This window comes from Accipiter gentilis, chromosome 29 (assembly GCF_929443795.1).
Source record: "Accipiter gentilis chromosome 29, bAccGen1.1, whole genome shotgun sequence".
Classification (NCBI taxonomy): Eukaryota; Metazoa; Chordata; class Aves; order Accipitriformes; family Accipitridae; genus Astur; species Astur gentilis.
The window spans coordinates 1,414,875-1,465,813 of NC_064908.1; the positions used below are offsets into that span (position 1 = coordinate 1,414,875).

Sequence of the window (50,939 nt, forward strand, 5' to 3'; positions counted from 1 at the left end):
TTTATTACTAAAATATTTTTACATTTAGTAAAGATAACCAACCTGCAAATACCTTGCATCTGCTCCTCCTGAAAAAGGAAGCACATAAGTAGGTTGAAGACAACCAGCTAACTACATTTGTCCTAGTAGCTTGTAAGTAGGCAGATGTTTTCACATTATCGTCATCCAAATATTTTCATCCAGTCTTGTTTGGGCTGCATGTAGAAACTGGGATCTCTGTATAATTCAAGAGCTGCATCAGTAAGACAGTTTTAGAAAAACCTATTTATAGAAATTTCTCCCCCCTGGTTTCCAATAAAACTATACAAGGGGTCCAGGAACAACTGCTCACCAGCTATTACATTTAGATTTCCCATTTAAACAACCAGGACAAAGTCCGTCCTGAGTTTTCTCCACTGTGAAGATACATTTCTCTTCTCACTTACTCAGAAGCGAAGCAGGAGCAAGTCCTCCAACACTGCAGGAATTCCAGCAGCATCACACCGAGGATGCGATTTGGGCCCCACAGGTCCCAAAGGCGGTTCTTTTACTTGCATATACATGGGAGGATCGAGGCTGAGCACCCACGGGTCTCTTTGTATCCTGCTCTTTTAAACTTTATGAAACCAACAGGTATTTAAAAAAAAAACAAAAAACAAACACACACAAAAGGAAACAAAAAGCCCCTTCAGCTGACTGTGCAGATCAGGTAACATTAGCCATATTTTGTCTAAAAGTGTAAAGCAGATATTTGCTTTGTTGAAATCGTATTTAGACAGAACCAACTTTCAACTCCACAGCTTCGTGTCGAGATGCTGACCGTGAGGGATCATAACGGGCTCCTGCCCAGCGGGTGGCATCATCAAAACAGGGATTCTCCCCAAAAAGTACACGATCGTGTGAAACCGAGGATCACAGTAAAAGTCAGACCTTGATACAGTATTCAACCAAATTTGTACATATAAAAATAATTGTACAGAGGAAATATTTTCAGCAGAATACAATCCTCAAACATTCAAAAGAATATACAAAAGTAATTAAAAGTAGCCTTCTGGACTTTAGTGTGTGGTATGATTAAATACATCCAAAGCGGAGGGTGCATGAAGACACCGCATCGGCATAACGACATACTGGTGGCATTTGTTATAAAATACTTGATCTACCAGAGTGGAAGAAGCATTCACAAAACATGGGTAAAAACCAAAGCCTGGAAACCATAACAAAAACACAGAAACAAAATGAAAATGTACTAAAATTTAATCATTCATAAAAGCTGTAATTTAATCTGTGACAGTAAAACACAAGAAGCAATATTAGAGTTGGTTTAGTATATTATATATTTTTGCTTTTAAAGCCATAGAAATCAGTTATCCCAGTTTTTCCTATAAAAGACCCATTTTTCCAAAGCATTATGCACAAACATTTTTAATTAGAATATAATGGCAGAATGAAAATAATGATATTCCGTAACTTTTAAATATAAAATGAAGTCAATGACTCAAAAAGTTACTTGTTGCAGTGAGTTCAAAGGGAAATTTCAGATAATATATATCTATAGTTATAGATATAAAATATAATGGTGGAACATTTTTAGTGCTTGATGGGGAGAAATTATGATAAAAGGGTCAATATGAAATTTTAATTATAGTAGCAATATCTAACATTTGAAATGCATCCATGCTCCTTTGTATAATCATACACTAGAGTCAATTATATTTATTTTCACAGCTGTTAACTGCTATTGCAAAGGAGGAGTACTATTGTCTTAGATTTCCAAGAGATATACACAGAGCAATTTCTTTTTCCAGGGACTGTGTGCAAACCATTTTAAGATCTAAATTCTTCTCATAGTATATAAAAACAGGAGAAGTTTCTTCAGATATGTCATTAATTTCCATAAGGTTTTGAAGTCGGGAATGCTGGCACTTTCCATTTAGGCAACAGTTCTTCATTCCTGCAATCTAGAAAAAAGTAAAAAAAGATGATGGAGAGAATGTTTCTCATCCTAACCATGAGATGAATGATCTTGAACAAAGGCCTGAAAGCTTCCCCAGGCAATTGCCCTCACCCAGGCTTGTAAAAACACAGAGCATTTCAGCAGGAAGAGCTTATCTTCTTGCAGTACTGGGGTTTGCTCCTACTGTCCTCTGAGTTTGGAGGTACAGAAAGAAAAAGAAACTTCAGAAACTCTTAGGAAACGAGTTCTTGCTTTATCATGACTGCAGCAGAGCAGTGACAGACAGCCACCACCCTGTCTTTCTGCTGTGATAACGATAGTGCCCTTCCAACTCATCTCCTTTATGAGACAGGCAGCCTTCAAGTGGATTTTGAATTCAGCAATGGATGAACAATTTACGGGAGAGGGATTTCATCTGTTCTATCTCTGAGATGCTCTTAAAGTCTAATGACTTGGAGACCTCCCCGAGCCCTGTTCCAGCTGGAGCAACAGGCAATGAATTGGGAAGAGATTTACAAAGAATTGGGGAGACACCGTGAAGTATTCTGACCATCGAGAGCAGATAGATTTGGGGGCATGAGTAGAAGTCAGTGTTATGAGAAGCCTCATCGGTAATTGACTGAATGCAGGAACTCCTGTAGCAGTGCTGCACGGCTGCTGGCGCTGGGCTTTGCAGCATGGGATCCGGGCAGGAGGGCGAGGGCAGAGCCGCCCCGAGCCTGGCAGGGAGCACGTCCTCCCCAGGGCTGGGGAAGCCCGTCCCCAAGAAGTCACCCTGGCTGACGCCACACTAGCTAAATTCAGACAAATCACCTGAGGAACAGGAAAAGCCACTTAAGATGTACTCTTCAATTTCTTTTCCTAAAGCCATTGTTTCCCCACAACCCTAAGCTATTATTTTTCTGGCATTCAAAGCTCAGGATAAGAGACTCATCAATCAATAAAGCACAAGTCATTAGAAGCCAGGTTAACTGCATAGCTCCACTTATCCTACTCAATCACTCAGGCTACATAAATGGCCATCTACAGCATGAACTTCTGATCCGGGAGAAGGCAGAGAGCCACCTGTTTTCAGGAATTCATCCCTGAAATCCCTCTACGACCAGGAGTTTGTCTGTAGGACAAGGGCACTTGAGTTGCTTTGCAAACTACACTGCACCTATTTATGAAACTAAAAAACAGAATCAGAGCTTCTGATGGTTCACAAAAATCGTCAGAAGTTGACAGCCTGTACAGCCTAAGATCACGAAGGCAGCCGGCACAGCCAGAGCGCTGCGGCTGAGTTCATCCCTCCCCAACTCGTCCCTACAGGGCCGGGCTGCTGCGCTCGCAGGCAGAACGTGCTTTGTGCTACAACCACCATCTAGGACAATCTGCTTGCTTTCTGACCGTTTCTGGCTTCTTAGTGCCAAGATGGGCCGCTTACCCCGCACCCTTCTCTGCCTCCGAATGGTGCCACGCAGCATACTCGTGTGCTAACACGCTAACAGCTCATGGGGCAGCCTAGGTGATATTTCTGTCCAAAACCTGAAGCTACAGAAATGCTGTTTTCTTTCAGCAGTGCGATAGAACAGCTGCAAGCACACACAGTACCCTGCCAAGACACACAGGAAGATTATTTATAGCTATGTCCTTTTTTGTTTTCGTTTTTGCTTTGGCGTGTTTTTTTTTTGGTGGGTAGCTTTTTAATTCTGTGCCATTGAAATCCATGTCCCACCCAAAACAATTTGCAATTGTCCCCATAGCACCTAGGACTGAGACAGCAGCTGCAGCAAGAACCCAAGTTACATAGATGGTACCAAATTTCAGCAGAGGATAAAAAGGAAGCAAAACTGAGCCATGGCGCCTCAGAGCATGGTGTCACAAGACGGAGAGAAGCTGCAAGAGTAAAAAGGATGTTCCTGCTCTGTTGCACTCATCAACCCAAGCAAAAGGAGAAAGGAAAAGAAACAGATATTTCTCTGCCAGGTCAGTCAGTACAACTGACTTTTAAAAAGAAGTCCAACAAAAGCAGAATTTTGTATTTGGGAGTAGACAGAAAGAAGAGGGGTGGAGAGAAGGGGAGTGAGTCTTCTCTCTGTTGGGAGCAGCTCACGGTCTGATCACCTGAGCTGTAGGTAGAATTCAGACACCTCTTACCTGGCTCAGAGCTGCTGCACGATGGGAGTCTAAAGCAGCAGACAGGATTTCTTTTTAGGCTTCTTCTTTTCCACTGGTGTTTTTCTATTTATCTGTCTGACCAGATCATAAAAGATCTGAAAATGAAAAACACAAACTGAAAAATCAAAGTGATAAAACACTATGCAAGTGTCAAACATTAGGCAGGTCGGCAAGCTGATACTCTTCCTGGTGGCTGTAGTCTTATAAATTCAATTAAACTGCTTACTTTTACTTAAACATGTTTCTCAAGCAACTGCTTATGGAAAAAGAGAGTGCAGAGCTCACATCAGTGTGCAGAATACAAGGGAGCTGTAACTCACATCCTGCAGCATGCAGCTTTCTCCCTCAGGCTGCATATGACAAAAGGCATTAGAAGAGTACAGCAATGAAATTGCAACAAATCCCTTGCTTTGGAAAAGTGGGAGAAAACTGGGAAATGACAAAAGGTTGTTTAAAAGACAGGCATAATATCGTTAAGGATCACCTTCTCACTGGTGCTCCCTGGGCTGGCGAGTGTCTCTGCAGAGCGCTGCTACGCCGGCAGCAGCATATTCTCACTGTAGGGAAAGGCATCCCTTTTTGCCAAACAGATTTGACTTGTTAATCGCTTCACCTTTTTGCCTGGTCTAATCTTTTCAGTTGATTAATAAAATTAGCAAGGAGAAGCAAAACATCTGCCCTGAACTCAAACACTTCCACAAGGGGATGAGTGCAGGGGCCTCTTTCAGCTTCAGAGACAAGTTTCTTGTGAACACTTTTGCTGTGAGTGGTTTCTCCAGCAATATTCAACCCATTTATAGCAAAATGAGCTTTGCAAAAATGCTCGGAGCCAGGTCACAGTATTGAGGAGAAATATTTAAACCTTCAGAAAGCTCCACCCTTGTCCTTGTTTACTTTTTTCCTTCCTGGAGTGGCTGACAGCTCACAAATTCTTGTTGATTCCAAGGAAATTCAGAAGACAAAGAAACAGTTTATAACAAATTGCAACTGGAAAGTCAAGATTTTCTGGCTACTACCTACATGAAAAAGCACTGGTGCACAGTTAAATAGTTTCAAATGAAATTAACGTGATGGCAGCTTTATCAAGCCCTCATGTAAAATATTTTATAATAGTATTTGAGTTGCTCATGCTACTCCTTTACTAAGCTTATTGCTACTGTTTTCTACTGTCAGCCTCTGGCAAAAGTGGCAGTTTCTACTCTCCAACAGACACAGCCAAGACATTCATAAGTGTACAGGTGAGATACAAAGAAAAAATTTCTGTAGGAGAAACCAATTAATAAGTGGCATCTTCTATGCTGATGCCAAACACCTTTCAGTATTTAAGCTTTTATAAACAAGAGCCAAGATGATTTGAATGTGATTATGATGTGCAGGAGGAGTCTGAATTTCTGAAGGCACCAACCATCTCTGCTCTTGCAAATGAGATCCTTGAATGTTTTGAGGTAGACCCCTCTCACAGGGCTAAGGTAGAGGGGAAAAAAATCCCTGTGAAAAAAAATCTCAAGTTAGATCATTTAAGTGCTAGTACTGACTGTGAGTACAGAAGTCTGCAACAAAGATGCAGGAATGCCACTATCCCTAAGAACAGTCAGTGTGGTGCAAGAGCATCACACCGGTCGCCAGAAAGACACCTGAAGTGCTGCTACTGAGATTGACTCTGTATTAAAAGCTTATTATCTGGATGAAAGGTTTGTTCCGCTTTCAGCAAATGCACGTAGAAATTTATTACCCTTTAGCCTAGGTTTTAAGAAAGTTAGAAAGTCCAGAAGTAGCAAAAAAGCAGAAACAGAACCCAGAATAATGCAAACACTTCCCCAGTCCATGAGCCAGCAGAACAAATAACCAGTACAGCAAGTTGCTTGATTCACAGTGTTTCTTCTCTTTGATTTCCTCAGCTTTTATGCTTTTCTTAGCCAGACAGTATAAATTGGCAGAAAACTAGAAAATGAAGTTCACAATAAAACCAGAAACTAATCTTCCAGATAATAATTTTCTTCTCTATGATCTGAGTCTCACTGGAGGCAGTAGACATAACAGGGAAATACGGAGACACAGGGTTCACACGTTAAGGATGACTGTATGTAAACCATGGACATGCATTCGCCCCAGGACAGCTCAGTGCTCTGCCTACGAGAGGATCCCCTTTCCCGCGCAGCTCTCAGGAGAGCTTTCAGGCACCTTTGGCTAATGGTGATCTGTTCCGATGACTGAGCCACTAGCTTCTTTGTTAATAGTCACAGTTTTACTACTGCTCAGACACGCAAAATAATCCCTTCTGGGAGGAGTCTAGCTCAGTGAGTTGTATCTACCAGGTTAGGTTAGTGCGCATTACAGCCAGCCTAATCCCAACCACAGAAGCTGCAATTCACGCAGCCTGGAGCTCCCTTCCCTCTCGACCGGGTAGATGCAGTGCTGTGCACGTCCCACTTGCTGCCAAATGAACGCTGGGTCCAGTCCAAGATCCTTCTGCTCCTGCTTATCACACAGCCTCCTAAACGGTCCCAGTTATCTCCTGGCACCAAACCGGCTATGCTCAATGGGGTCACCTTAGCTTTTGTGGCTGGCAACCTGGCCTCTGTCAGAGTCAGATAATTCACAGCAGAGAATAAAAACTTGGTGCCTGATGTCAAGCAGAGCCCCCTCAGCAGAACTACACTACCTCAGGCAGCAGCAAAAGGCACGCCGATCGCAAAGGTGTTTCTCATTTAGACAAGGGGAACTGTTTAGACGGATAAGGTCTGGACACGGTCTCAGTAAGTTAGTGGCTTACCAGAGGAGGGCTGTGATGGGAAGTCTGCTTGAGCAGCCAGACATAGCAGGAATGTGAAAAGCAAATACTTCAAAACCAGCAGCCAACACTATGCAAGATGACAAGTAATACAATGGGGCATAATCCACGTTCTGAATAGCAGCAGCAGCTATCTGGAAAAGTATACTCTCCAGATAAAGTTTATCTAAGCTAAGAGTCATCCAGTTAACTGGGCTTACTCAGGACCCTCTGCTATTCATGTCCTTTGACACAGGCTATAGAAAGCACTTACCTGGAGAAGTCACCCACCCTTTACAGAGAAAAAGGAGCAGATATCCTTCAAACAAACAGATAGCAGTAGCTAAATACACTGCATCGCAAGCCTTTCTTAGGCTGAGATTTCAGAATCATCCTGAAACTTCCCGATTAAGAAATACATGAAGGACCGCATGCTGGTTTTATGTGGTGTTCATGCTGAAGTAGGAAAGACAAAGGAACAGTTGATAGTTACCTCATTAACATTGATTTTCGACTTTGCAGATGATTCTAGAAAGGCACAGTTACACCACTGTCGTGCTAAGTTTTGACCCTGTTCTTTGCCAACTACACGCTCTTCCTCCAGGTCACATTTATTGCCAACCAGAATCATGGGAACCTGGAGAGGAGACAAGCAAGAACAAGAGATGCATCAGCAAGTTAACATACAACATGGACTGTAGTGCTATGGCTTACAAAGGCATGTGAGGGGAGGGGGAAATATAGACACTATGAAAAAACATTAAAAATCAGAAGTTCAGCAGAGCTGGAATTTAGATGCCTGGTGGGAAAAGGTTGAAGAAAGTCCACACTATAGACACCCAGGTTCACCAAGAATTAAACACACGGAGGACACCGTAAAACCAAATGGTAATATTTCAGCACAATCTTAAATTAGCAAAGATTTATTTTCTGGTCTCTAAATCCAACACCATTCTAGTCAAAAACTTAATTTACTACTGAAATGCATTTCAGGACTTTCATGTGACAGTAGGCTAAACTGCCTGCCAACTTAGCCTATTTCAGACAACAGAACATATAGCACATGTTTTAAGACACATATCATATGTTTCAGCCCCTTTGACCTGTCTTGTCAACCTGTTGTCAAGCCACACAACAATAAATGGAAACACCTTTGAAAAGCACTGCCCTGGACACGGAATAAAAAGGAATAGTCCTATGTAGCCAAGTATTCCCACAGCCCTGTGCACAAGACCTGCCTTTCTCATCTCAGTACAGTATCATACTACTGACATGTTTTGCATACACACATAAAAGAGGATGTTCACTACAAAAGGCACAAACACTGTGCTCGGTATTTACTAGCTTAGGATAATTAAAATTTCCAATTAGTGAACACCTAGCAGCTCAGCCCCTGAAAGCACATCACTTCCAATAAATAATCTCATGCAATATTAAAACAAACATCTGATACATGTTCAAAAGATTCATCCTACACCCACGATGCAAATACAGGCAAATCATTTGTTCAAGACAATGATGAAAGGGCATCTGCCCCTCTCCTTAAGCTATTGCCTTTCTGAAGTATCTGGGTGAGTCACTTTCTTGCTCCTTCATGGGGAAGAAAGTGCCTTGGGGAAACCATATTCCTTGTGACATTTCCTACAGAAAACCAGAGAAATTTAATACCGTAGGAAAACGACCCTGGCTGTAGTAAATGCTTATTACCAGTATGTTTGCATCAGGCTGCACGGAAAGGAAGGGTCCTGGGACAGCCTTCCCACAAATGGCACAAGGGGCAATAGAAAGGACAGGGTCTCTTGCCTAGCCATAGCTCACCGGTTTCTCACCGGGGCTGTGATTGTATTTGCTTGGTGCAGTGCGGAGAGCCAAATGCAGTCTGCACTCATTAAGTTATAAAACCATTTGTCTCAGAAAGAATCAAGAATAAGCGTTGGTGAGTATAAGCAGCAGGAGACTTGCTCTTATCAGTTATGTTTAGATATTGAATTAAAACTCTTTCAGGAGAAAGAAATTGGGCAAAAAGATAGATTAAAAATAGTACTAAGACATCTTAGAAATAGCATCCTGATACATAATTTCATAAGGCTTCCTCTGCTTCTCAGGCAGTCTGCCACAGCCGTAGCCCACCAAGATGTCACAAATAGGTAGAAAAGAACTTAAACAAGCAAACAAAAACCACCCAAAAAACCTCTGTAACAACCCAAACTACCTACCCTCGGGTGCCATTACCATACCTACAAGACGATGAGACGACAGCGCAGTCCCAGTCGCTGCCTCCCCCCCCCTACCCCCCGCAGGACCCTTCCCCAGGGGCTGCACAGCCGGGGCCCCCAGCCCAGCACTGCTCGGCTCCCCAGCTCCAGCCTGCACATTGGCACAGCCAGTTTGGAGGCAGATGCGCAGACCAGGACTTTCTACGCCCGAGAGTTGTGGTTTACATATCATTTTGAAGTTTGCTTTTACGACCTGCATCTCGTAGATCTTGGGGGATGATACAGCCAGAGCTAAGGTGGATTTTGAAACGCGAGACCACAGCAGGATCTGCAGGACGCACTGCAGTGCTCTGCATGCACACGACAGCGACAGCATCCTGTTTCCCTTACGCTATGTAGAAATAGACAAAAAACCTAAAGAACTGCTGATAATGGGTGTGCACCCTGCTCCATTTCCTGAAGCATTTAATTCTTTGAACAGAAAATGAGTACTTTCCAGCTGAAAAATAAATCATTATCTACTTCCTTTTTTATTTTTTTTTAAATTTACAACACACTGTATGTTTTTAATCTACTTCAATGCTAATATTTGTAGTCTCTTCCCAATTCAGCTACACTCAGGATTCATTTTTGTATTTAAAACTCACAGCCATACTGATTAGAAAAGGATGACATTTCTATTTTTGAGAAGTAAGTTTTACTTATTACATCAGAAACCTGAAGTCACAGTACTTCATGAGGCAAATCCAAAAAAGTTTATTTCCTATCAGAGCCCAACAGGACATTTACAACTTTATTAGCTTAATCCCATTGTTTACAGTTTTCTAGGTAGTTAAGAGAAATCTCATACCAAAACATGAAAATGTGTTTTGGACATGTTCAGCAAAAAAATAAAGTATACCAAGATGTGAAATAACAGGGGAAAAAAAGTGATACTTAGATGGGTTAACAGTGCAGGTTTGAAAGGCAAGAAACTCTGTATAAGGTTATTTCAAAAGGTAGTGATTGTTTATCATAGAGCCAAAAACGGAGCGCGATGAACAACTAGCTTTTGATCAATTACTATTTCATGTAGAAGACTGGAATTTAAACTTTGTTAGACATACAGAATTTAATGGTTTAAGCATTGGGATTTTAAAAGACACATTCTGAAACTAAATACAGGAAGGAGTGCATTTTCCTAACTCAGCAGAACATGGCTTAAATGTTCAAAAGGTTCTCAAGCTCAGACTCAACAAGTAATGTCCCCCTAACACAAAATAAATAAATGCATTTTAATAATTAAATCAAACCACTGAAGTAAAACAGAAAGCAACAGTCTCTATTGTCCGACGAACTTGACCAGCTTACGGTGCAAATTCCCCTCCAGCGAGCGCAGCTGAGCGAAGCGCTGGGCTCTGCCCAAGAGGCTAATAAAGGGGATTTATGCAGGCATAATCCCTACCTAAAGGAAAATCAGTTTTGCATACATAGAAGTTCAGCTTGTTAAACCAAGGAAGGGACCAAAGCCATTCAAAACAAGGTAATCAGGATACGGGACGATGAAGATTCAAGAGAAAGCAGCAGCCCTGAGAGGTTGCCCCCAGCCCCAGAACAGCCGAGCCGCGGGGCTGTGCTCGTCCCAGCCCAGCCCTCTCCGCTCATTGCTCAAACTGCTTTTTCCCGAATGGCTATTTAAATACCATGCACATGGCCTACCTAGGATTTGGCCCAAATACCTGTCCCAGCCCGGTTTGCCGACCAGCCCCGCTCCCCCCCAGCCGCAGGAGCGCTGCAAGGAGACGAGGGCCGGGAGCCCGAGGCTGCCGCTGCTTCCACAGCTCTGCTGGGGGCCAGAACGCAGCCAACGCAACCCCAAAGCAATCGACATTAAAGGCGGCGGCTACTTTTAAGCTGTCAGTGGAATAAAACAGGCAATCTTTTTCACACTCCTCAGGGCAAACCCTCGAATACGTTACTAACTGTTAGGAAAAAAAATAAATTACTCTCAGCTTCTTTTGGAGGAAGCCTACACAGACAGTTCCCACGTGTCTCCACCAGCCACATGGCTACCGTGGCAAAAGCCACCACCAACCTCACCTACATCGCACGTTTAGAAATTAGAAGCCTGCCAAGGAGTTCCAGTTACAGGAGCTGGGGCCTGAACTGGAAACATGGTAAATAGTTTTCTTCTGTCAAACAGGACTGAATACAAACTCTCTTAAGGTAATTTTTCCTTATTTTAAAAAGAGATTTAAACAACCCAAATTACAACCTTCTTCAGGAGCTAAGACTCCTCCAGAGCCTTTTTGATGATTTAATACATACAACTGTGTGATCTCCTTTGGGTTACAGATTTTGTCAAGCGACTGAAGGAACAAAGACAACTGTGGAGAGTTCAAACACCTCGGACCGCGAAGGTGGCCTGCAGAGTGCCACTGCCATTCACAGGGACAGGCACGCCCGCCCGCAGTGCAAAGCTGAACCCTTCCTGCTCACACGCACACATCACGGGAACGACAGACCATAGACCCTTAAACATCCTCCTTTCCTTCAGAAAGGGATAAGCCATTTTCATACGATAACCTAAAATCCTATAAAAGTTCTGGTTCTGAGGGATTTGAGCGGAGCAGAGCTAACAAACCAAGACACTTGGCACAGCTACAGTAAGGGAACCTCTGCGTCACGAAACAAGACCCAGGGCTACTTCATCTAATGAACAGCTCCCAGAGCCGGAGCGGAGGGGACGGAACAGGCTCCCATCCCACCCCCCCAGCTCCTACTGACGCTGCCCTCTCACACAGAGAAGTGAAAATAAAGGAACATTCAGTGCTTTTCCAAAAAAAGGCTATTAATACTACTGACAATTCAATTACAAAGCACAGTTTGGTCAATAAGCTGAACACGTCCTTTCTATTTGCAGTTCAAGTTCATTGACTTGGATTATGACCCGTACGCATGAGAACGGCACAGAGGGCACCGCGTACAACACCGCCCTGCTCCGGGACTCGAGAGACTTCACAGCTGACCTTCAGGAAACGTCACAGATTTGTACTTCAATTTCCACTTCATACATTTGGGAAAAGCAATGTTAGTCTCCATTGTAAGACAGCTGCAGATTTACGAAGGACATAATTTTTGATAAGTTTGGCTATTATTTTTCCTTAACTTTGTGGTAAATAAGTACTGCTAAAGCACAGTGAAAGAAAAAAATGCAAATACTGGAAAGGAGTTAAAAGGAGAAAAAAAAAGTTGTTTTCAATCAACTCCCACCATTTCCAAAGACCGTTAGACCTCCCATACATGTGAAAATCTGGTTTCACCATGCCCCTTTGCGGGTGTTGGACCGCAAATAACAACACTGAAAATAAAAACCAATGCTAAGGAAACTTGCTTCAACACAAACTTTGCTATACAGCAAAGAATATTCTTAGAAAGAAATTCTGCTCACGAATTCCTGTATGTTTACTTACAAACACATTTTAACCATTTGCAGAAGAAAAAATACTCTACTTACATCTTCAGTGTCCTTAACCCGTAAAATCTGTTCCCGCAGGTCCTGTAAGTCGTTAAATGTGGACTGTGCTGTTATAGAATATACTAGTGCAAACCCTTGACCATTCTTCATATAGAGATCCCTCATTGCTGTGAATTGCTCCTGCAATCAAGTATTTTTAAAAGTAATTAGCTAGTGAATGCGGCTAATGAACTTACATAGGAATACTTTTACTGTAATGGAGACAAGAATATAGTACCGCACAGCATGCATTTACATTTTTACCCCTTACAGAAATCCACCAAAGCATGCAAATTTAATAAAAGCATTCACACATCTCTTTCCCTTTGTTGTTTTTTTTTTTCCTGATAGAGAAAAAGGCTTCCTAAAAAAACAGGAAAAACACCAAGAGCAGAAATAAAACTACATCTGCAGACGGATTGTCGTGTGCCCCAAACCATAATACAAGGTGTTAAGATTTGGCCAACGTATTTTGTAGTGATCTTTCATTTATTTTCCGATATTGTGTTAAGCACGAGTCTGCCATCAGACCAATTCCCCAGACGACAGATATGGACTGGAAGTTCATTTTCTCCTCTAACACAATACCGAAACAGGCCTAGGTGTCACACACTCGCAATTTATTATAAGCATGACTGCGTGGGAAGGCACTGCCTGATCACCTCTGAACATAGGCAATTATATAGTAGTCACCTCTAGCATGAAAATGGCTTAAAGGTTCAATGCAATGAAATGCAAGAGCAGGCTGGAAAATCTGTACCAGATCAGAGCTGCCTTTGTCCAAGCCTGTGAAAGGAAGCTTTACCAGAACTGTGCAGCAATGATTTCTGCTTCCACGCCTTCACATTGCTGTTGATAATTTTCAAAGCTTTCTAAATAAAACTAACTTTTAGGAAGCATGTCCTCCCCTTGTGATGTGCACTCAACCATTACAAGGTCTGTTTACTTAGCGACAGGACTTGGCATGGCAAAGGGAGCTGCTGCACAGCCCCGGCTGCTCTCAGGCTGGAAGGATGACATGAGCCTCCCGAAGCTGCACAAGGCAGCACCAGGCAGGTGCCACCCAGGTAGAAGAGTATGCCTTGACAGGTACAAAATCTTTACTGATTAAATCCTCTCTACATAGGCTGATGTGACGTGCCGGGAGACAATCCCTACGCATTGCCTGGAAGTGGCTTCAATCCGTGTCTGTGTGTTCTGGCCACTTGCAAAATTAACATACCCATATCAGTACGCTGATAGCGAGACGGTGGATGGCAGAGAAGAGGTGAGTGGCACAGGATGCGCTAACCTTTGTGTCCCAGCTGGGGAACGGGTTCACAATGCTGCAGGCAGGGCTGCAGAAGGCTCATTCACCACACTGGGTTTTGGGTTATTTAACAAAATCATCAGTTGAAATTATTGCAGCTAATCTATTGTTTTTGCTCGGGCAGGATTATTATACCAGTATAAGTTCTAATCTTAACATCTCATCTCATTCTTAACAAAGAAACTCCATACCAATCAGAAAAAGAAATTATACTTACTGTCCCTGCTGTATCGAGGATTTCAAGCATACACTGTTGACAGTCTACTTCCACTTGCTGGGGAAAAAAGGGAAGAGACAAACGCAGTTAGAACTAAAACGTCTGAAACGGGACAGGCAAGAGGAATCTCAGCTTAATTTTTACTTCTGCCACAAAGACTTCTACGAGCAAGCCAGCCACCTGCACTTCCCTGTGCTAGGAGAGGCATCGCTATTAGAGGATTAATTACGTACGCCCCAAGCCAGGCATTTGGGTCAGCTCACTTAGGCTCCAGGAGTCTGTTGATTATAAAGGCTTAAATGAGCAGCTTGTTGTAAACATCTCAACTTAAGTGAGAGAAAAATCCACTCTAACAAATCAAAGGACCTTAAACTTCAATTTTTCATTGCTGCTGGGGGAGAAGGGAGTAAGGAAGAAAAGAAAAAGCAAAATATCTAGTGATCCTCGCAGTTAGGCTTACCAAGTCTTCCACTCACTGAGAAATGTCTCAGAGGGAAATTCCAGGCAAGTCAAATAAATTTAACAGCAGAACTCATACCACAATTTACATTTAATTATCATAGGCACAAATGCTTATACTTTTTAGTTTATGTTTTGGTGCCTTTAATTATGGTAACATTTATGCTAATCTGTAAAACAATGGGTTACTTGACAGCAGTTGAGTGAAGAAAGCAGCTCTGTTGATAGAATTACATAACATGACAGCATCAGGAATACTGACAAGGACTTTTGCTCAGCAATTACAAGCCTGCATCCAAAATGGCCCTAAAGAATTTTATATGCCTTCAAACCAAGCAGAACGCATTTGAACTAAATGGCAAAACAGCCATTCCTAAAAGAAGACAACAAAAGGCAATTGCTATGCTACAGTAATATAACCTGCTGTGGTGAATGGTGTATATAACCTCTGTAACAACTTCTACAGATAGCAAATATTGATATCTTTATGTTTTCAAGTAATAATTATATGTCAAACTACAGCAAACAGATCTGAGTAACAGTCTGACCCCAGTTTGGTTGAGCTGTTCCCATCCCCAGGCATCAATCAGAAGCACTGGCAGGAGGACAAGCAGTACACTCATCTGCCAACCACCTCAGCTCATATCCCAGTACCACTGGAAATTCGTGATGGTTCAGGAAAATACACCAGACTGATCTCTGGGCGGGTGTAGTAACCTCTAACGAGGAAACAGGCAAACAGTGGAGAGCTGCAGCCTCAAACTGCCTCAACTTGAGTCATGGGAGACAGAGTGAAAGCTCTTGGTTATATGGAGTAAAAGAGGTTTAATCTTCCTGTTCAATAGAACTAAGTTAGGGAGCTGTCCAATTAACAGCAAAATTTGTCATTCCCTGATAATTCAGTTTTATAGTAGCTGATACAATTTGTCTGATTGCACTCAGAGGCCCTAAGCTAATAAAGTACTCTGTAAAGCCAAAGGAAACCATTTCCAAGACTGATGCTTTTCTATGCATCGCTTTCCTGCTGCGGTTTTATGCAGCCGTAACATTTTCTCAGAAAAGACCCTTTCTCACTCCCGTAAGCTTTTGTTGCACTGTTAAAAAGAAGCAAGCTCTTTGAGACTTGAAAGAAATAAAAATGATGTTATTTTACCTTTCTGTATGAATCTTCTATTGTTGGGTCATATTTTTCAACAAAAATTCCCTGAACGAACTGTACAGTCTGGGGAGAAAGAAAAGAAGAAAAAAATAAAGTGAACTGAACATGACCAGTAACATTTACAAAGAAGCAGTTTATGAAAAAGCAACAAAACAAAAACTACTCAACGCTGCTGTTAAAATTCAATAGTGAGGAGCAGAGAAAAAGACATATAAATTTTCAATTCTTCAAAATAAAATTTGTGTACTTTCTGTTGTATTAAGAATCACTTTATTCAAGCATGTTTTCAAAACTGTTTTGAAATGTAAACTGTTTGCTTGCTTGCTTTTTTTCATAAAAGGTGATATCCTCAAAAATGCCTGTGACTTTAGAAGAATAAAAATCACCAAATATGGAAGACTTGAAATGTAATCAGAAGAACTGGCAATCTGTACGCTGTGGAAGAGTACACTGTGGAAAATCCACGTTTCAATTCAAATCGTATTAGAGTAGTGGAGCTACTCTGGATTACGTGCCCAGAGCACAGACAGCAAGTTTCAGAGCAGCAAGTTAAATCTGGAGCGTCTCCAGATACTCAATTTGTGTTAAACCATTAAAGAAGGAGACATAATTCATTCTGAAGAGGAAGTCTTTATTCCCCTACATAATTATTCAAAGCAAATCTACTCTAAACATTTCCCATCAAGTTGTCATTCGGACGTGGCCCATCTCTGGACATCCCAGTTCTGTACATGGTGTGCTTTGGCTCCTGTGAGTCCGCAGCTTTACTTGTCCTCTGCAAGGCAAAACTTGCTTTTCCTTTTTGCCCCACATCCCCACAGTTCTACCTACAATAATTTGCAATAATGTAGTAATGCAGCACAGGAGTGTGCGGAGGTTTGGTTGATGTTTGTAAAACAAGGTGGTGTTTGTTTGTAAAACTAAGCACCAAGACCCCAGCACTTAATTTTGTCTTTTTAAAAATGAACACACATACCAACTATCTTTTGCCAACTGAACTTGCCACAGTTTTTTTAATACAAATTCTGCAAAATCACTACCTGTTTTGAGAAGCTGTATTTTATCTGGACAGAAGGCTGAGATTTTTCTGCAAGAGGGTTCACATTGGTCACACAAGTACTTGCAAGCTTTCAGAGAGTGACATATGCCAGATACACGCAGAACATCTCACTGTATGCTGGAAACTGAGCAGTTCCGCGTGGTTTGCTTTCTTTTAACATAAGAAAAAAAGATTTCTAGTACTACCTCATTTAAAAATCATTCGGTATCACTAAATAAACCTATTTTACACTCTTAACAATCAAAGCCTTTGCTTCTCCAATATTTTGCCACACTGAATGGTTGTCCCAGTCTTCCTTTCAGACAGCAGATCTCAGCAAAATCATTATAAGATACCACTATTAACATGGATTACAGTGTTATACCAGCAATGGAAACCAACAATAAGAATTGTAGGTTACTGATTACATTTTAGCATTCTCAGCACAGCTGCTAACCAAAGAGGGTCCAAAGAAGGCTGCTATTTGCTAGGAGGCTAGCATTTGAGCACTGAAGTCGGTCACATCTGTACTGCTCTATTCTAGGAGCTGTGTTTGTGAACCAGCCTTCAGCGTGAGAATCTGACAAACCACTCACAACATTTCATCCTTCTACTATAACACTCAGTCTTATTTTATATCTGCAAATACAGCACTGCTCTGAAAGAAAATTAAACTGAACCCATGTATTCTCAAATTGTTTTATTTCTAATAAATCACTGTTCTAACTTTTGTTATTTCAGCTGGTGCTTGTGTGATCACACGGACACCAGTTACACACAATCATAATTATGATTACATTCAACTTCATTCATAACCTCTGATGTACTGTACTTTTATTGACTATAGGAGGAAAGGGAGGCCAAAGGAGAAGATACAAATCTGAGGTTGTTTTCAGGTTATGTGTGGATCTAAGACTTTTATAACTTTCCCTTGGTTTGAGGGTTGTGCAACCCAACTTTGGTTTCCAGTTTATATAGGACCATCCACAACTGGATACTCTTCATAACACTGCCTACCCACTGACACTCCAGAAGATTTTTGCCCTTATTAGAAATGGGGAGAAAACTACTGTACAGAAAACGAAGAAGTTGGAAAATAACTGTGCCTTAATAACAGTGAAGGTTTTTCTGCTATCCAGTCATTGTTACCACAAGGCACAATCGGCATCATATCGGCACAGAAGAGTTAAAACAATAAGGAGGATTTGCAGTGAAACAACACCATATTGTAATCTACACTCAAGACTGTAAAAACACAGAACTGAAAACAAACACCAGCCTCTTTGTTAGACAGTTTAGTTTATACAGTTCAAAGAAAGACATTTTAAAGTGACCTCCACATTATTTTAAATCCCACCTTGTAACCTCTCCTTGCTAATGCTTGTAAATAAGTAGAGTCATCTTGAAAGCTAAATATTATTCACTCATAGCTGCTAATTGGCACTTATTGCATTCTGTTATAAGCATAATGGATCAATGTTGCATATGAATTACAATATATGCTTACTTAGCACCTAGACTGTCAAAAAGAATTTAACTTTTGTTTACCGGACTAGGTATTTGCATTTCGGCTTTTAAAAAGGCCAGTGATAGATGCTGACTCAGACTTCACATTACAAATAAGGAAATTCAAGTATGTCAGACACTGAGTAATTTTTATGTACAGCATATTAATAAGTGCCCTATGTTACCTAGTGGTCTTTCAACGTTATGTAACAAAAGGAAGATAATCAAGGGGATGCTGGTGGGAAAAGTAACACAGATTGCTTAAGTTGCTGTGCAAGAACAAACTGCATAAGAGAAATCTGACACCTACATCTTGTAAAGGTTAGGATGGGATCTCTGAAAAAATACATGAGATTTGATGCATAATTGAATAACGTTTCCTCCTGTTCATCTGGACTCTGCCGGTGATTTACCAAGATTATTAGCAGCCCATTTCAGCAGAATAAACAGCACAAGAAGCAGCGCCTAGGACATGAACGGCTGGTCAGCTATTATCATCTTCTGTGAAAAGGTACACTGCGTAGTTCCTTGTTTTAGATAACTTTACACTTGACCAGTTCTTTGCCTTTCTTGTTGGAGTGAGCTGCTTGACTGATTTGTGATAAATAGGTGACAGAAATCTCTCTTAAAATGCTTTACTATCAACTCCGCTATGTAAACCTCTTATTAGAAACAACACAAGTACTTAAGGAGTGCAAAGTGTCATCAGTCTGCTTATCCCCCTGCAGTGCATATGCTGGAGGTGACTTCTCGTTCTGTCCTGTGTTTCCAGTCCAGGCTGCTCATTTGGGTTCTATCCAGGATGGAAGACACACAGCCTTCAAGGCATGCAAAGCTGCAACCATCACTGATTCATTGCTGTGCAAGGCAAGACGTCATGCACTGTTCCAGTGTACGTTAGGCTTTTAATACTTAGATACAGACATTCAGTCATTTACAATACTACACCCATGTGCCAAGCAGAAATAAAACGCTATTATAACAGCGATTAATCGCCTGTTGCTTCTCCAAAACCGTGACACAAATTCACAGATATTTCAGCAGTGTAACAGTGGCTATGTGGAAGTCACTATGCATTTTAAAAGTAATACAAACATCCCCCTGCATTTAATAAGCATCGTCTGCAATAAGATAGGCCAGCTTTGAAGTTTGTGTATCAGTTTCAGAACTGCTTGCCAAAACTCACCAAAGCGGACTTCCCCACACCTCCTGAACCAAGGACCACTAGCTTGTATTCACGCATGGTGTGGTCTGTTCAAATAGCGACGATCTGGAAAGCAGGAAAAAAGCCAACAGTTAAAAGCATACCTGCACACACAAATTTATGACACTGTCTTCTGAAAGTAGCAACACACTCCCCTTCTCCAAATACTCCTGAGAACAAAAATCTGTTTGGTAACAGCTACGGTTTTTATTTTTCCACCTGGGCACTCAGATTTAGATGGCTGCTCCAACAGCCCCAGTTTACACGAGATGCCCAAAGGCAGGCCTATTAGTTTGCCGGTGCTCAGAGAGGAAGAGGATGAACAATACACCATGAATAATACAAACACGGCGCAGCCACACACGCCCACTCCCAGCTGCACTGGGCAGCACAAGCTCTCGCTGCCTGTCCTCTGCATTCTCCGTGGTTTGTAGCATAAAACAATGAGTACCTGACAAGAAAATTAGATTAGAAAGATGCAAGTAGAGAGGTTTACTTCTCCCACCCGCCCCCAGCAGGGAAGGATTTAGGTCAGTATTTTCCCTCTGGAAAAGGTCAGGCCTAACTTACAGCTGCCAAGGCAGAACCTCTCCGCTTGCCCAAGCAAGGACTCTGCCTTTTTATGGAAATCTTGCAACTCCCTCCACTCACTAAGCAGCACCAGAAAACTTCTCATTCTCATCGAGAATCCCTGACAAATAAGGCAAATGACAAAGCTGGTGATAAACATTTTACACTATGTTTACGTTATAAGCCAGGCTGGGCTGTCCCTATCAACAGTGCTCAAGCAAACAATGACCTCAGCAGCTAATTATCTTCCCCCTCTTCCCCCAGCAAGATAGCACTTTCTTCCCAAGTAAGGCTTCAGAAACACAAGTGCTATAGGGCTGGGCAAGCTGCGTTTTTCAAAGGCATTTCAAACTAATGCTGCCGCAGGATTTATGGGTTCACTGGCTACAGTTTAAGGATTGCTTTAAAAATAAAAATGTATTCCAAGTAGTTTGATAGAGAAATGTATCACCTTGTCGACTACCGTTAACAACAAGGGGATCGTATTTTTAGCTTTGCAACTGTGGACAACTCCCTGACAATCTGTGTCTCAAGTTTATATAATCATTAAATCAGGACAGGTTTTTTTTTTCTATCATTTAAACTCCCAAGGGAAAGCTGTAAAACAGAGAGTCAAGAGGAAACCCACGTGCTGCCGCATACCCATAGTCAGTCCCCACTGGCGCTGCATCGGGACTGGCAGCTGGAGACCCTGCACAAACATCCTACTTTTAACCCTCAGCCCTCAACCACAGTGTGTTTTATGGTCTAAACGTGACACAAGTACATCTTTAAACAAAAATTTAAAAACCTTGCATGCAGCTGGAGAGAGGCATACAAATTCTGCAGTCGGTTTAGCACAACTTTAAGCTAATTTTTAAGTCAGAAGAAGAGAAACACAGGGCTCGCCTGCACGCACTGAAGCTCTCTGCAGTCATGTAGCCAAGCTGCCCTTCCCTCACCCAAGCCTTACAGAGGGAATAAAGCTGAAGCTATCAGCAGCAGCCCATAGTTTTAAGCACCTTGGAGTGTTTTTTCTTCAACTCTTTAAGTCTACGTGAGCTGCAGTTGCTTAACTCCACAGAAATTGTGAAATTAAGTCAAACTGAAAGGGATTTTCCAGAACGGTAACTTTGAATATCTAAAAGCAGAACAAGCAATGTCTATGCACTCTAGTACATTGACAACATTTTTGGTTAAAATTCTAGCAGCTGTAAGCTCTTCTGCTTGAAAATTTTCCCAAGAAGTAACATTCACTTCCTTTCTTTCAAAAATCATGATTTTGGATGGGAAGGAGAGGGGAATTCCAATTAGCAATGGTTTTCCCCTTGATAATCCTTAGAAATTAAAAGGTGATGCATTTTTCATAAAGTGTAAATGCAACTTATTGATCCAGTTTTATCTTCCTACAGTTCCACAGTCTGTTCAACCTAAGAAAACCCGGAAAGCAATCAAGCTAAGGGTTAAATTTAGCTGTGAACTCTTTCACTTCTTATTTATAGTAAAAATACTTGTGGGAAAGTTTCAGCTGGGAGCAGTACAAGACTTACTTCTCATTTCTTCTCTACAGTATTTGCTGATTTTTTTTTCAGGTGCAACAGGAAACCAAGATCCTGAAATGCATGAGCCTTATTACTGTAAAACCCCACACGCCTTAATTATCTTGTAGCTCTTTCACAAGGATGTTAATGTTATCTGTTTATGCAACATGAATAGAGTGCTCAAGAAATTACTATGCTGCATCCTAGCCAACTTTTCATTTGGCAACTGTTTATGCCCACCTAAATACAGTTAGACACAGTAGCATTCATTTCCATCCAGAGCTCTATGTAGTGAAGTTGCATGCTGTGAAGCAATGGCTATGTTTCAAAATGGAATGAAATTACAGGCATTAAGTGTTTAGTTCAAGTCAAGAAAAGAATATGATCACTAAGGAGTGTAAAAAACCCAATTTTAGTGTTGTCGTAAACGTTGTGAAACCAGTCTCATTAGTTCTGGATGCTGTGGTGCAAAAAGATAAAGCAAAAGCTGAGCATGCCTCCTTGCTTGTGCTCCCTTTTCCCATACACGCACAGCCACCTAGCTACGGCAGAACTACTGTGGGGCATGGAGCACGTTTCATACCAACCCACCACTGCCCTGAGCAGCAGGCTCTCTCGTCCCCACTGTATCAGACTCTCCAACCTACCCAGCACCTGTACAGCCACTTTAAATTCAGAGTAATAAATTGGTAGGGTTCAGATTTCATCTATAATGAACAAACTCTGCTTCTGCACTGCAAAACACCTGACACCTCAGGATTAATCTCTTCTTTTCTTTATTCTTTAAGAGGAGCATCTCTTTTCTGCTGCTACGGCCACCAACGCTGCCTGGCAAGTGACAGAAACGGATACTCAGCTATTCACGGCATCAGCCCCAGGATGCCCAGCTCCTTCCTCAAGAAAGAGTATAGGGCCACACCCTGTGAACAGATGGAGAGGTAAAGAAGAGATGCAGGATGTTTGTTTTAATATACAAAAATGAAAGGCAGCGCAGACAGGGTGGCAGAAGGATCTCTGAGAAGGACCGGCAGATGGACGCAAATGCAAATGAAGCTGTAATCTGAAACACAGCTTCCAGCGCCCGCTCACCTGCTTTATTCAGCCAAGCACTCACGCACTCTCTTAACTGCACGAATCATCTTTCGCCCTGTTGCAACCGAGTGGCTGAATCAGGGTACAAAGCAGCAAAACTTTCAGGGTATTTCTCAACCAGCAGAAGCAGTCAGGCAGAGGCTGCCAGGAGGGTGTCGTGGGGAGAACAGCCGAGGCCCTTCAGGAGATAAATCTGATGCCAAAATTAGCCGCTCTGGTTAAAAAGTTTCACCAGCTCTTCAAGAAGTTTATAATTCAGGTGACAGGGAGAAAGAAGCATAAGCAAAGAAGATAAGCGAACACAGCACTGAAAGAGAGTGGGTGCAAGAACTTCACATGAACCTGAAATGTGACATGCACCCTGTGAAATGCAAATGGCTAAGTACAAATTTATACATCTGAAGAAGGCAGTTTGTATTTATTAGTTTCTCCTTCCTTCTCCAAACACTGATGGAGCTATGAGTAACAGGAGGTGCAGATATGCTGCTCAGTGTGAGGAAGACAGTGGTAAGAGCACGTGGTCTGATGGCTTTGCATAACTTGATGGAACGTTGGCCATAACTGATGACACAATCTCCATTAAGTAGGATGATAACAAAAGACTTAAAATATAATCAAAGCAGACACATTCTTGACTCAGCCTTAAATGAAAAACTGTGGACTGTAGTCATAGATTTTTATTTTGTACAATAGCAGAGGACATCAGAAAAGACAGAACACAAAACTTCAGGGTTTCTTTTCCCTGCTACAGGAAACAAGATTCAGGCAACTTTATATTTTAAACCATGTATTATACACTCATTAATTCTCAAATTTCCCCAACTGCCAACATTTTCACAGTTAGCAATTTTATTTGAAATATATTGAGAACATTAAAAAAACTCATACCTTGGCATAAAAGATCTCTCATCAGTGTTAGCAGCCCTACTGAAGGTTTTTCTAGGCTCCCTATAAGGGACTGAAAAAAAAAAACAAACCAGAATTAATCATTTTTCAAATGACAGTATACGCAAGCATCAAATCTTCTCTTTATGGTTTCAAACCAAAACATGCCTGTTACAAAACTTGCTCTTTGCTTTATCAATGGAGCTCTACGCAACTTCTGAATATTTGTATCAAATTAACTTAAAACCAAGAACTCCAGCACAATTTAACCTTGCCTCTAGGACAGTGAAAGAATTTGGGGGGCCGGGTGGAATCCAACAGCAAAACACAATTTCTACTTGATTATGTCATTAAAAACCACTTTACCAACTTGATTTGCAGTTAAGGTAAACCATAGGAAGTCAACAGGAAATTGAACTTTTTCAGGTTAAAAAGTGAAAAAGTAAGCTCACAACTGTAAAGTTCGCATTTCTGTTTCATACAGGACTGCACTGGCTTTTGAAGCCAGAAGTAAAACTTGTCCCCGTGCTATGCAGCTCCTGGAGCAGCGTCAGCTCAGCCATCCAATCTCACATTCAGTGACAAAGCTTCAGTCTGGAAACAGAGTAATCACGGCTGACGAGTCTCATTTTCCAAGACCCACAGCATATCCACTGCTCTGCTTGGGGCGGGCTGGGCCAGACACAGCTGAGCTACGAAGCTAAAACGCTCCTACACCTCCGGCCCCCGCACAGGCAGCAGAAAAGCTGCAGCAGTGCAGGACCGCGCTCTGGCTTGGTCCTCCTCGCCTCCCATCGGCTGCTCACCCTGCTGCAGCACTGGCTTGAGATTGCATTTAGGAGCACAGGTTACTTGCTGTTTTGGGGTGTCCCCCCCTTTTTTTTTTTAATGAAAATTTCAAGTTCCTGATTTCTGTCTCTCAGATTTGAAAGCTATAAAGTACAGTCCACAGACATGGAAGGAAAAGATTGCCATCACAGGCAGAAGTACTTCTCTCTTCTTATGCACTGTTTTCAAATCATTATCTAAATGGCTTGTCTGTTGTTTTCTTTACATCAATTTTTACTGGATTTATGCAAAGTTGCCACTTCCATCCACAATCCCCTGTACCTGTTACTTGATGACATTGCATTGATTGGTGTTTGCAAAAAGTTCACACAGATTTCCAAAGTCTCACTTTTTCACTTTCCTCTGGCAATGCCTTCTACCTCGATACCATGGATTTCATCCCCAAATATACACTGACAGCCATCCTCCCTTGATTTCTGACCATTCATTGTTCAGCTAACCCAGGGGTGGGGAATTTTAAAGAACAGTTCAACTCCTATTGAAAGTCAACAGGATCCGGGCTCCCACATCCCTTCTTCCAACTTGCTTGAAACTCCCTCCCAACCGCCTTTACACCTGCAGCACGCCGTGCCTGCGCCGGCGTGGGAAAGCATTACTCGAGAAACCCGGGGAAATGTGTTTCTGAAGAACAAGCTACAGATAACGGATCAACAAAGATATTTAAAAACTGAGTCAGTACTAAATGAGTCAGAAGGCCACGGCTGTATGAGAGGCGAGAGGGAGGCAGGGCAGAGGGGGAGGCATCTGCTCCTCCGCAGCTCCCTCTTGCCGCAGTGAAGCTGCTTGGGCAGGCGTTGGCATTTCAGGCAGGCACTGGCGTTACATGGCAGCTGAAGCGGGGCTGGAAACGCCACTGAGGGTGCTGGCTGGGCTTCCACTGCATGCTGAGCACATGTCCGATTGGTAGGTTTAAACAGATGCAGACACTTTTTAACAGATGAACAGACTCCATCCATTCTGACAAACAGGATTAATCAAACTCTCACCCGAAAGCTGGCTGCTATGATCTCCAAGCACTTGGGAGCTTCCCATGCTCTCCAGGTTCTTTCTCCTCTCCTGCAGTTTGTTTTTCCCACAACAAAAAGACAACTTTCTTCTGCAGGAGAGACGGGTGCTGCTTAAGTCAAATCACCATGTTCCTGTGGACTTTTTCTCCCTAAAATACCCTACAGAAGATTTCACTTGCAAAAGACAAACTGAGGTCAGCCTAACCCTGTTTGAGGTTCTATCAAGTTTGCAATGCATTTTAGGAGATGAAAACTTAGTTCTTTCTACTATCAAGAAAGCAGGAGAAAGCCAGCTATGTTTAAAGCAGCCCAGCAACCCTGAGTGATTTTAAAGGGGAGAAACCATCACTTAACCACTCACAATCGGCATTGCCATAGTAAAATCCAATGACTGTTGCAACGCCTACAAAGTAAAGTTATTTTATGGAGTCCATCGGGTTTCTTTCTTGTAAGAAACACACAACGCCTGTACAACCGTGTTGTACCTCTGCAGCCGAGCAGCATGATCTCTGCGGGGAGGCTGCACTGCAGACCGGTGCCAGGCGCAGTATCACTGCAAGCAGGAAACAGAAGCATCAGGCACTGATGCTATCAGGGTCCCTCTGAAACGAATCCAGCATCCTGTCCCGTACCTCTCCAGCCCACGCACAAGCCCTGCCGTGCCCCAGCCCCTGCTTTCTTCTCCGGCCACCCAGGCAGCCCCATGCTGCAGCGAGACAGAGGGGACAGGCCGTCCTCCCAGCCCTGCCCGGGCAGCACAGACGTCATACGTGTGACGCTACTTGAAGAGCATCTACAAGCTGTGAAAAACGGAAAGAGCGGAGGGGAGAGCATGGAGGTGCACCCAGACAGAGGATACAGCATCCTGACGGTCCTCAAGAGCAGGACAAGTCCCAGAGCCACTGTCCCACTGCCCCAGTAACCCTACTGGCTCCTCGTCCACATGTTTTAAAAGACTGTAATACTTGTGGTATCGCAATCCTTTGCTCAGCAAGACTGAACTGCAGCAGCAGCAGTGATACTTCAAACAGTAATCATAGCCATGGCTATACCCTGCTGCTATGACAGGCAAAGGGTCCTCTGTCTTCAGCCTTTTATATGTTCAGCGCCAGCTACACCAAAGTCTCTACTCACTACTAAAAGCCTACAGCTCTGTGTTTCTCTGGTTTTGGAGTATCAGACCAACATTCATAGGTAAGTCTGCCAAGCAAGTGCTGTACTGCAGGAAGCCTAATATTTTGCTTTTCCCTGCCGACCCCAGTTCTGGCTCCCCCAGCCCTGCCCAGGGTGGAAACCAGCGCTCACCGACTCCTGAGCCAGCAGCTCGGGAAGCGCAGACTTACCCTGAACATCGATGGGCAGCCACTGCCTTTCACTAACAGCCCAGGCAGCAGGGTCCCATCCCGCTCGCAGGCTTCAGCTGCATAAGACAAGGTGGTATTTCCCAATCCGCAGGCAGGGCAGGACACATGCTTGCGCTGCGGGGGCACAGCGAGACAAGCCCTTGGAAAGCATCCCTGGTCCTTCATGCCCCAGTGAGACGGTCTGGCTTTATGTGGCTACTTGCTCTTCCCAGGAGCATCTCTGAAAGCTTCCAAGGGATAAAAGAAGCAATTGTTCCCCTTTTAATGCTAGAACCATAGGAAGTTTAAATGAAAACCTAGTAATTTGGGGTTTTTTCAAAATATTTCTTTTTAGCAGCTCTGGATCCAACACGCCAGAGCTGTGGGCACATGCCACCTCGGAGCCACAGAAATCAAAATGTTTTAGAAACAGATAATGAAGCTGTCATAATCCTTGTCAAATATTTTTCCAAATATAATAGGAAGTGAGTCTACAGCAAAGCAGAGTTCATTCAGGCAGCTCTTGCTGCAAGCATGTGCTTGGATTCAATCTGTACACACCTGAAGACACAGGGATTTTAGTGAAAGCGCTGACAATCTCAGCTACAGGCCTGAAGACAGGTAACAACTCAGCAATGCAGACTGCATTTTCACTCAAGAAGCACAACACACAGCCCTAGTTTAAAAAAGCGTGAGAGAAAAGGAACAGAAAAAAGCAAGGCACCGAATGAGAACACACCAAACCACAAACATCAGTTCCTAGAGACAACATGAAATGGCCTCTCAAGGTGCAGCTTCTGCAACCACGTGCACTGTTAGCCTGACATGTATTTTGCTCTCTTGCTGTTCCCCAGAAACATGCACTGGGACAGAAGAAGATAGGGAAAGATGTCCCTGGGATAGAGGAGAGAGGGGCAGGGAGCAAACACCACTTATCCAGCCTTAGGGGAGGAAAAAAAACCACAAAAAAAACCAAAAAGAGAATAACCTTCTTCTGAGTGCTGGCTTGCATATCACCCACACCTCCCTTTTTCTAGCGGTCTGATTTTCACATGCGGAAACCAAAATATTTAACATTTCCAAGGGGAAATGTGCTGTCAGCATTTTACAGATTTGGGAGAGAAACGCACAGATGTCTGTGTGAACTCCAGCACCTCCCATCTCGGGCTGGCTGTGCTACCCCAGCGGCCATCGCTTTCCCATTTCCCCGAGAGAGGGGCAGATTCTTGGGACGTTACAGCCACATGTCTTGGTTATTTTTACCCTGGCAGTTAAATACAGAATCATGGCTACTATAAACAGACCTGTTTAATTTTGAACTTGTAAATGTTCTTCATGCCAGTTCTTTAAGTTATTATAAACTAGGCCATGAAAAGGGGTGGATTTTTTTTTTTTAAAGTGTCTACTAAACATTGCTCAATACTCCACCAAAATCCCTTCATTTCTCATAGTCATGTTTGCAAAACAAACTCTAATCCAGCCCTTCTGCAAAGGAAAGATTTACCTTACTCAAAATCACACTAAAACTGACAGATGCCCTCCACAATAAAAAAAAACCCCAACAAACAGAAAGAATGATACAGCAGCGAAGGCTGGAAGCACAAGACCTAGGGCTCTACCCTTGGCTTCACTGAGGACCAGCATTTGCCAAACCCTAGGCTGCAAACTGCCAGCGGTACTGCGCCGGTTCGGCCGGACGGCTCCGGCACTGCCGAACGACAGCTCCACTCACCATCTGCTCCCTAATTTGTTATACACCATGTTCTTAGATATTAAATTACTCAATGAAGTCAAAAGCACATTAAATACTTCCCTAATATTAATCAAAGCTGTCAACAATTACGCAATTGTTACATGCGAGCTACGGAAACGTGCCGGGAAGAGGAATGGCAGATCACAAATGAAAGGGTGTTTGTCTGCAAATCACACAATTAATTAACAGACACCTCCCCTAAAAATTAGCAAGACAAACACCACCATAGACTTAGCCTAGTTAGCACAGAGTTTACTTAAATAATAAAAATCACTGCCATAGACTCACTTGCCAAGTCCCTTCCCCAAGGCAGTCAATCTCCCTGTCTTTAGGGTACACAGAAAACCTCCTCCACCTTCCTGGAGGCCATCAACACCAGAAAAATGGGGGGGGGAAGAGGGGAAAAAAAGAAGAGGGGAAAAAAAGAAGAGGGGAAAAAAAGAAGAGAAAAAAAGAAGAGGAAAAAGAAAAAAAGAGAAAAGAAAGAAAAGAAAAAAAAGAAAAAAGAAAACAGAAAAAAAAAGAAAACAGAAAAAAAAGACCAAGACTGAGCAGAAAGCAGAACTTCAGCATAACTTCCAAGTATAAGTTGACAAACTTCCATTCACACAATCTTCAGAGTCCACCTCTATTTTATTACTCATTATCACTGCGGTATCTGACCAAGTAAACGTATTTTATATATTAAGATTATATAATAGCATACATCTTTTATACATTATGGCAGGAATCTCACCCTCAATTTTACAATTTCAACTGTAAAAACGTTACCATTTCCACTGACTGCTTTCAGCATCAAATCAAATACAAATCAAGGCAACAAGTGTATAACTAACTGTATGCATAATGACGTTGCAGGATGAGTCACTACCCAACTGTGGAGCATGACCCATTCTGCACTGTACATCCAGTCCCTCTAGGTTTATAAGCTTTTGTTCTCCTAAATTCAATGCAGCCCAAAACCCGAGTTATTTCTTGTCAAAGCAAGGAAAACATTTTGGTTCCAGGCAGGAATTTACTATTGCCTAATCCACCTACTTTATACTTCGGTAACTTCAGCATTAGAAAACAGGTATTTTGGACATTCAGAAACACACATACTCCTCAGGGGCAGGGGAAGCCTAAGTAGACCAAAGAACTGAAGCAACTCATAAGTGAGTTCCAATTCCCTACAACAAGACTTCAGAATTGAATCTAATTCTGAACCACTACTGTGCTAAAAAGCATTTTAACAAAGTAACTATAAACTGAATTCACTGTGATTAGTGAAGAGTAACAATATTTCAGTATTGTGACATTCTAATATTTCTAAAAGAGAACTTTTACCAGTAATTCATAAATTTACAAACAAGAAGGTAGCAACATTTTATAACTTGGCTTGTCCGCGATTCAGTAATTTAAATCTAAATACATTTTTTGTTGTTTTTGAAGTCCTAGATAAAACCAAAAAACCATAGTGAGAAGCATATGCAAAAAATAAAGCTAATTTCAAGCCAAATAAGCAAGCAGGTATTTGAGAACACAAGAGAAAAACAACATTGTTCCGAGGCATTATTTGAAGCTTTTGACTGGAAAAGGCAAGAGACCAGCCTTCAAATCGTGCACACATCCATTCTCAAAAATTCAAGTCCCGACCGTGTGCTCCTCTGAACCACATCCAAATAGCCAGTTTCTGCATAATTTCACATCTTCCGCGGTGTATTGTGAAGGTTACTGATGCAGGGCCAAAGCCATAAAAGCCTGGGCTAAGAGTAAAGTCCTCTAGCAACAGAGTCGTCCTTTCTGACTTCAGTGTTGTGCTGAACTGGAGCTTTGAGCAAATTAACTACAGCACACACAAACAAGCCAGAGAAACAAACTTCTTTGAAAACAGCGATAATTCTGTAATTTGAAAGAGTGATCTTATGCACAAATATACCGAGATGGATCTTCCTCAGTCTGTAATCTCTTCTGCAACCAGCTTCACGCTGAACTTGCAATTTTAAAATACCATAACATTAACTTCTATGGAAGTGACTGCCTACTTACTCATTTTAAATTGCTTTGCTATAGAAGCACTCCAGGCAAGGAACAAGTACTTTGGGCAGCTAAAGCTTGCCATGCTGAAACGGCTAATTTATTTTTTGTCCTATTGGTCTGCATTTGCAGAAAGTTGCTAGGGACGTGTGCCAGACAGACAAAGACATGGGAAAGGAAGCCAGAAGCAAAACTCAAAGACCAACACACACTGCATCCCGAAATTAGAACAAAACGCTACGTCACTCGCTGTAATTGGCAGCCTCCCCTCCAAACGGACTGCAGCACTGCTGCTGCAAATTTAATACTAATGAGCACTGATCTGCAAACAGGAGGAAAGACGTCCGCCTAAACTGTGCAGATTTAGGAGAAAACAGACTTTTCTCAATTATATATATAAAACAGTTTAATAGAAAGTATTGTGTGGCCACATTACGGAAACAGAATGGCGATGAATCACATAACGCCTGTGTGGCAGACAGCCGGCAGAACAGAGGTCCTCCCAAGCAACACCATGGTCACACTCAGCCATTTCTCCTCTTCTCATCTAGAGCTACTTGAGTATGTTCAGCAGAGGAGTTCTTGACAGCTCTTGCAGAAGAAGAAAAGAAATATACTTCCTTTCCCCCTTCCTCATCGGCAAAACATGTAAATGTTAAAGGGCATAAACATTAGACATAGAAGCCGTTTATGGGACTTCTGCCATGTCTTGTCTACCACATCCACAACTTGCCACTGACTTTTAAGTCCTATAAAGGGTTTTTTTCCTCCATTTTCTTTAGTGGAAAAAAATATTCTGACCTTTTTAAATACAGATTAAATTCCAGACAGACTCTAGGAAGTCCAATCGTAGCAAAGCACCAACTACATTATACTTGGTAAGAATAATTGGTTGTGCTGATAGTAGCTTGGCAACGTTCTTAACTATGTTCTTCCTGGTTTATGTAATTAGAGTAAATAAGTGACATGAGGTAGATAGATTGTCACTGCAATTTCAGCTTGCACTTTAATTATTTTCTTTCTGCAGTAATGGTGACCAGACACTGGTCACAAAGCCCAGGCACTGGTCACTGCTGGGGGCTGGAATCCAGTTTGCCCTTATTTGGTGTCTGGCGTCGAATCTTTGATGGAGAGACCAATAAAGCTTCCTCCTGATTAAGGTTCCTTTGAAACTTTTTGAAAAAACTGCAGAGGTTTAAAATGTATTCATTCTTCAAATGTATTTCTACCCATCAGTGATAAACTCTAAGACTTACATTAAGCCTCTAAAAACACGTCGTCTGTTAGCATGGACCACTGCCCAGCTTTTCAGGAGACTGGGCTAACTTACAAATTCCAGAAAATATTAAGATTCTTTAAATCTTACTGGCAAATCTGCAATAATCGGTTTGCGTGTATACATTGGATTTGACCATGTAGACCGATCTAAAGGTCAGGTTTGCATATGCAGTCTAGAGATTTTCACTGCCTTAAAAATACTTTACTGTTTAGCATGCGTCAGCCACAAGCAACCAAAACACCTACCGTTCCCACGCAACTGTGGCTAATTAAACGCCTGTTCTAACAATGATTTTTTGAATGAAAAGCCCCACTTACCATATGGCCACTTATTAATACTACATTGTTTACCAGTTTAAATAAAACCCATACAGCAATGAGTATCCATGTAACAAGTACCTAAATAACAGTTAATGATGGATGTATTTTAGCACTGTGAAGTAGAACTGTACCTCTTGAAATGTTTTCATGGCAAATTTTAAGGCTTGATAGGAACCTGAATAACAGTAAGTTAACGTACAGAATTAACTTAGAGGAAAAAGTAACATTTTTATAAAGTAACATATTTTTATAAAGAAATGAAGTTATTTAATATGGTACTTAATCCTTCAGTATTTAGCTCAGTCCCTTAATGCCACTTCCTGGAACCTGGGGGCAGAGGAGGGGTGGAAACTGAATTTTCTTTTACAACAAGAAGGAAATTTTCTTCTATGTGAAGATTTTAACTGAAGGAGTATTCAAAAATGTTATTAACACTTCAGTGTTGGAGCCTGAAGGGCATCACAGCAAGAACTTTCAGGCCAGGAGGGTTGAGAACTGAACCGCTGGCAGATCTGAGCTCTGCACTGGAGCTTCTCCGAAGTTTATAAATCCTCCTGAATCTGCCAGGCAAAACTACTTTGACCATTCAACCCAGAATTTCCTCTATGGAAAACAAAAGGTGACGCTAACCCCTAAAGGAAATAGCTCTGATAGTTTAAATCAGTTTTATATGAGCCATTTCAGTATTTATAGGTCAAGCTTGATTACAACCAAAATAGATTATTATACAGCTGTCTTTAAACAACAACAAAAAACCCTGCGGGCAGTTGGACTCCTGCTCCCAGAAGGAGACGCTATGTTTAACTCACAAGGAAGGGAGGACACATCCTACAGCAGCTAACAAGATGAGCACCACTGGCATCAGCCAGCTCTTCCCTTCCGCCTCACGAACAGTATTCAAACAGCGACAAAAAAAAGTTGTCTTTTTTTCATGTGTCTTTGAAATGATAAGACGTAAGGCAATAGGAAAAAAAAAAATCTCCCATATTAGTATGCAAATTTGTTAAACATATGGCCTGAAGACAGTCATGTCAGTTCTGCACTCTGAACAAGACCTTAGAACATACCACACAATTTGAATGTTAATTGCCATTATCCACAATTTCTGTGCTTTCCATTTTGGTTAGGACATCTTTCCATCGAAGATAAAACTCCCATTCAACTGCTTTTTCTAGAGTAACTCTACAAATACAACATCAGCCATACAAATGCATGAGCACTACTGCCACTGGTTTTAAAATATATTTAGTAACTTTTTTAAACTTCTGCCTATACAGGTGCAGTTAATATGAATTTGGCACGAAAAGGACAACAGAAGAAGTTTCAGCCCCTCAGCTCTGTAGACATGACTTAGTTTTTCTGACACCTGCTAATGGCATGCTCAGCTACCCTACCGCCCCACTCAAGCTTGCTTTAGTGCTAAATTGACTTGTACTCAATACCGTTTATGATGAGGGTTTAAACAGTTCATTTAACAGGTAGAGGTTACAAAGTACTGAAATTACAGAATAAAGGAAAAGACACACTTTCTTGGAATCACACCATTGAGGAAAATGCCCTGGAGCATTAAAACGTCTGTTTGATCATTTTAAGTGAGATTCCTGAAAAAGCTTTATTCTAAATTTGAGTGCATTCTAGTGATCAATAGGCCAATGCAGTGTATTCATGAAACAAGACAAAGCCATAATAATATTGTAATCCCTATGACTTTGTAAGTGATCTGATGAGTTAAAAGCCCTAAATACATGAATATTTCATGAGAAAGACTGTCTGGAACAGTTTCAGCCTGTATCTTTAATCTTAATGTTATTTTCAACTACAATTAGCGTTATAATCCCAAGCAGAAAGCAACAATTGGCTAAATTTATTTTATCTTCGCCTGTATTTATTTCATAAATCCATCAAGACTTCTGATCTTCAGGCCCGATACCCACTAACGGTTACCCAGCACAGTACTAACACATCAAATCTCAGAGTAAAGCGTGATGTGCTGGAATGAGACTACTTATGCAAAAAGGAGAATTGCGCCAGAAACAACCTTACCCAGTGAACTATGATTTACTTTAAACTATCACGTGGTAGGTGGCATATAAAAAGATATTATTCTGCATGTCAGCTGTCTGTAATGAAAGTTTTCCTCTTCTCAGCAGCCCCGCCCTACAACTTCAAGTTTATTTGCATTAGAGAAAAAGAGCATTACATAAAAAGCAACATAAAAGGCACTGCAACCAATACATCTAGCTGAACTGCTCCTCCCACATACTCCGTGCTTTCCAGAGTAAGGGTCTGTTTCCAACGGATGTGTTAAAAACGTGAGAGATGCCCAATCCCACACAGATTATTCACTTGGACAAAAACTAATAGCGATCTTACTTCTAGAGGCACAGAGCGCTCACTACAGCCACAGCCAGCTACAGCCACAGATGCTCAGATCTTTAAAGAGCAGAGTTGATAGCTATGAGTTCACACACAATACCCTAATTTAAATATGACAAATTCAAATTTTTTCAGAATTAGAACACTCCAGAACACAATACTGTTGGATCCAACAAATATTTCAACAAAAACCCCAAACATTCCAGCCAGCCTTGAATTTGCAGTTCTAGCCACTCACAAGTGAAATGCAACTGTCTGTTTTCCTGTAATGCTCCACCAAGCAGCAGTTATGCAATGTAACCGATTGACAAACATGATGTGTGCTACTAGTCACAGTGCATTTTCAAAAGTAGTTTTCTTCCAGTAACTTTTGACAGGGTGACAATTGCCTATTACAGAAGTGCTCGTCCTACTTCTTATGTGAGTGTATGAAGCACCAGGGCAGCATATATTTTTGACTGCCTCATTTAAGCGATTAATAAAGATCTGTTTCAGCCATAACATAACCGCTGCTGTGGACATATCCAGACCTCTTGTTTCAGTGCCCCAGATGGATTTAAATACTTTCCATCTTATCAATATTCAAAATAAATAACAAACCATAATGACTCAAGCCACCTGCTCAACAGGACTGCTATCGCCTGGCTCCCCATATTTTCAGTCAAACAAAGTGAAAAGGGTGGCGAGAAAGCCAAGCCAACCACCTGCAGCCATGGGCTGTAAGCAGCCCTGAGGCTTCCTTTTTTGCTGTTTGTCCCGCGTTACCCACTTCTTCCCTGTTACAAAAGCACTGTGGAGGGTCAGACTTTCCCCCCAGGTAAAGGATTTTGTTCATCAAAAGAAAACAAACAGCAGTTTTCAAAACATACTAAGGTCTGCTTTTGTCAGCATCTGGATTTCTCAAATCAAAAAAATTAAATATGCGCTTTCACCTGGGTTCACGTCAAGCAACTACAGCTGCACTGAGGAAGTGCCTGTTCAGGTATAGCAGGTATTTCCCAACACCCAGCACCCAATACCTGCTGGACCACTCACAGCACGGGGCAGTAACACACATCAAAACATCGTCTTCATGTGGCCACATTCAGATGCACGCAGAGCTACTCTACCTGCTTCAGCCAGCTGACGCAGTGAGAAAAGAGCCCTTTGCCATGCCCTGTGGACTACTGTCACAAGAGAAACAGACACAACACAGTTTTAAATCTCACCTTTAACTAGATGTAGTGGCTACTACAGTGCTGTGAGTGCAAGCTGCAAATATAAAAGTTATAAAACCCAGAACGACTGGTGATCAAAATTAGGGAAGGTTTCCGGTGCCCCGTTTCTTCCCACGCACACCTCAAAGGATCTTCCCACAGCAGATGAATGGAATTTAAGTTTAAACACGCCATTTCTGATTAGGAATGTAACACTCAGTGCCTCCTCCTTGAACACCACCCATCTTCCCACAGACTCTTCATTTTAATATCATTAAATGGACTACTTTAGACAACCTTAATTATTGCAGTATTTGCAAGGGGAGAAGTGATCTCTCAGTAACCAGTTTCTGCCCCGTTCAGAGCTCTGGAGATCAAAACTTGTTTTGTACCAAACCTGGTAGTGAAGTGGCTCAGCAGGCCCAGCACCAGAACAAAGTGCTTCAATGTAAGTACCAGGTACCAACACCTGAGCAGGTACATGCTGTGTCCTGACTGATGCTCCGCTGTCACTAGTGTCTACACAGCTTCCCCCTGCACTCCCCTTTCTCCAGAAGGGAGCTCAGAAAATAGGCATGAATTAACAGAATTGTCACCATCACGGGAAAGAACAGGAAGGTAATAATGTGAGCCATTTAGCTCCAAATGGTTTCAGTCAGCCAGCAGACATGTAAAACCAACTCACAGATGATGTCTTAACAGTCACCAACACAACAAGCAAAGCCAACTGAAAAACAAGCAGTGCAGACCCTAAATTTCTTGCAACAGAAAGGCAGCTTGATATAAACTCCCATAAATGCAGGCTGTTCCTTGCAAATAACAATCTGTTACCACTGAGGACAGAGAACAAATATTCACCTATTCAGCCACCATCCGGAATAAGCCGCAGGTCATGTTCTTTCCAGATGCAACAGGCAAAGCGCATAGCCACCACGTTACCTCTAACACAGTCCCAGCACAAAACCGACAGAAGGACGCTGCTCTAAGTCAGATGCAGTCAGGAACTGCAGTTTCTTTTTCTCTCTGCAACTCCTTCCCTCTATCAGCAGTGGTACTTGCACCACCACACAATGAGTCAGACCAAGAAGTGATCTGGCTGAAAACTACATATATATATTTTTGGGACTAGCTCAGTTTTCAGGTAGCTAAGCTCCCTGAGTTACCTCAGCATCTAAGAGTGCAAGTATCAGAGCAAGGGGGACGCTGGAGTGTGTGACTCCATTTAGTGACCATGAAGCCACAGCCTGAAGCTCTGGCCACTGGAGCTCCCAACTGCATCTCATCCACTCTACCAGGTAATACAACCGTGCCATGTAAATGCAATGAAACAGAGGGTAATTCAGCTTGCAACGGATTGCCAAAGGTCTCTGCTACAACCCCCCGCTCCAAACAGGGCTAGCTTCAAAGTCAGACCAGGTCAATCAAGACCTTGCCCAGTCAAGTTCGGTGTATCTCTGATGACAGAGCCTCCAAAAGGTCCTGGACAGCCTGTTCCAGTGCTTAACTGCTCCCACAGAACAGTCCATCCTTGCTTTAACCCAAATTTCCTTTGCTGCCACTTGTCACCATGGCCTCTTGTCCCTTCAGCGTTGCCTTTCACTTGCCATGGCAGGCTCCAAGAGACAGGCAGGGTCAGTCACTTGGTGACACATCTATGGATGTTGAGATAAAACCAAACTCACACCAGGAGGTTTCAGAACCTATCTTGCTTATCCACAAACAGCTTTTGTCAAACATTCTCAGTTTCCTTTGCTTCTAACACTACAAGGTAAACTGATCTTAACAGGCATGAAACATGTACTTTATACATCACACCACATATAATTTGAAAAATCTTTTTTTTTTTTTTTTTTGCACATGGAAGACACTATCTACAGAGACCTAAGTTACCTACTCTGTCCTCTCAGGACCGTCACCCACAGCAAGTCCACTCTGACCTTGGAGGATGCTTTTTCATGGCCTGCTCTGACACCTGAGTGAAAGCAAATCAACTCAAAGCACACACAGCTGGAGCCTTAGAGCTTACATTAAAGCCATTCAATCTCGTAGTTGCTTTCAAACCTGGTGATACTCCATGAAATACAACTAAACCATCATTTTTTATATACTATAACCAAGTTTCTCCTACAAATCTTACAGTATTGGAACAAATGCTGTGTTTAATGCCAGGTCCACTAGCTAAACGGCAACCTTAAAAAGCATATAATTTGCATTTTTTAAAAACTCAAAGGTATGGCTAGGAAAACCAGCACTGACTCTTAAAATCTCATCTATTTTTTAAATCAAAAGAAATGATGCATTCTGGAGAGCTTGTTTATGTGTAGCTCAAGAAACCTTAAGGAGAAAGTTGGACTAGATGACCATTGTAGATCCCTTCCAACTGAAATATTCTGTTCTATTCTGAAAGGAAAAAAACCCTAGATCCATCCAAGGAATCTCTATTATTTATGATACAGGACTGCTTTCCAGAGAACCATTCAGGAGAAACATCTGGCCAAACTTCACCCTGTTTATGTAACATCACACTATGGAGTTCAAACCCATGATTTGTTTTCTGGTCCCTGAGTAACCCAACCCTAAAGATGCTGACTTCTGACAGAGGGAGGTCCATCCTCTGACAGCTGGGACCTCTCTGGAAGCCCATAGGCAGGGGCACAAATACAGGCAGTAAAACAACAGAGCGGGGGACACTTCGGAGCAGAACCAGTCATCAAAGGCACGACAACCTCATGCCAAGTCACTTAGAACACAGACTTGTCTCAAACACAAATCTAAACTAAATTTGGTTCGGACTATCAAAGAATATTATTGAAATAGAGTTAACATTCCTGCAATAACTTTCCCAGGTGGTGTAGGACATTTAGGGAAGAAAGCTAAAAGCAACACTGCAATACAGAATTAATGTCATATGGCTAGATACTATTTTTTCAACACGAAATTTGCAAGTATGTATGCAGGCTAATCGAAGGTTGTTTTTATTTGAACATATTTATATAAAAAGTGCAGCCACAGATACTTTACATTAGATAATATTTTTTTATATCCTTCTTACTCAGAGGCTATTAATGAAAGTATATCTTCTTCACACTTATAAACCTTTCTCTTCTGGTATATTATTTCAACAGTTCTTCATTTAACCAACAGAGATTTTTTTTTTTTTTTTCATTCTAATCTTAGTGTTGGAGACCCTAAACTGGATCAGTTAGAATCCTACTTGGTTCTTGCTTCCAAGTGTTCTTGAATGCTCAGCAATAAAAATTCAACAATGGGAAAGCAAAGAAGTTAAATCTGTGACTTGCCTAAGAGCTCTAATCTTACCGTACAACTGCAGAGGATGAATATCCTACTACTAATTCTAACTGTACGGCTTTAAAAAAAAAAAAAATAGTCATCAACCATTCTGAGAAATGTTTTATCCATAAAAATAGTGCCTCTCTTCTTGGACTGACTAATACAATCTATCACTTGTATATGTAGGATTGGAATAAATTCATCTTCATGACTTTATGCTCTATTTAACCATTTCCATTAACTGAAGTATACTGAACTTGATTATATTTGCAACACTAGCAGCAGGAAGCATATTGTATTTTCAGTCTGCTGAATAACAGCCATGAGCTACTGCAGCCATAGTCTCGTTCCAACCTGTGCTTTGTGAACAAAAAGCTAGGTCGTCCTTTATCCTCTCCATACTTACAATGCTAGGATACAATCCAAGGAGAAACCTGTTTAAGAGGTGACATTAATTTATACCTAGAGAGCAGTCTAGGAACCCGAATAATCTCAAATCCTGCCTGCCACCAGACTTCAGTACTGCGGCAAATAAAACAAAACACCTTATACAAGTTTTAGCATCTGAACAAGACAGACTGGGTCAAACAAGATAGCTCAGCAAGATTAACTTTTCTTTCCAACTTTCTAACATCCTTACTTATCTTGGCCATTAGGTGTCATGTTTGCAGGATCAGAAGCTTTTGCAAAGTGTGAACATAAGTGCCTAAGTAAAAACTTGATCCTGGGATTTATGAGGACCCCCTTAAGAACATGCTTTCATTAGAACTCTGTTTAATTTCCTACTACCTATTAAATAAAAGAGTAAAAGCAAATCAATAACTACTTCAGAGCTCAGCATAAAATGAATTCAGGCTGTACTCTAATCACCATCCTCACTATCTCCTCTTAAAAAAACCCAACCAAAGAAAAACCAAACAAAACCCACCCTCAAATCAAGGCCAAAAAAAACCCCAAACCCCACACCCCACACAACCACCACCAAGCACAACCCCAGGACTTGACCAAGTTCTAAAAGTTAGGTCTCTCTTGAGTCTGCTTCTGCAGAATTCAACACACAAAGCTACCAGAAGTACTTGATGTTTAACTTTAATCTGCCTCATCAGAAATTAAAAGAAAGTGATAAAATATAAGTCTTCCATATTATCCTAAAAAAAAAGAAAAAGTTTTGATCATGATCCACAGCCAGACCCAGCTGACCAAGCCCAGCAGCGCTCTGCTGAACTGACTTCAGCAAGGTTGAAAGTAACCCCAGACCAAGGGGAATTCTGAATTTCAAACAGCTACAAGTAAAAAACACTTCAAATATAAAGATTTGAACTTTATGTATGTTCAAAAGATTCACTTCCTTTAGTCTAACCAGAAAACATGTTCCTGTTCTCAGAATATTAGGATTCCTCTTTAAGATGATTTTGGTTTTTAAAAGCCTCTATAGAGTTGCACAGAAGCAATCTGTTCTCTAAATACGAAGTACAAGTTCAAAGTGCCACTGAGTACGCTGTCCACGCGCATGGTACAAGAGAAAACACTGCAATATATCGTACAAACAAATGTTTAGGATTGTTTATGCCTAAGACTGAGTCAATATACAATTCAAACTTTTATGTTAAGAGTATGCCCACATGTTACACCACTGCTATCTAATTACATTTCAATTTTTTAGGAACAGTCCTCAGACTGGATGGAGAGCCATGAAATATATCACAAATAGTCTGTGTATTGACTGCTCACGGTTTCAAATATAAACCATTTTGATAAACTGTATAAACATCAGTCTCCAAATAAAAGCATTAACGTGCCACTGGAATTACCCTGTGCTAGTAATTTAGTCCATTTGGCACGTAGTCCTCTCAAAATCTTCAGCAAAGCTACTTACCCTAAAAACGGCCACACCAGAGCCAAGACACGTGATAACAGACACCGCGCTTAGCTTCCTTTGAGTCTTCAGAATTACAACTCTTGGGTCTGCCAGCACCGCCTGGGCCTACTAAACGCCATTAAGGTTTGTTTTGCACCGTACGTGGTTCCTTGATCAGACCACTTACACCCTTCTGGACATACTCTCCCCTGTTTACAAAGGCCATAAGAACTATCTGCTTGTAAGAGGTATAGCTCACTTTTCTGTGGATGATCTTAGCCTGACAGAACACAAACAGCCCTCTCCTCCTGGTGCATAGAAAATACTGCGCACGAAAACAGATTATTTTTAGCAGCAGTGTATGTGAGCACAGCACTTCCTGTCGACTCCACCTTGAAGAATGACATGTGTATTCTCCTTCTCATTTCCAAAACTAGGATTTCACAACTTCTGCTATCCAGCACAACAGAGAGAAGGAAGGGACAATCTGCTGAGAGCTGCAAGTGACAATTTCCCGGTTTCTAACTCGGCATTAAAAACTTTTGTTGGAGTATGTTGTCGGTCTTCAGGCAATTACGCCAATAAATTGATGGCATTTTTTCTGCCACAATGATGAACAGAACATTAAATGTTTTTATTTATTACACTGATCTTTTCCATAGCAACAGGACACGAACATGGCATTCCCAGCATAATGAAGTCACTATAGTAATGTGATAATGATGTCAGAATAATCAGACAGCATTTCATTCTTGGGACAGGGTGAACTACACCGCTTCTGCGAGTTAAAAAAGTTGCAGATAGCACAAATGCAAGGGTACTCCATCTAATCTAAAACTTTCCTTTAAATTGCCTCATTTCGGAAAACTTCTCATTCAAGGCACAGACCTTTGACTGCTAACCCACTACTTTCTGTTTCTCCATAGCTTCACCCATTACCGCCTAAAAGTCTCACAAATTTCCACATTAAAACCCTTTCAGAACCTGAGGGATCTGCTAGCGCCCGTGAGAGTTAATGACGTACTGTTTCAGTAAGAAAAAGCAACGGCAAAAATCACAACAGTGAAATATTTCACAGCAGACAGCCGCTCTCAACTACAGCCAGTTTCCTCAGTTTAACTCTTCGCATAACTTGGTGCCTCTTTTTACATGGAGCAATACTACTACTCAGACAGAATTACAAAAGCAACAGAAATTATAGAGCGCAGATATAATACTCTGAGGGCAGGCAGGCGTTTTCAAGTCAAACAACTATTTTAAGAAATATTATCTCCCTCGTTAAGCTACTGAAAGGAAAAAACCCAGAGCTTTCATGGTTTGCCCTTCCTGTTTGCAGCTCTTTCCAAGTTCTGAGCAAAGCAAAGCCCAAGAGCCGATTCCAGTTCTGTGTCGGCCGGTACGGACGCGTCGTGTCCAAACCCCAACGCTCCCGCCGAGAAAGCTTCGCAGAAACCCTGGCACCAAAACCACCTGTATCGCAGCTCAAGTACCGTCAGCAAAGACACCAATTAACGAGAAGTTACCTAAACACCAAAGTTTCCCTACACGGAGAACGGCTTCTCTTTGAAGCGACTGAAGGAAGCGCAAGAAACCATTTCAGAGCTGAAGCGGTCCGAGACAACGGGTCCCTGGGCCCAGAGGACGAGGGTCGACCGGCGCGTTGCCGCTCCGCACGGCCGGCGAGGGGCTGCTCGGCGCCCGCTTCGAACACCGAGCCGTCGCCTTGGCCCGGCTGGTCCCACCTGCCTCCGGCCCAAACCCCGCCGACGTCCATCCGGGCAGCGAAGCGGGGCGGCGGGCGAAGGCTGGCCCTCGTCCCGCCGTCCGCCAGGCCTGGCCCGGCCGGCCCCAAGGCCGCCCTCCCGCTCCCCTCCGGCCTCGCTCCCCGTTTACCTCCGGTGGTCTTCAGGGACGACGGCGCGCGAGACCTTTGCGGGCCCCCCTTTACATCTCGGGGAACAGCCAGACGGCGCGCGCTCCCCTCGAGCCCGGGACGCCCGGCGCACACCTGACTATACGAAACACCGAAAGAATTTTGGTTATTTCCCGAGGCACGGCGACACCCTTCGCCGCGCCGAGGGCCAACCGCCCCCGCCTCGGCCCCGCCAGCCTCCCGGCGCCTGGCCGCCTTCCCTCGCCCGGAGCCCCGGCCGCCCTTCGCCGCCGGGGCCGGGGCCGCACAAGATGGATGTCCGGCCCGCGCCCGCCCGGGGACGGGGCAGCCCCGCCACCGCCGCGGGACCCGCGGAGCCCGGCGGCGGGGGAACCCCGCACCGCCTCGGCCGGGGCCCAGCTCGGTCGGTCGGCCGCCCGCCTCGCCGCGGGCTGCCCTCCCGCCCCGCCGCGGCCAGGGCCGGGGAAGAAGCCGCCTCCCCCCGCCACACACAACACCCCCCCAGCCTCGCTGCCTTGCCGGCCTTCGCCGCGCCCCCGGGGGAGGGAGCGCTCAGCCCGGCCCCGCTGACACCGCCTGCGCTCCCCGGACCCCCGCCGCCGGGACGCGGCCCCGCGGCCTCGCCGCCGCCAGGCCCCAGCGGGGGCACCCGGCCCGCCGCCTCCACCGCCGCCCGCGGGGCCCCGCCGCGCCCGCTCCCGCTGCCTTTCCCCCGCCGCCGCCGCCGCCCCGCTCACCCGCCGCCTTCCGGGCCGCCTCCCGCCGCCGCTCGGCTCGGGGCTCGGCTGCTGTGCGCGGCGGCGGCGCCGCGTCCGCTCCGCCCTCACCGGCCGCGGCCTGGGGAGGAGCCAGCGGGGCGGGCCGGGCCGGGCGGGGGCGCGGAGCCGGCGGAGCCGGAGCGGCGGGAGGGGACGTGACCGGGGAGGCCGGCGAAAAGTTCCGGGCGGCGGCGCCGCCCGCGGGCCCGGGGCAGGTGCCGGGGCCGCCCGCCCCTTCCCCGGGCTCCCTTCCCCGCTGGGCCCTCGGCTCGCCGCCCGACCCTTCCCCGGCCGCAGGTTCGACCGCGAGGGGAGACCCGGCTCCCGGCCGAGGGGCCGCGCCCGGGCCTCGGCCTGCCGCCGCCCCTCGGTCAGTCACCGCCAGCCGGGGGTCCCCGCCCGGGCGCCAGCTCCTCACACTCCCCCCCCCCCCCCCCCCCCGGTCTCCGCCACTGTCTGCGAAAGGCTGCGGAGGGCAGATGGAAACGGGCCAAGCAGTGGCCGCGGGTGACGGCACGCAGAGCGGGGACCAAGCAGACAACGAGGCCGAGAGCGGTTGCTTACCGAGGGGAGGGGGTTGGCGGTGCCGGTGGGGGACGCGGGGCGGACGGGGGACGGGACTCGGTGGCAGCTTCGAGGCCGCCGGGCCCCGCGGACATCACGGTCCCCTCCGCCGCGACGCCTTCGCCGCTTCGGACGCGTTTCCTGCAACACGGCGCTTAAGGATAGCGTGGGTTTTTAAAAATTTATTTTAAATACCATCAATAGCTGTAACGTTGAGGTAAACTAGATCTGTAATCAGGGAGAAACCAAAGAAACACCGCGTGTATATCCCGATGCTGGTTTTATGTCACTTGGGGTTGTGTGACAGCAGCCACGCGTAAAGATCAGCTCAGAAGTTCACCATAGTCACTGCTCCGGGTCTCGTGATCTGCTAGATTGCTTCCTTAGAGCTAGCGTAAACTATAATTCAGCTATAAAATACATACTCAAGAAAAGCTAATGTCAACAGTTAAGTACAATTTTTAATTTATTTTTTTCCTGGTCAAAAATGTGTAAATGCCCCGTGAAGAGCTGTAACTGCCTCCATGATTTGAATGCCAAGCTCTCCGTGAGCATTACTTAAAATGCAGAGGGATATCTCACGTTCGCAAGCACGGCGTCACCTCCTTGCATCACCAGGGACAGGGCAAGGACTGCAGCCACCATCCCCGGGGACACTCAAGGTGAGGCTGCAGACAAAGGACTCTGCGAGAGGTAGCGGCATTGCTCCGCAGCAGGCAGCGTACCGGGTGTCCTCCCCAGTGCTCCGTGCTCCTCACTTGCAAAACTTCAGGGACACGAGTAGGAGATTTGTTCAAGTCTGAGGCTAGAGCGATAATATTTTTGCATTTACACTGGCTTTCATCCAGAACTCCAAGAAAAATGCTAAATACTTCTCATCTGGCTTTACAGATGAAGAAACTAAGACAAAGATTAAATGACTTACCCAAAATCCCCAGCAAGTTAGTGGCCAGGAGGGGAATACAGCTCAGAGTCCCCACACACATCATCCCCTCTAATTGAGAGAAAGCCATCCTCTAGTTCTCCCACTCACGCTCTTTGTGCATGCATTAGAAATACACAGTGCAGAGAATTTTGCTTCCAGGTACAACTCGTAGCTGGTGATACTGATCTATAAATCCCTGTTCTTTATAGCTCAAGTCCTAGCAAGGTATCTCCTTCCCCAGGGACCACCATGCTGGGAGCGAGCAGGTGAATCACTGTTTCTTAATTTGCATAGCTGGAGGCAGGGTAATCTCAGCAGAGGCATTTCCACATTTTCTTTCTCTGCAGGACTCAGCCTTGCCATTCTCGGCAGCAGGGCTCACAGCAGGGCAGTCGGTGTGGCAGCAGCATCTGCCTTTAAGGATGCTTAACACTGGTGGTTGAGCAACTTCTTTCCTCTGAATACAAACATCATAATGAAATCTGTGAATTTAGGAAGTTACTCGCTCAATGGTAAAAACACAAGGCTGTATCTGGAGAACACTGCAGAGACAAAATACCATTAATTACAGCTTTTAAAACAGCACTTAAGTCAGTAAAACCAATTCATTCCTGCAGACAGAAGCTGCACAAGGAGACTCTTCGTATGTCCTTTAAGAGGCTCCACATACACATGGAGGTAGTGAACATTTTGCAAGGCTTTACCCAAGGTTTCCTTTAAAGGTTTAATAAACCCTGGCCCAGATATCAGTGCCTCTGCAGCTTTTCCCACTCAGCGCTACCAACTGAGGAATTCTATTGTATCCAGTGAATCAAACACTTATTTCATGGGTTGTGGACCATCTTCTAAGTTTCAAAACAATAAGGGTCCAGGCACACTCAGGGCCTGACTCAGCAAGACAAAGCACCTATTTAATGTCTGTTCTGGGAAGGTCGACTTTTTTTTTTTTTTTTTTTTTTCAGTTTTCTGCAGATTTGAATGGAAGCTGATAACATTTATTGCTGAGTCAGATTTTGCAAGTACATGAAATTAGATCTGGATGAATGTGAACCTGGTTATGAAATTATTAGAAGAGAAAGGGGTCCAAGTTCAGCTGCAGTCGGAGGGACTTTTCCTACTGACTTCAGCGGGGAATAAGTCTGGACCTTCATTTCTTCCAGCCCCACACGCTGCCCTTCTCCTTCTGCAGGAGGGATGCAGCCCCTGGACAGACTGCCAGCACTGGAACCTGTTCCACTGCTGTGCTGCTGCACCTTATCTCTTGTGCAATGAGGGATTGCTCATCAGCACATTCAATCTGTCAACAGGGTGTTAAAGCCTGTGTCCACACCTTGTCTCTCCCTTGGTGCATTTTCCAATTTATAACAAATCCTATTATTTCAGGGACATCTACAGTGTTGCTGGCATCATCACTTATACCTGCTTGAAGTGGGTAAAGCCTGCTGACATCCCCAAACAGGGGATTTCTGCTCCACACCACCTCAACAACAACACAAGGTTATAAGGCAAAGAGAATCGAGTCTCTACATTCTGTCACATACAGGATACAATCCGTTATGTCCTGGACACAGCCTAAGATATCCCATGGCCCTTAACCTTGCAGTTTAATAAAAAAAAATGAAAATATTGTAATTTATCACAACCCTTCTATTTATATAAAATACAAGTTACCACAAGAAGGTCTTTTCTGAAATCTCCAAATCTAAATCCATTGATATCATTAAATTATACCAACATTTCACTCCCTTTTTCCCGGTATGTGGCAGCAGTGAAAGACTGAAGGGAAAACACTGTTATCCCCAGCACCTGCAGTGGGATTGCAATTCTTTGCCTGGTTTTGCAGCTGAGTTGCAGGGGTTGCACCAAGACTTATGCAGACAAATTTAAATGAACCATAATCCCTCAGGACTTTTTTATTCCAAAATAACAATTGCCCAGTTGGATAAATTATCACAAGTTCAGCTGATGTAAATATCTAGCTAATGCCTATTTGCTGATTTAATGAAATCCAGAAACAGTTTGCAATCACATAATGAGCTTGGATTCCTGGCTGATAGAATCACAGGACTAGAAAGCAGAAGTCAGCTCAGTAACACACATCAACAGCACATTTAAATGAAAGTGTATTTGACACTGTACAGGCTAATAACACATTATTATTGCTCTAGTTGTTAAAAGTAAAGGTGCTGACTGCATGATGGTTGTGTCCTGATTGTCTGAACTTGAACTGCACAAGAAAGGAACTGGTCCTCTCTAAATTTACAATAATTTTTATTTTTTTAAAATATAGTCATGGAAGAATGAGAAGAAAATGCTCATTACAAAGAGCTCAACACGAGCTTTTGAAGTGCAAACACAGTATTTTCTTTACAGACGAGATTGCAGCATATCATTAGGAATAATGACTTAATTATGTTATTAACAGTGCATACCCACATCACTGACACTGTACTGAGAGCGACTCCTTTGGCTGGTAACGCGGGTGCAGGGGTCACTGAGCGTGCACTTCATCTCCCATCGCCAGCCGTGCAGCGCCCTGATGCAGTGCTCCGGAGGGTGCAGCGTCCTTGCCAGGGATCAGACCGAAAAGGATCATTGAACACGCGCCAGCATCTGACACGTTCTGTGGAGGCAAGGGAGCTCCAAAGCCGTGAGCCCGTTACCCAGGCAGACAGACAGCACCAGACAGGCTCCTCTGCTGAAAACACCGTCCCTCCTCAGACTGCACAGACCTATTTTTTCCATGCCCACTGCCTGGCTGGGTGAAGCTACCAGATAATTAGGCAGATGAGCTGGGAGGTGCGGAAGCTGGGGAGGGATGGCTGCTCCCAAGGCAACGCTCCACAAAAGGTCTAGCAGGTTTCCAGAGGGAAAGCCTGTGCTGGCTTTTCCATGAGCTACAACCCTGGGTGCTGCTGCCCTTCTCCTCTCCCAACTCAGCCACTGTCATTAAAGTTGCCTGAAGACACAGGAAAGGCTGAACCCCAGCTGGTAGCTGCAAACACTAAAGTACTTTCCAGTTGTGAGCCTTAAAGATGTCTACATCTGTGAGCAGAGGGACGGCAGAAAGGACGAGGAGGCAGGAACAGGGCTCCCTTTATCAAAAGTACCAGCGAGCCTGGGCTGTCCTCCTTTGTGACTTTCACTGGTCTCTCCAAAAGGGCCATACAGTGGCGGCTTCTTATGCAGCTTCCCAAACATCATCCTACCTTGCAAGCAGAAAAGCCCAGTGTCAGTCTGGTGTCTGCTCTTCACGATTCTGCAGAGTAGGGAGAAAGGCAGAAACTGATAGATAGGGGTTTCTGGTTCAAAGGTTTTATAAATAAATATCATAGGAGGCTGTGAAAGTCGGCAGAAATTGCACTTCCCGCTGCTCAGGTATGGCAGGGAACTGCTTATTATCATACACAGGGTTTCCCATTTTTTAGTCTAATGGCAACGTAATGGGCTGGTTTTACTATCTGCTTTCTGCAAGCAAGAATTTACTTGTCCAAAACTGTAGCAGCCTGGCATTTACAACCAGAGGAGACTGTTGGCAAGGAAATGACCCTTGGAAAGCTAAAACAGGAGCCGAGACATTAGCCTGTGTACCTCTCTCTTGTCTTTAATCACAGGTGTTGGTTGTGGAGCTATATTTGAATTAGTTTTCCAAGCAATCTGTTGTCCGTGCACCTCCCCGCTACATAGCCAGTCTATTCATGGCAGAGAGCTGCTACCGAGCAGTTTGCTGTGTCTGGTTTTGGATGGGAGAGATGATTTTGTGTTTGAGAAGCTGGGGGACACAGTGCGACACGGTCCCAGCTTGGGGTGGGATCTAACCCAGCAGCAGCTCATACCTGCACGAAGCATTGGGCCAAGCAGAAACAGGCGTGAATCGGGGAGGGCGATGGGGACGTCTGTATAATTTTTATGGCAGCAGCCTGGGGACCCCGAAGGAGATAGCCTCCCCGCACAGCCCTACACCTATACCGCTTTCAGATGGAAAACGCAGCTCTTCTCTGGTAAGGAAATTGGAGGATGTATTGCCCGCAGTTCCTTTACCCTGGGACTTTCTCCAGCTACTGATGTTTTGTTCCTCCCCCCAGCCCACTCGTAAACATGGGTATCTGCAAAGGGGAAACACTGGAGCGGTCCTACCCCACTGCCAAGCAGAAAGCCGCCTTGCCTCTTGCTTGCGCCTGCCAGCGAAAGGGAGAACAGCAACAACAATGAAATATTCTACTCACCCATGAAAAGGAGAGTTACTTACCCCAGGTGAGGGCCATACAAGGCCACGCAGTACGCTCCAGGATTCACTCACATAACGGTAGCTGACGAGAACGGAGCACACTGTGACACATGTGTTGACAGATCCTCTGACAAGTGTGCCTGGCAGGGCTGGCTAGCATCTCCATGCAGAGACCCACATAACACAGCACAGGGCCTGATCCTGCCCTCACTTGTCCCATGCCCAATTTGCAAAGTGACTCGATCAAAGCTGCTGGGTTTGCATGTGACAAAGCCAAACGAGAGGAGACCGAACCTCCCAGACCCCCACGCAGCAGTGGCCAGGAGAGACACCCTCTCAAGCACAAAAGGCTGGGACAGCAGACTGCAAAATGAGCAGTCACAAGTGTTATTCTTTCAGCTGACAAACTGTGCTCACTGCTCAAAGGCAGCTGCAACCACATATTTTTCTGCTATTACCCAGCTTCTTCCTGTGCAGCACTTTGGAGCCAAGCACTCGCTCAGCCCGCATGACTAGGTGGTGCCTCGGTGTGTCACCCCGGTACCAAACCTCATCCTCCTCAAGCAGCTGCCAGCTGGTTTCACCTGTTTCTAGGACAGATGCAGCTCCCATTTTCCTGCTTCCATTTTGTAAAATTCAGGCAGTATAGGGAAGGGGCAGGAAGTAGGGGAAAAAAAGAAAAAAAAAAACCAAAATTTTAGTGTTTTAAGTACTAGAGGAAGTCAGAGACACTCCTTTGGCTTTGTAGCTATGCTGGTAACCACACACAATGAGGCAAACATTGCCTCGAGATTAAATGCCATGTATTGAAATAGGAGAAAGACTAACTCAACAAGTGCTTGCTCCCATGCTTCCTTTCATGGGTTTTAAACACTTGTTTTGTTTAAACATGGTCACTCAATGACTATATTATAGCCGGGGTAGTTTTTGATTAGTAGGTAAAAGCAGTAACCCAGCTACTTGTCTACAAGCTGCTGGGAACCCCTTGAGATCTATGAGCTTTCTTCATTACCTGTTCCTGATTTCTCCCAGTTGATAGCTGATCCCGTCCAGGGTCAGTCCCGGTGATCGCCAGCACCCAGAGATCTGACACAGCAGGAATCACGAGTCTTCAGACGGTTCTTCTGCGTTCCACCAAGCCCCAAGCCAGAAGCACACCCAGCAGCCAGTCAGGACAGGCACAGTGCTGCAGGACAGGCTTTAAAAAGACATCAGTGAGTTAATAATGAACTCACCTGTACCTGGATAAGACATGTGTGTTTCCAATTAGTGCTGCTCTGCTGTCCTAAGTGGACTTAATCATCCCATAGCCTTGGAGGCCCTCCAGCATGCTCCAGCAATTTTTTGCTCCTTCTGCTTTCAGGTATTAGTAGGAGCTCATCTTAAAACAGCTGTTTCAGGAGAGGCTGTTGCTCAGCTCTTTTTATTAGTTGCTCCACTATAATTACGATTACAATAACACTTAGCCTTATGATAGCACTCTTCATGTTCTGATTGCTTCCTGAACGCAGGCTCATAATACTGGCTTTATGCTTCTTGCTCGGCAAAGAGTAGGTATTTTCCCACAGGAAGGCTGTTACTTTATACTAACAGTATATCAAACACTGAATAAGAGGGAGCACAAGGCACCTGTGTCTCCTCAACAGCCTGTGCTGAAAAGAAAATGTTCCCTTCCCGAGTACAGCAGTCCTTGCTCCTTTTGGACAGAAGCAGCGTATCACGGTCACCATCCAACCGGCAACGC

General features: G+C 43.7%; 1 protein-coding gene across 7 annotated transcripts; it reads right to left on the minus strand.

Moving 5' to 3' along the window:
• Positions 1-1,218: 1,218 nt before the first annotated feature.
• RAP1A (RAP1A, member of RAS oncogene family) lies at positions 1,219-43,560 on the minus strand. Of its 7 annotated transcripts, none has more exons than XM_049831941.1 (10): positions 43,458-43,560; positions 42,720-42,838; positions 23,542-23,611; positions 19,454-19,537; positions 15,717-15,785; positions 14,105-14,161; positions 12,579-12,719; positions 7,360-7,503; positions 4,076-4,191; positions 1,219-1,940 (listed from the first exon to the last, which is right to left on the minus strand). In XM_049831941.1, the coding sequence occupies exons 4-9, from the start codon at positions 19,508-19,510 to the stop codon at positions 4,105-4,107; spliced, it is 555 nt and encodes a 184-aa protein (XP_049687898.1). In that variant the 5' UTR covers positions 19,511-19,537; positions 23,542-23,611; positions 42,720-42,838; positions 43,458-43,560; the 3' UTR covers positions 1,219-1,940; positions 4,076-4,104. The 7 variants fall into 7 exon arrangements, with proteins under 7 accessions (XP_049687898.1, XP_049687900.1, XP_049687899.1 ...); XM_049831943.1 differs by lacking the exon at positions 43,458-43,560 and adding an exon at positions 25,374-25,483 and having other exon boundaries at positions 42,720-42,967; XM_049831942.1 differs by lacking the exon at positions 42,720-42,838 and having other exon boundaries at positions 43,458-43,556.
• Positions 43,561-50,939: the final 7,379 nt, after the last annotated feature.

Bases quoted from the DNA above. Each gene is read 5' to 3' on its own strand.
- RAP1A (XM_049831941.1), bottom strand. From the start codon at position 19,510: ATGCGTGAATACAAGCTAGTGGTCCTTGGTTCAGGAGGTGTGGGGAAG. The intron at 15,786-19,453 runs GTGAGTTTTGGC...CTTTCTCCCCAG, and splicing joins GTGTGGGGAAGTCCGCTTTG to ACTGTACAGTTCGTTCAGGG. The intron at 7,504-12,578 runs GTAAGTAGAGTA...TCTCCTCTCCAG, and splicing joins GGGTTAAGGACACTGAAGAT to GTTCCCATGATTCTGGTTGG.